At 42.6% G+C, this 72,089-nt stretch overlaps 1 long non-coding RNA gene and 1 other non-coding gene across 2 annotated transcripts; both read right to left on the minus strand.

The window, feature by feature from the left end:
* Positions 1 to 26,838: 26,838 nt before the first annotated feature.
* On the minus strand, positions 26,839 to 27,671 carry LOC112181384. The gene is made up of 4 exons (XR_002928828.2): positions 27,647 to 27,671; positions 27,276 to 27,458; positions 27,082 to 27,201; positions 26,839 to 26,997 (listed from the first exon to the last, which is right to left on the minus strand). It is a non-coding gene; the product is annotated as an uncharacterized LOC112181384 (long non-coding RNA).
* A 4,545-nt stretch (positions 27,672 to 32,216) lies between these two features.
* LOC112181386 lies at positions 32,217 to 32,323 on the minus strand. Its single transcript, XR_002928830.1, has one exon. It is a non-coding gene; the product is annotated as a small nucleolar RNA R71 (small nucleolar RNA).
* Positions 32,324 to 72,089: the final 39,766 nt, after the last annotated feature.

A 72,089-nucleotide genomic window follows, 5' to 3' on the forward strand; every position in this document is an offset into this window, starting at 1 on the left:
TAAGCTTTCAAGTGGATGTAGTTTCGCGCTAAGGCAGGAGACGAACCACTATACTTCTTGTGTCGTTCTCTCTCTCTCTCTCTCTCTCTCTCTCTCTATTTAACATTAATTAGACCCCTCGGTCACTAACATTAACATTGGCGCCGTCTGTGGGAAGCCAACACAATGACTTCGTCACTTACCATGCGTTAAGTTAGCTTAACCAGCTGTTGATATCTGAAAGTCCAGCGGTAGCTGGACCCTAGCTAACGCTGATCCGGTGGGCGGATCGGTACTTGTGTTGTTCTCGAAGCTCCTGTTACCTGTCAAGTGAAATACAACGGGCGTCAGAGGGAGACCGCGCCGGGAGGTCTTCTGCTCTCCGATGCCTAAGTTAGTCAATGTACTTATGTTGACAGAGTAACAGTAGATTAGTATTGAATGCGTCATCAATGAGGAGAGAGGAGAGAACCTTTTATAGGTGAGGAAGAGGTTGATCTTCTCTTTGTTTTCGATGTGGGACTGATATGCTTCAGTTCCCAGTTTCAGAAGCCTCTGATGCCATCTTGGCGTGGCGCGTGGCGGCGCGTCGACGGTGATCTGGAGATGGTCCGACGCTGAGGCTGTAGCCTGCCTGGCAGTGTGTCTGCGTGTCATTCCTTTAGTTGGAATTAGTACCTTCGGCGGTACAATGAGCGTGGCCCATTATAGCTAATTATGTTTGCAAATGTACATGTATGTACACCAGCTTAGGGAATTTTTCTTCTTTTCCTTTGAATTATCAAAGTTGCTCACTAGGCATCACCTTCTTTGATCATCACTCTTCTCTTCTCTTGGATTATCATCCGCTCCCAGTGGCTTTTATTTTTTGGTTACGTCAAACAATATAATCCCATAATTAGCGGTAACATATGTGGCGGCAATACAAAGTTATATTTGCCCAATCCCTGGCGGTAACACAAAAACAAAAACTAACAAAAAAAAAATATTGAGTCATCTCATCTACGTCTAGGCGCTAGCCATCCTCATTAATGTCTAGCGACATCCCATCCTAATGCCAAAACAAAACAAATTTTTTGGGTGCCATCTTTTCTGGACACCCAGAAAGTTGGTCTTTAGGCTAGGCACCATATAAGACAAAATCTTCACACCACCAGAAGCTTCAACGCACCGCTGAGCTCCACAATATCAGAAGGTCTTGCACTACCAACCTTCATCATCGACACTTCGTCAAAGACTCGAGGAGATCATCTTCCTCTTGCTACATCCTTCACTTAATATGGTCGTCATCACCAGCACGTAGCGAGCATCAATGTCAAGCTCCTCAACTGGCAGCAAACCGTTAAATGCCAAACCCCTAGAGTCAAGGTCGCCCCGACAAGAGCTTCCACCAACCGCCAGCACCAACGGCTAGCACAAGCTCTGCCAACCCGCTAGCGAAGGTTCCGCCAACCGCTAGCGAACGCTCGACTACAGCTGACCAAAGCTTCCACTGCTAGCCAAAGCCATCTTCCGCTAGGCCTGCCATCCAGCGCCTCCGCTAGTGAGCTCTAAGTCTCCGCTGATTGCCAGCCATCTTGACGCACCGTGCAAGCTCCTCCGCTGAGCTTCATCAGCGGGAAACAAAGGTCCGCTAATCTCCATCAACGGTAGTTCTTCCGCTAAGATACGTCAGCTGCAATTGACCGCAATTCTCCTCCGCCAGAAGCTCTCTCAAGCAGCAAGGGTTACGATGGTTCATCAAGGATCAATCAATCATGGATTTGCCAGTCAAAGATAGATCCACCAAGCACAGTTACGTCGAGCACCACCGCAAGCCAACTGTACATATCGCCTATATATCACATACTGCCAAGCATAAGCAACGACCTTTTAGGTGGGCCCCGCGACATGGTTAGTCCCGCCTACGATATGCGTCCAGTAGTCCGACATTCGAGCTACCTCTCTATGGTGGAGGTCGGCTGGTGTTAATGCTCAAGTCCGGCGGTAGCCGATTCCTTGTTTAACGGGGGTCCGGTGGGCGGACCGCTACTCCCAGGATTAGGTGATTCCTGTTGCTGCAACACGATAGACAGTGCGTCAGAGGGAGACCGCATTGGGCGGTCTTCACTACTCCGATGCCTAAGTCAGTCACTGTATGTGCAGCATAACAATAAATGAGTAGTAATTGCGTAATTAATGAGGAGAGAGGAGAGGACCTTTTATAGGCGAGGAAGAGGTTGATCTTCTTCTTGTTTCCGATGTGGGACTGCTGTGCTTCGATTCCCAGCGTCATGGGCTTCTGATGCTATCTTGACGCGGCGCGTGGCGGCACCTCAGCGGTGATCTGGGGGCGGTCCGGGGCTCGAGCGGTAACCCGCCTGGCCATGACTTCGCAGGTCATCCCTTGGTGAGATTCGGTACCTCCGGCTGTACAATGAGCGTGGCTCATTATAGCTAATTATGCTCGTTCTAGCGTATGTAGGTACAAGTCCCCCAAGTCCCCAGTCAAGGAGGGCAATCTTGGTTGGGGAGTTGATCGGCGGTGTGAAGCGTTACTTCCAGTAGACTTGCAACAACATAATTAGCGTCAGTGCGTCATCAACCATGGGTTTACTGAGCAAACGCTTTATACCCTTTCGGGTGGGCCCCTACCAGGCCGCCAGGGAGTCCCCCACTCCCTATCCAAGACAGACCTCCAGATGGTCGGCAAATTGTTTGATGAGGGGAAGCTGCGCAGAGCAGATGGTGTTGGGTAGCGAGCCCAATCTTAGTACCCGAGTGGCGGGGGTCAACGTACTTGATCAGGGTCGTCGTAGACTGTTGACAAGTCCCCGTGTCCCGTAGGGACGGTCTGACCGCAACGCCGCATGGCTGTCGCTGGCAGAAAGGAGGCGTAGCCTGGGGATCCGCCGTTGGCGGGTACCCCCCCGCTGGATGAAGCAGGAAACAGCATCGGGTAGACGTGTTCGGCCATGGTTACTGAGCGGAACTGCGCTCAGTAATACACGGGGTTTGCAAGATGGAGAGGGCCCTGCCGGCGGTGCCATGTACAGCCTAGGCTGCCCCTTGCCAATTGTCAAGTGAGAAGTTCGGCTAGCGGGGTTTCGCTCAGCGGACCTCGATACTTGGAGGATGACAGTGAGAAGTTCCGCTAGCGGGGTTTCGCTCAGCGGACTTCGATACTTGGAAGATGACAAGTGAGAAGTTCCGCTAGCGGGGTTTCGCTCATCGGACTTCGACACTTGGAAGATGACAGTGAGAAGTTCCGCTAGCGGGGTTTCGCTCAGCGGACTTTGATACTTGGAAGATGACAAGTGAGAAGTTCCGCTAGCGGGGTTTCGCTCAGCGGACTTCGATACTTGGAAGATGACAAGTGAGAAGTTCCGCTAGCGGGGTTTCGCTCAGCGGACTTCGATACTTGGAGGCTGACAAGTGAGAAGTTCCGCTAGCGGGGTTTCGCTCAGCGGACTTCGACACTTGGAAGATGACAAGTGAGAGCGGACTTCGACACTTGGAAGATGATAAGTGAGAAGTTCCGCTAGCGGGGTTTCGCTCAGCGGACTTCGACACTTGGAAGATGACAAGTGAGAAGTTCCGCTAGCGGGGTTTCGCTCAGCGGACTTCGATACTTGGAGGCTGACAAGTGAGAAGTTCCGCTAGCGGGGTTTCGCTCGCGGACTTCGACACTTGGAAGATGACAAGTGAGAAGTTCCGCTAGCGGGGTTTCGCTCAGCGGACTTCGATACTTGGAGGCTGACAAGTGAGAAGTTCCGCTAGCGGGGTTTCGCTCAGCGGACTTCGATCTGGAAGATGACAAGTGAGAAGTTCTGCTAGCGGGGTTTCGTCCGCTTCTTGGAAGATGACTAGTGAGAAGTTCCGCTAGCGGGGTTTCGCTCAGAGGACTTCGATACTTGAAGGCTTCTAACCAAAAGTTGTGGCTTCGGTCGGACGCTTCGTCTGATGGTGGTGGACACGTGGCAAGCCCCCAAAGGGTTAGCGTGCGGAGGCGTGTCTCCTTCGTCGAGCCGTCTCCTCGCATTAATGTCGAGTAATGATGGATTCGTAACCGAGGCGACGCCTCGGTTAATCCGGAGAGTAACTGCAGCTGTTGGACACTCGTACGGCTGCAGTCGATGTCGTTTTTTTAAACGGACGGCGTGGGATTGTTTGACGTTGACATAAAGGGGGGGAAGGTCGCATATTTGGAACTGCTCTAAACTTCGAACTGTGCCCTCGTCATCTTCAAGTGTTCTGTGTTTGAAATCGGAAGAGAAAGGTGAGGCGATATCGGCGAGTTCTTGCCGCGTGGACGAACCTCGTCATCTCCGGCTGCGAAGAGTAGTGTGCACACTATTGTCAAAGGCTCCACTGTCAAGGTTGGTAATCTGGCCTTTTTCCTGTTTGATTGGGTGTCTGCGTTGTTGGATTTCTGTGTTTTTCCGTTATATGCTCTGTCGACGTACTGTGAGGGTGTGAGTGGGTTTGGGGAAGGGTGGTTGTGATTGACAATTGGGGTTGTTAGGGCTTTTCTAGATGGTCGAATCTGGGTTTTAGTCTGCGTTCGTTCTTGTTTTGGCATTTTCTGGGTTGGGTGTTGTTGATGTTCTTGGGCACTAACTGTTATAGGGATAGGTTAGATCCTGTGTGAGCTAACTGATTTGGGTTTTAGGGTTTTTTGGGATGGCCGACGTCATAGAGATCTCTAGCAGTGAGGATTCAGATCTGAAGTGTCGTTCAGCGCAGCGGATAGAAATTTTATTGACTCGTTGCGTCCGTCTGCCCGTGCAGGAACCTCACTGCCAGAACCGCTAGAAGTCGAGCCGCTACAGACCATTCCGTGGGACGTAGATATGGGTCGTGCGTCGCGTCCGGAGAGTTCTAGGGCGGGGGAGGCTGCCGTTGCGCATACCTTGCATGAGGAGCGGCTAGAAAGTAATAGTGCCGCCAGCGGTTCCGCTGGCGGGGGAGGTAACAAGGGGAGGATACCGAGTCTGCGTGGGTGTTCGAGGACGGCACTCCCGTTGACGAGGCGGGAGGTAGGATGACAGCGGTTGCCGTCAACCGATTGAAGCGGGTGTTCCGGTTGCCTGGGGCAGTGAAGCTACGTCCACCATCGGTAGAGGAGAAAGCTTCGATTTTGCCGGTGGGTCATGCCGCGGTGCACGAGGCCATATTCCGCGAGGGAGTGACCCTCCCGCTGGTGCCCAACCTTCAGATTCTGCTGTGCGAGTTTGGCATCGCTTTTGGGCAAGTGTGCCCCAACATGTGGCGGTTACTGCTGTCACTCAACTCGCTGTGGCGGTTGTCTGGTTGTGAAGGACCGACCGTGGCGGAGTGCTGCACTTCTATGAACTGGTGTACGTGAAGCGCCAGGGTTGTAGAGGGCAAGTGAACCTCAGCCGTTGGCAAGGAGCGCCTAAGCTTATTGAAAACCTGCGGGACTCCATGTCGTACTGGCGGGGGTCGTTTTGCGTTGCCACAGCGGGATGGGAGTACCAGGCGGGGGCTAACGAGGGGGAGCCGTCGTTTAGAATTAAGTCAGAGTTCCAGCCCATCCGAGGTTGTTTGTTGTTTCCGTTGAACACGACTGGCGTGGTTTGTGTTTTTTTTTTTTACTGATCATGATGACCTGTTGTGCAGCGGGGTTGCGGTACAACCTTACTCATGAAGAAGTGTGCCGGGTAGCGCGCATCAGAGGTTGCTGGCGGAACCGCAACCTGCTGGACTTCCGTCTACTTAGCGGGTGGGAGTTGCTGGTAGCCCAACAGTTGACACGCGCCGTTGGTAGTAATCTTAGCTGTATCGTACCTTTGGTGGGGTTGTCCCATGCTAACTGGCCTGCCACTAACTTTTGCAGAGACTCCGCCTGGAAACAAGGCTAGCCGCGACGCCTTTTCTAAAGCCATGGACCGCGCTGAAATTGATAACTTCCTGGAAGCCATGTATGCTTCCGGGATGGAGGCGCAAAAGACGGTGGTGGATCCGGAGACACTGGCGCTGAGCCAGTCAGAGGTTCCCGTGGTTCTGCCAATGCCACACCACTCCTATCTTGGTGGTGATGGGCTGCCCGCCGTCCAGGCGGGGACCGGAGGGGCGAGTGAAGCAGCGCCGAGGAAAGAGAGGGCGCGGCCCTTCGGCGTGGCATGGCGAAGAAAGCGGTGCACCCACCGAGGGTGTTACCATAGCGGGGTTGGCGCCGCTGGCAGGGGTTCGAGGCAACTGTTGCTGGGAGCACGCGGGTGCTCCAGTGAAAACGCCGCCAGCCGGACTCTGGTGATGAGGAGGAAGTGGAGGTAACGGGGGCCCGAGAGCAACCCAAGAAGTCGAGGCAGGCTCCGCCCTGGGCTGTTGCGGATGTGGCGGAAGAGGTGGGTGCGAGCGGCCTGGACTCATTCGCTGCCTACGCCGAGTTCCTTAATGATGGTGAGCGGGACTTCCTGTATCACCTCTGCGAGCGGCTAGGGTTCGGCGGTCTGGAGGGGATTGTTCGGTCGACCGTCGTCAGCGAGTCGCCCTTCAGCACAGTCTTTGGGCACGTCGCCGTTGGGCTTCACGAGATGTTCCAGGCGGCGTCCAAGCAGCCTCTGGTTGAGCGGGAGCTGAGGGAGGAAGTGGCGGGCCTCCAGAGGGACTTGGGGAAGACCTAGGAGAAGTTGGCTGACGTCGAGCAACGTCTGGCAAAGGCCGACTGCGATGCGGCGGATGCCAGGAGCAAGCTGAACGTTGCCATTGAGCGGCATCTGGACCAGAATGAGCGGTACACCAAGCTGGAGCAGGATATGTCTCTGGTACGGGACAGGGTGACCGCGAAGGAGAAGAAAATTGAGATCCTTCAACGGGAGTCCGCCGCTAAACAAGCTGAGATCAAGCGGCTGAAGGGTGAGGTCGCTCGCCTGGAGGCTGAGGGAAGCCGTGCTGCGGCTGCCGCTGTTGAATCGTATAAGCAGTCGGTAGACCACAAGAAGGCGCTGAACAACGCAGCCAAGGCCGATGCCCTGGCCAATGTGAAGATGTTGCGGCAGAAGGGCGCCATTGACTGGGCGAAAGCGGCAATGCTAGTCGGGCAGCCAAGGAAAGAAGCGCCGCTGACAACAAGTACCGCTCCCACTGCCGCATCTGGTCCTGGAGTCCTCTCGGGTAGCGGGGAGAGTGGCGAGCCTCCAGAAGGTGACTCCCAGCGGACGCCTACGCAGTCCGAGGGGTCCCGCGCTGGGTTCTTGGCGTCCCACACCCGGGCGGATGGCACGATAGAGACTCCCAGTCCCACGGCCCGAGGGTCCGACCAGACGAGCCGCTCCCATCCTCCGCAGGCCGCCGGTGGAACCGCTGAAGGTAGCGGGGTCGACCCAACCAACCCTGCTGATCTTGCCAATCCCGTCAACCCCTAAATAGTAGGAAAAAAAAAATTTTGTATGGCCGCTGAGGCATAATGATGTAATTCTGTTTTGAGATTAATGAAATTTGTTGGCACCCAAATTCCAAGTGTTTCTTTCTGTTTGTGATAATGTGTGTGCCGCTAGAAGTCTTGATACTTGGTTTTAGTCATGAATGAAACATTAAAGGAATTAAAATTGGTCCAAGTGCACAATGTAGCCGACGTAGTCCACTAACTGGCGTTGCCAGTTGCCCTCAGTGCTAGACTTGGTAACAATGGTTTGAATAATTCCTCGTTTCATTGATAGCTGTCTGAACAGCGTTTACAAAAGCGGGGTCGTACCCGTTGGGTAGCTTCCCTTAGCTAAATATTGAACAAAAATTTAGCTAAGTCAAGATGCTCTTAGGTAGCGGTATGACTATTTGTAGTAATACCGAAGGTGTTCGGTATTCCAAGGGTGGGTCGTTGTGACGCCATCCTTGTCCATTAAGTAGAAGGTTCCCGGGCCAATGACCTCTACAATTTTGTATGGACCTTCCCAAGTTGGGCGGAGTTTCGTCGGTAGGGGTATAACTTCTTTCATCACCCAGTCCCCCAGTTGGAGGTTGCGGGCCTTAACCCTGGCGTTGTAGAAACGTGATACTCGCCGCTTATTCTGGAGATTGCGCAAATGGGCTGCGTCTCGCTTTTCCTCTAGTAAATCCTTGTCGAGGTTAACTCCGTCGCAGTTGGTCTCGGGGCAGTAACCTTCGACCCTAGCGGTTGGTTGGATTACCTCGACAGGCAGGACAGCCTCGGTCCCAAACATCATACAAAAGGGGTTTCACCTGTGGCGGAGGTTGGGGTTGTTCTGATGGCCCATAGAACCTCCGGGAGCTTCTCCGCCCAAAAACCCTTTGCCTCATCTAGCCACTTCTGCAATAGTTTCTTGATTATCTTGTTTGCCGCCTCGACCTGGCCGTTGGTTTGGGGATGGGCGACCGATGCAAAACGCATCTTGGTGCCCAGATTGGCGGTGAAAGAGATGAGTTCCTTATTGTTGAACTGTGTGCCGTTGTCTGTGATGATTGCGTGCGGGACACCATAGCGGCAGTAGATGTTCTTCCAGAGGAAGTGGATTACCTTGGCGATAGTTATCACCGTCAGTGGCTCCGCCTCTATCCATTTGCTGCTGTAGTCAATGGCGACAATGATATATTTGAATTGACCTTTGGCGGTTTGGAATTTTCCCATCAAATCCAGGCCTCACGTTGAGTGAATCCAGGGGCTGACGATAACCGACAGAGGTTCCGCCGGAGCGTGTGGAAGATTAGCAAATTGTTGGCATTTGTGACAGGATCTTGATATCCGCCGGGCGTCATCACCAAGCGTAGGCCAAAAGTAGCCTTGTCGAATTGTGCGATTAGCCAAGGACCTGGCGCCTGAGTGATTTCCGCATTCCCCGCCATGTATTGTTGCCAGCACGACCTGTCCCTCTTCTGGGGTTAGACAACGAAGGTTGGGGTGAGTGAATCCCTGGAGGTAAAGTTTGCCGCTCTGCATGTTGTACCGGGTTGCTCTCCGCTGGAGCTGTCGCGCCTTGATTTTGTCTTCCGGCAATGTCTCGTTGCGTTTGTATTGGATAATCTCATCCATCCAACTAGGATTGACCTCGATGCTAAAGATCTCCGCCAAGGTTTTGGTGATACTTGGCCTGTCCAGGGACTCCACCCTTGTGTCTGCTGGGCTCTGGTGTGGTTGGGCGGTTGCCAGTCTTGCCAGCGAATCAGCCTTGCCGTTCTTTTCCCTGGGGATTTGTGTGATGGTGTGGAACTTGAATTTCTTGAGCAACGTCTTGGTGTACCCTAAGTATGCCACTAACTGCTGATCCTTGGCCCGAAAGCTGTCGTTGACCTGGTTAACGACCAGCTGAGAGTCGCTGAAGATGTTGACACTGTCGGCCCCTGAATCAATGGCTAGGAGTAGGCCGGCAATGAGTGCCTCATATTCCGCCATGTTGTTAGAAGCTTTGAAGTTGAATTTCAACGCGTACTCGACGTTAAGCCCCTGCGGTCCTGTCAAGATGATTCAGGCACCGTTGGCCTTGGCTGAGGCGGACCCATCCACGTGTAGGTTCCACTTCGACTGTTGGGGTGTCAGCTCTACAGCCGTAGCAATTTCTGTTCCGAGCGGTATATCGATCTTGGTTTCGGGCTGACGCTCGGTGAGCTCAGTGATGAAGTCTGCCACCGCCTGGCCTTTCATCGCGGTTCGTGGTTTGTAATCAATGTCGAACTCGCTGAGCTCAATGGCCCACTTGCTGAGGCGGCCCGAATGTTCAGGATTTTGCATTACTTGTCTCAGCGGTTGATTGGTTAACACATGGATTGTATGGGCTTGGAAGTACTAGCGGAGGCGTCTGGCGGCAACAATGAGTGCGAGAGCAAGCTGCTCCAATGGAGGATACCGCGTCTTTGCTCCGTTCATGCCCCTACCGGCATAGAAAACTGGGAGCTCGTCCTGGCCTTCCCGCCAGACGATGGCGCAGCTCACCGCTGATTGAGATACCTCTAGGTAAATGTACAATGTTTCTCCTTGGACAGGAATGGAGAGGAGCGGAACTGCCGCCAGGTATTCCTTCAGGCCTTGGAACGCCGCCTGGCATTCTGGGTTCCAGTCGATGACCTTCTTGTGGGTTTTTTTGAGGACTTTGAAAAATGGGGCACACCTGTCGGTCAATCTGGAGATGAATCGAGACAGGGCGGTTAGCTGGCCCTGGAGGCATTGGACGTGCACCTTCCACTCTGGGTCCTTCAGGTTGAGGATAGCCTTTACCTTGTCAGGGTTGGCCTCGATGCCCCGTTCACTGACAATATATCCCAGAAATTTGCTGGCGGTGACGCCAAAGAAACATTTCTCCGGGTTGAGGCCGTAGGCCAAGAGAATGGTTATTATGATTTTCAGATTTGCCACATGTCCGCTGGCCTTTCTACTTTTGACCAACATGTCGTCTACGTAGACTTCGATTATCTTGCCCAGATGTTCCGCGAACATGGCGTTCATCAGCCGCTGATAAGTTACCCCAGCGTTCTTCAAACCGAAAGGCATCACATTGTAACAATACAGGCCTTTGTCGGTGGTGAAGGTGGTGCATTCCTGGTCGGCGGGATGCATCCTGATCTGGTTATAACCGGAAAAAGCATCCATCATGCTGAGAAGCTCGTGTCCAGCGGTTGCGTCGACGAGTTGATCGATGTGAGGTAATGGGAAGCTATCTTTCGGGCATGCCTTGTTAAGGTTTTTGAAGTCGACGCACATCCTCCACTTACCGCTAACCTTTTTTACCATAACCAGGTTGGAAATCCACTGTGGATAGATGACTTGGCGGATGAACCCAATGCCCTGGAGCTTGGCAACCTCTTCTCTGATAGCGCGGTACTTTTCTTCGTCGAAGGCTCTGCGTTTCTGTTTGATAGGGTAGAAGGATGGCTTGATGCTCAACTTGTGTGAGATGATTTCAGGGGAGATACCTGGCATGTCTGCATATGACCAGGCAAAGACCGTAGCGTTGTCACGTAGGAACTGGGTGAGCTCCGCCTCCAACTCTGGGTCCAATTGAGCCCCTATGCGGACCGTCCGCTCAGGGTGCTCGTCCGAGATACTGACAACCCTCAGTGATGTTTCTGGGTTGACCGGCTCCTTCCTTACGTACTTCTTTTCATCCTCCCTGGGGTCCTCAAAGATGTTTGGTGGCGGTGCCCGACTGCCTACCGCTAGGATCTCGTGGCAGCAGGCCGATTGTGCCATTGTAGTAGAGTAACACTCGCGTGCCAATTGTTGACTTCCCTTGACACATCCTGTGCCGTTGGGTGTGGGGAATTTCATGAGCAACATGTACCCGGCGATGATGCACTTGAGTTTGTTGAGCGCTGGCCGACCAATGATGGCGTTGTATGAACTCGAACAATCGACAACTATGAACTCCGTATGTATCTCAGCCATACATGGACTACTGCCCATAATGAACCGCATATAATCAGAACCCAGCGGTTGCGTAACGTCGCCGGAGAAGCTGAGCAGTGGTTCATGGTCTTGGAGCAATTTTCTGTTCCTCTTAAGGTTGTTGTAACAACCGCCGAATATAACATTGACAGCGGAGCCGCTGTCAACCAGGACTCTTCCTACTGACATTTTGCCCAGAATAGCGTCAATCAAGAAAGGATCGTCGTGGGGCAGATGTACTCCACGTTCCTCCTCCTCCGAGAAGGTAATGGGTTCCCAACCAGATCTTGGGATTTTGGCGGATCTTTCGTAGAGGATGTTGCAGACTTCCTTTGAGTGATTAGCTCGCGCATAACACTTTCTAGCTCTGTGAGACATGCTGGTGATTGGAGCACCTCCGTCGATTGTGTTGATGCGGCCCATGGGCTCAATATCGGCGATCATGGGTGGCGGTTGGCGTACCTTGAACTGCTCAAGCTTGCCGTCCGATACAAAGTCTCAATGGCCGTTTTGAGGGCGTTGCAGCTGTTGGTATTGTGACAGTTGTCCTCGTGGTATTTGCACCACCTGCCGGTGTTCCTTGGTTTTCCTATTTTTGGGTATTTTCCCGGGGGCGGCGGTGGGATCTGATCCTTGCATTGATTGTATATTTCTTCATGTGAAGCCGTGAGGACTGTAAATACTGCATACCGTTGGGAAGACTCCGCATGTTTGTTGCGGTTGTCCCCATGGGATGGGCGGTTTCCCTTGTAGTGCTGATCCTTTTGTCGCTTGTTTTGGTACTGACCCTGCTGCCATTCCCTCTTCTTGTCAGCTGGTGGTGTGGAGGTTTTATTAGCGGTCCCCTGCTGACTGGAGGAGGGTTGTGTCGACTTTGTCAATGCCGCTGGTGGCGGTGGGGCCTCCCCATATGTGATGAATTCTGCTTGGGCATGAATGACCGCCTCACTTATGAGGTGGTCGTATACCGCATTTGGATGATTGTAGTTGAGGTGATAGAGAAATGGCCCTTTGAGGAGTCCCTGCTTAAAAGCCGCTGAAGCCATTGTTTTATCGAGGTCATGGCACTGAGATGCTGCCGCTCGCCATCTTGTGACGAATGCCTTCAGTGTCTCCTCCGTACCCTGCTTGACGTTGAACAATTGGCTTGTGTTGTGGTTCCCGGCGGACAGTAGGATGAACCGAGAAAGGAAAGCATGCGATAATGCTTGAAATGAGTCAATGGATCCCGGCGGGCACTCGAAGAACTAATTCATTGCCTCATTGTCCAGCGTTTCACTGAACAAGTGGCACAGGGTGGCGTCATCGAATCCCTTGTTGTTGGTGACCTTCTTGAAGGTGTCCATATGGACGAAGGGATCAGTCTTACCGCTGTAATGTGACATTTTAGGGGTCTTTGCATACGCCGGTCTGACGGCTAGCAAAATTGCAGCGGTAAATGGTCCTGGCCTGGCCGCGAAAAGCGGGTTTGAAGCTGGTGCCGGGATGCCCGATTCCGCCCGGATTAACCTTTGTTCCAACTGCTGCATCCTCTCCAATATTTGAGCGGTTGCATCGCCGGCGGGGTCCAGGCGACCACTCCGCTGAGCTGATCCTCGCCCTAGAGCGGGCGAGTCTCCCTCTGTTCTCGCCCTAGGTCTCGAGCGATGGGTGCGTAGTGATGACTCCGCCTCTTGTTCCAACATTGGCTGGGGTGTGGGGGGTGGTCCCATTGCCGCTAGCTCTGGTGGGTGCAGCGGGACTTGCATATGTACGACAGGTGCTGGCATCAGTGCTCCCGTGCCGGGTCGGCTATGCCTGGTGCTTCGTGACTGTTCACTTCGTGCTGGGTTGGGAGTTGCTTCCAGCGCTTTCTTTAGCTCGTCGAAGCGGGACACAAGCGTGGCCACCGGTCTCTGGGCTTCGGCCTTTTCCTTGCCTTCTTGTTCACGTTCTCTGTTCGCCTTGTGAAGATCCGCCAGTGCCAGCTCGTACAGGGAGGCGAGGTCTTGGCCTGGCGGGTGGCTGCTACTTGGGTTTGTTTCACCGCTGGGGTTGACCGGGGTGGTGAATAACGCGCGGTTTACGCTTACCGCTGGGTTGGTGGGTTGGGGAATGGCGGATTGATCTGCCTGCCCTTCAGCGTTTCCCCCGCTGTCGTTAGTCATGGTGATTGTGGCGGGATGACCTTTTGTTCAAGGGTTCCCATAGACGGCGCCAATGTTAATGCTCAAGTCCGGCGGTAGCCGATTCCTTGTTTAACGCGGGTCCGGTGGGCGAACCGCTACTCCTAGGATTAGGTGATTCCTGTTGCTGCAACACGATAGACAAGGCGTCAGAGGGAGACCGAGTTGGGTGGTCTTTACTTCTCCGATGCCTAAGTCAGTCACTGTATGCGCAGCATAACAATAAATGAGTAGTAATTGCGTAATTAATGAGGAGAGAGGAGAGGACCTTTTATAGGCGAGGAAGGGGTTGATCTTCTTCTTGTTTCCGATGTGGGACTGCTGTGCTTCGATTCCCAGCGTCAGGGGCTTCTGATGCTATCTTGACGAGGCGCGTGGCGGCACGTCAACGGTGATCTGGGGGCGGTCCGGGGCTCGAGCGGTAGCCCGCCTGGCCGTGACTTCGCAGGTCATCCCCTTGGTGAGATTCGGTACCTCCGGCGGTACAATGAGCGTGGCTCATTATAGCTAATTATGCTCGTTCTAGCGTATGTAGGTACAACTGGTACCTCGTAGGGAGGCCACCCTCCCATGCTCTCCAAGAGGCTTCAAGAGAAGGAAATATGTGCATTGTATCCCACATCGGAAATATAGAATAGAGTGGGACTTCCATTAGGTATAAGAGGAAGTCCTCCCCTTCTTGGAAAGGGATGGGATCCATGATCCCTACACTTGTATCACTACAAAGGTCACTTGACCTCACTCATAGTAAAATATCTAAGTGGACGTAGCCTTGCCTCAAGGGCAAGGTGAACCACTATACATGTTTCTCTCTCTCTCTCTCTCTCTCTCTCTCTCTCTCTCTCTCTCTCTCTCTCTCTCTCTCTCGGTCATACTTCATACTTAGGTCCTGTATTCTCACACAGAAACATTGGCGCTAGAAGGAGGGCCCCTTTGTTTGGGTACGAACCTCCGACCTTGAGCAAGGGTCATGTACGGGACCAATCATGTACGCGCAAGACACCCCGCACCTCGAGCAAGGGTCATGTACGAGTACCACGAGCCACCGGGTACATGAACCTCCAACCTTAAGCAAGATTCATGTACGGGTACCGCGAGTTACCGGGTACATGGGTACATATTATGCAACCCTCACCCTCAACCTCTCCCAAGCCTCCAAGGAGCCAGCGGGTACTCTAAGCCACCGGGTACTATGAGTCAGCGGGTATGTGCACACCCCACTCCCAAGTACTCTCACCTCCCAAGCTCAGACAAATAGCCGTGTAGCCCTGCTTGCACATGTAGCTCTCACTCATATGTGTAACCACGCAATGGGGTGCCCTTGCTCATGAGTTTATAATACTCGCTCGGTCATTCCTCGACACCAAGACACCAACAACAACTATTACTCATCCATGCATCCATCTCATTGCCATGCAACATACCACAAACCACTGATGTGCCGTAAGTCCACCAAGGTACCATTCCCGGGGCAGCTAGTCTATCTGGGACTTTGATGTCTACTTGGACTATTTTGGGTTCATAATCTTCTCGGCATCACCCGTTTAAGCTTCACCGGTACTGCACTTCAGAAGTGATCTGGGCAGCCATGCTTCCTAGGCTTAGTCATCAACTCCCGTACCGCTCTCTTCCTCCGGGAACTCATCACAATCTGGACCCCGAAGTTCCTTCTTTCGGTGAGTCACCGATACCATCCTGACTATCCAGTACCCGATGGTCCCGTCTGAGATCCAGTTGCCATGTCAACCTCCTGAATCCGGGAACAATCGTTTCCCATCTCTGTCCTCGCCACCCGGCAGCACCTGCACTTCCCAGTAGCAGCTTCACTCCCCATGCCAGCACTTCATCTCTCGGTTGCCAATACATCTTCCTTCGGCACCCGGAACATCCCTCCCGACATCAATTTTGCCACTCGACATCAGTACTTTGCGAGAGCTTCAGCGTGGTGGTTTCACCTGTACTTTGCTTAATGCATACTCACCGGTATCTCAAAAAAAAAAGCTCGAGAGAACTTCTCTGGGCACCAAGATTCCCGGATCATTAATTACTTCACCTCCAGGTATCACACCCATACCCCACCGGCATCTTCTTCACCTCCAGGTGACCTTCACTGGCACCCGCTGGCCTCACCGGCATCATCTTCTCTTCTCGGCAAAACTCCTTGGATCCACCTGCAAACCTACTCCAACACTTCTCGCTTGTAACATCCCGTATCTTCACTTACCCGTTTACTAGTCATTTGGACGGTAAACGACAACTACTTTCACTTTTACCGTCGTTTCGATACTTTTAGTGGCCCTAAAATATGACTTTTTGTTCGGGTCAAAATTTGAGAAAATGTTCTTCATGAAAGTTGTAGAGAACGTTAAACCGAGCGCGTGTATATGTGGTTCGTAAAAATCGGAGTTCGCATGCGAAAGTTATACGCGAAAATGTGAAAGTTACTGTTCATGGTAAAAATTATATATATATGGAAAAATTACCGAGGTAGGTTTCTATTTCCGGAAACTCACCCCAACTCTCTCTCTTCCCCGCGCTCTCCCCCTTCCTCTTCGGGCAGCAGCTTCCTCGCTGCAATTCGACGCCGTCCGGCCGTCCCCCGGCGTGTTCCAAGCCACCACAAACTCGCCTCCTTCCCACCTTCACGCTGGTGCCCTTGATTTGCAACGATTTGGCCGAAAAAGCTCAAATCGACGTGAAGTTCCTTCCGGGTCCAATTTCGATCCTTCAGGCGATTCCATCGTTTCCGACCACCTCCGACCGCCAAAGGTGGACAGCAGGGACTCCTCGAGCTGGTGAACGTTTTCCCCAACCCCTCTTCTTGCAATTTCCGGTGTAGAGGTCGAATCGAAGAGGGCATCTGAAAACCATTTCTGGGTTTTCTTCACGGGATTAATCCGGACGTTTAAAGGTAAAATTGAGAGAAGTTGTATTTGAGAATGTTGTTGGGTCTGTGGTTTTGCAGCTACTGTTGAATTCTGGTGGCCATCGGAGGTGGTGGCAGCTGGCGCGTGAGCCCCATGCGCCGCCACTGTGGGTGGCGCGTGGAGGCATGTAGGACAGTGTTTTAATTCCGGTTTTTAGCCCATTAAATCCTATAAATTGTGTAGAGCTTGTATGTGAAGTTTGGTGATTTTTGGAGAAACTTGGAATTAATTATGAATTTCTGAAGTTTAGGGTTTCGATTATCGAATTACGAGAATCCGACCATTGGATATCTCACGGTTCTGCCTTGGAACCTTTAAATTAACGAATTGGTATTAGTAGTATAATTTGGGCTAAATCCGAGGAGAATTGGGAGGTGAAATTATGAGGAATTGGTTTTAGGAATTGTATTAAATTATTGAAGAATTATTCACGGAATATAATTGTGTACAGGACGACGTACCGAGCTATTGCTCGATGACGGAACACGAATGCGTGATCGTCGGAATAGTACTGTGAGTGGACTTTTGTTTTAAATAGCGATGCATGCATTTATTTTCTTAAATAATGCTTTAGTGATTATTCCTATTACTTTTTGAGGAAATGAATTAATTTTCGGAAATTGATTTCGAATTATATCATGGATTTATTTTCAATAATGAGCTTCAAAGGTTGGTTTTGTTTTATTATATTATTTGATGAATTCCTTATTTCCGAGGTAAATTTCTGGAATTAAGCATATCCCTAATCACCGAGTTAAGCTCCTGGAAGATTTTAAGATGAGTTTCAATGGAGTTGGATATTCTCAATTGTTTATTGACTTTCAATTTTGGCATCGGGAATGCCTAATTAAGGATTTTGGATTTGGTTGGCTTTTTGGAGATTTTGAGAGATTTTTGGAAATGGGATTTACCTATACTAATTTCCGGTTTTGGTTACGGATTTGAGAATATCTGGGCGTGTAGGACACGCCGTCGATTTATTTCCATTTCTCACTTATCCATTTTGAGATTGAGAGTAATCTTGGCGTGCGGGGGCACGTCGTTGAATACATGGTTTCTATCTCGTGAGAAATGTGGGGAAGCTACATGGATTTACTGGTTTTCGATTATGTTTCCTCACCATACGCGGGTTATGTTGTTAGGTCTCCTCCTCACTGACTTTGTGTTTGTGAGTGGCAGTTGAGGTAGCTTGTTCTCCTCCTCACCTACTTTGTGTTGGTGAGTGGCAGTAGAGGTGATTTATTCTCCTCCTCACGTGGGTGGCAGTCGAGGTTATTTGGTCTCCTCCTCGCACAATCTATGTGTGAGTGGAAGTTGAGGTTATTAGTTCTCCTCCTCGCACAATCTATGTGTGAGTGGCAGTTGAGGGTAGGTAGAGCCTGGAGGCTCCATTGCCCGCATGGTGATATCTCTTCCCCATATCCTATTATTTCTCGACTAGCGGGGCCTAGTCTGATTTCCGTGTAACCTGCGGGGCTGGTCTTATCCTGTTGAGTATCTGAGTTTCGATCTTTCCTCTCGGTCTAGTCGGTTTTTCTTGAGCGGAGCTTCTCGTGATTTGTTTTCTAAATCATTACATGCATCGAGGGATTTTAAGGAAATAAATGTGGGAAAGTATAAAATCCACTTGGTTTAAAAATTGTTTATTTTTGTCCACTCACGCTAACGTATTTTATGTACTTTCCCCTGGGCCCTTCGGTTTCAAATGCCCAGTTTGCAGGCGAATTGGTTGAGGTCGGGCGTACACGGAGTTGAGGCATAGTCAACAGCATGGCTTCCGCATCTGTCGTTGAATTAGGTTTTCCTCTTATACCTTTCTGTTAGAATTGCTCTGATTTCCTATGAGATTTATGCTTTTCGAGTTGAGATGTGTGTTTTGTGAATTGGAGACTGATGTTGATTTAGGGAGCAGGGTGGCTCCAGGAGCATAAGGATGAATTGTTTGAGGAGTGTAAATGTTTTCTACAGGTTTGGGTTGCCCATTTTAGGGGAAGTTCCGCCAAATTTTTGGTAGAATTTCTTCTAAGGTGGGCCCCGCAGGGTCACTTTGGATTTCAGGGTGAAATCCGAGGCGGGTCCTGTCATCGCTGGCCTAACCCGGCATCTTGAGCAATCTCCGGCACCTTCTGAACATGTCCAGGTCAGGCCAGAACCACATACCCAAGTGGCTTCGCTGACCCATCATAGTCTCTCAGTCGACTCAATGATCTCTATCCGGGTATCGTCTCGGTCTCGGAGCACGGAGATCAGAGAAATCCATCCGGGTTCAAAAAAAAAAAAAAAAAATCTCTCGGCACCTGAAGAACAGGTTTGGACACCCACCCTCCCAACACCCATCTTGACAGATTATTACCGGTACCTTCCCCAGCTCTCGGTGAGGTCGTAACAGCTCCTACTAGTGCCTCATCACAGCAGCACCACCCGGTGGCATCACTTTCCTCCCAACAACAATCCCGGCAGGCTCACCGATAACCTCCAGTAGCTTTCGAAACTGATGGAGCCTGATGTCTCCTCTCTGTAGTCGAACTCGTGTTGGAAAAATATGGACTTAACATTATCTGATATGCATTGAGGTTAAGCAATTGATTTGACGAGATATAAATAACAAGAAGTACATGAATATAACTCTATTTCTGGTTATCTATTGAGGTGTATATCTTTCAATAGAAGTAGGGAACTCATTGGCTAATTAACCTGATTAGCATTAAGTGTTGTGATAAAATTAAGCCTCTCTAAGTAATAGACATTCAATCGATATTAGACTCCTTATGGGATGAGTCTAACTCGTGTGTTTTGGCCAATATAAATAGGGAGCAAAGTCCCTGTATTCATCACCATTTTTTGCATATCGTTCAGCCCCATTCTGAAGCTTTTTGTGTTGACATACAGAAGGCTTCTAGCTCCAGTTCTGCTGCTATTCATCCTCATTCCAGTTGCTCAAAGATGTCTAACCTTGGTCAAGATGTTTCTGCAGGGATCCAAAGTGCCATTGATCCAGGTGAAGTCCTAGTTCCACTAGGAAAGCTATTCTGCAGTTTCTGTGTGGATGTTGTGCAGCTGGTTTAATTGTTCTTGATGTGTGTTGTATGATTTGATCTTGTGGATGATGTGTTCTGTGATTGCATCATGTAGTTTAACAAATGGTATCAGAGCTTAGGAATTTCATAAAACACATATCACGTGTTGCTTGTTTTGCTTTAGTTTAGGGATCGGATTGAGTTAGGGCTCACTGAGATAAACTCTCAGTTATGGGGATTCAAGACCCCTCTTTAGAATTGATTGGATCATGAGGAAGGGTTGAAATTTGCTGCTTGTTTTCTTTTGCTTCCACTATAAAATAATTGTTGCAGCGCTGTAGCAGAGGCCAAGGTATGTTCGTTGGGAATCCCAGAACTTGTATTTCAATTTTTGCATATGGAAAGGGTTGTCATATGGATTACTGTTTAGCATATGGAAAGGGTTGTCATAATCATATTTGGAATGCTTGATCATGTATATTGAAGGAATTCTGCATATATGGTTGAATGCTTTACTGTGATCGTGTGATGTAAAGTGTGAAATTGAGAATTATATGATTACTGTGATGGTATGATATGATGATTTTGATTGAGTATTGTTTGTTTTAAGTATGCTATGGTTTTTAGTTAACAATTAGAAATATGTGTCCCAACATAAAAGCTGCAGTATTGTTATTTTCATGGCATAAATTAATAAGTTCATACAAAAATTGAGCATATGGTATTCTTGAAAGATTGTATTGGTCATTTTGCACAAAGCAAGTTTTCACCATCACTCTTCAAGGATTTTAAGTTTTAACAAAACTGGAACTTGTGTTTCTGCATTTAAAATTGCACTTATATTTTGTCTTCCAAAGAAGTAGTTCACTGTGTAATTTTGAATACAGAACAGTATCATATGTAAATACAATCATCTATTTAGATACCTTGAAGCTTTTCTTGTCCAAAGATTTTGACTGGTTCAAGGAATGACTGATTTTTGTAAAATGCAGTATGGTGATTTAGAACTTTAGAATGTTAACTTTTATACCACAAAGGTGTTACTTGATATTATTTCAGTTATGGGGTTTTATGGAAAACTAATCATGTATCTGCCTAATTTTAAAGCTCATGACTGCTTTTGAATTTTATGTCTTTTTCTTTATTTTGGTTGTGTTAGTCAAATACATGATTTTGTTTTACAGATTAACACACAGAAAACAAAATCTCACATGTTGGTTTACAGACAAGTTAAGAAGCTTGAACTAGTTGGTTATACTGATTCAGACTTTGTAGGCCATTATCTGGATTCTAAAAAGTCCACATCTGGTTATGTCTTCACGCTTGCAGGAGGGGATGTTGCATGGAAAACCATGAAACAGTCATTGATTTCCACCTCCACTATACAGGCTGAGTTCATAGCCATTTATGAAGGAGTCTGTGAAGGCTTGTGGATCAAATTTTTTTAATACATACTAAAGTATTAAGTTCAGTTGTTTCAGATGCATTGAAATTTTTTTGTGATAATGAGGCTGTAGTATTTTTTTGGTAAAAACAGTAAGAGGTCCAACAACTCTAAACACATAGACTTAAAATTCTATAGTGTTAGAGAAAGAGTGAAGCATGGTGAGATAATTAAATGTCTTGAACATAAATACAGAGTCACAGCTTGCAGATCCTTTCACTAAAGCATTTTCAGTTACAAGTTTTCAGAAGCATACCAAGAACATGGGAATTCTATCTGTTTTGGAGGCTTGAGTTCAGTGGGAGTCAATTTTAATTTTTAGAACTTTATTTTGTAATAGGATTCTTGGTTCAGTCATTGTCGTTTTTATTTTTGCTTGTAATTTTTTATACTGCAGTTTATGAATAAAATGAGGTATTTCATGTGTGTTCTTTTGGTTTTAGCATTATTTTAATTTCTGCAGTCTTGCAAATTACAGTTTTTGAACTTTAAAATATTAGTGTGTGTTATCAAGTGAACTTTTCTGCATTGAGGAATTTTGCAGATTCAGTTTCAGTTTTGAATTAAGCAAATACTAGTTCACTAGTGTTTTCAGTTTTGCTGTAAGATTTTGAGTTGTCAAAATCATTATGTTGGACTATAAGCATTGATTTTGCAGGTAGATATACTTATCCAAATTTTGCTTTTGTTATCACCTTGAGCTTATGTGATTGCAGAAATTCGTGTTAGTGATTTTTAATCAACCTGGTTATTTAATCATAGTTGGTTCGAGGTTCTGCATTATTTTATGCAAATTGACCAAGCTGAATGAGTAATGAGTAGTTATGTATTTCAGTGCACACTTTAGTTTGTTATCTTTATCAAGTTATTGGTTCAATTGTGTAGCAAGCAGACAATGTTAGTCCAAGTGGGAGATTGTTGGAAAAATATGGACTTAACATTATCTGATATGCATTGAGGTTAAGCAATTGATTTGACTAGATATAAATAACAAGAAGTACATGAATATAACTCTATTTCTGGTTATCTATTGAGGTGTATATCTTTCAATAGAAGTAGGGAACTCATTGGCTAATTAACCTGATTAGCATTAAGTGTTGTGATAAAATTAAGCCTCTCTAAGTAATAGACATTCAGTCGATATTAGACTCCTTATGGGATGAGTCTAATTCTTGTGTTTTGGGCTTTTGGTCAATATAAATAGGGAGCAAAGTCCCTGTATTCATCACCAGTTTTTGCATATCGTTCAGCCCCATTCTGAAGCTTTTGGTGTTGACATACATAAGGCTTCTAGCTCCAGTTCTGCTGCTATTCATCCTCGTTCCAGTTGCTCAAAGATGTCTAACCTTGGTCAAGATGTTTCTGCAGGGATCCAAAGTGCCATTGATACAGGTGGAGTCCTAGTTCCACTAGGAAAGCTATTTTGCAGTTTCTGTGTGGATGTTGTGCAGCTGGTTTAATTGTTCTTGATGTGTGTTGTATGATTTGATCTTGTGGATGATGTGTTCTGTGATTGCATCATGTAGTTTAACAACTCGTACAAGCAAACTCGAACTTGATCTTGATCTAATAGTCACTCGGTGATGTTGCACCAAGGCTCTCCCACAGATATCGCCTCAGATGCTGCTCGCACTCTCTTCCCCGGGCACCTTCATGAAGATAAGAAGTTGTCTTCCTTACTTTACTATATATCATATGCTCATTACTATTCGCAGCATGATATATATTTGACATATGCACAAATATACTCATAGACACCTCAGCTGTTTCATATCAACACCTATTGCATGCATACACCCATGCACATTACAACCAGCAATATAATCCCTGAGCAGTTTCGAACACGACCCCGGTCAAGGAGCCCTCTTTCCAGCACTCCGGGTACTTACACACTCTTCCGGGAACTCTTTGACTTCTTCCCCACCGGGATCATCATCGTCTCGGTCAAAGTTACGGGCTGTGAGTAGTCGAATTCTCCACTGAGAATTTAGCTTTGTTTTCTTCTTCCGCACCAGCTATCTCCTCCGAGGTCGTCATGTCTCTTTGATTTACCCATCAATCTTCTCTAGACACCGGGCAACGCAGCGGTGACCAACCCCTCCATGCAAAGCTGAGTTGTTGTATATACATTAATTAGATTGAAATTTCAAGCAATCCCATGTCTTCACTATACACATGATCTGTTCAATTACTACCACGTATCAATCAAGTAGGTATACATGCAATTAGGGTTACACGTACCCTGCAACTTTACAGCACATGCCTGTCACTTCCATTACAATACTGCATATATGACCATCCATGTCTCAAATAGACTCATATATAGACCTGCTGCGTATGTTTTATCCATATCTCACAATCATATAAAGAAATGTTATTTTATTGCAGCAAGTCCATTTAGGTTCCAGGAACCTAAGAGCATTTTCAATTGTTGAGTCAAAATGCCTATGTCAAATTTAAATTTGAAGATTGAGGTGGCAATTGTCAATTTTGACATACTTTTACTCCAATAGATAGGTCTAATTTAAATATTATTTTTTTTTTTAGAATATTTTATAATAAAGAGAAAAACGTTTTCTCTTTCTTCTCTATCTTCTTCTCCTTCTGTCTTCTGCAACTTTCTTTCTTCTGTTTGAATCTCCCCAATTCTTTCTCTCATTTTCTTTCAAGAAACAATAACACATGAATTCCCATAACTTCCAAAGATCTAAAAGCCTCAATTTCTCCAAAATATAATTACAAACTTATCCCATGAAACCTCCATATCTCCCAAACAGAGATGGTCAGATGGCTACAATACTCTCAAATCTCTATTTGTTTCCCTCTTTATTCCTCAAAATCAATCTCCCAACTCACCCTAATTTATACATACATATACACAACCTCCGTTGCACCCTGCCGTCGGCGAAAAATGGCCGACCTTTGCTACTCCCAAATTGCTCGTCTTGGATGATGGGGTTTGATGCCCAGCTCAGCGAAGACCCACTGAAGAATGGTAGTGATGCCAGATCTACTCGGCTAAGCAAAAGTCTGCGTAGGAACTAGGAAGAAGAGAAAGAGGCAGAGAAAAGTGGGAGAACGAGAGAGAAACAATAAAAAAAGAAAAGACAGTTTCATATAGGGCTGTCAAATTTGACAGATTGAAACTAAATTGTTATCCACCGTGGCAATGACACATGAATTGGAGGGTATTCTCATATGTCATTTATAGCTGTTAGGGGGCCACATGGATTTTGACCTCTCCATTGGAGATGGTCTAATAAGCCATTCTCTGATTTTGTCATACAAAATATTGAGCATGATCTTATCAAATATAGCACGTCTATGCTACTCTATGAATCACATCTCTGGCAATACTACACATCCATCAATTACTTCATGTAATCATGAACCCTTTCTAGCTCCTTCTCCTTCTGGTACCACACAAGATCTTCCTGATTCTTGATTTTGCAAGGACGCTTCTGATCAATTTCAGCCCATACATTCTTCAGCTTGGTGAAAAACAGTGACACTGGTTGCCCATTCTGTTGCATTCCTGCAGCTTTACACATCAGTTCCTGAACCTGTATAAAATCAGACTCATTTGTATAGAGATCTCCCAACGTCTTCCATATTGCCTCAACAGTTTCACATTCCTCTACCATCTGTAGCACATCATCAGTCATGGCTCTAAATAAAATAGACATTACAAGCCCATCATCATCTTCCCACTTAGCATAGGCTTCTATGTCATCTTCACGAGGAACCTTGATTGTTCCTGTCACATGTCCCATCTTGTGTATCCCATGAAGATAAACGGACATAATCTTCTTCCATGTTCGGAAATTGGTACCAGTGAGTTTAGTACCTCCAAAAGAACCACCTTCTGAGCTCTTAACAGATACCTCAACTTTCTGAACCTCATTGGCCTTAGAACCCTGACCTTCACTGTCATCACCACCCATTGCAGTAATAAAATAGAAAAATACACAAATCCCAAAGTGCGCAGCGGAAATAAGAATAACAATAGTAACAACAATTTTTTTTTTTTTGAAACCTGGTTGACCGAGCTGGATGTGTGGACCGAGTCGGTTGACCGAGTTGGGATGAGCGAACTCACTGATGTAGGTGGGTTGACTCACTGAAGGAGGCGAGTTGGAGGCGAGTTGACTCACTGAAGGTCGAGATAGATGCGGGGAGAGATCGAGAGCAATTGATCTGAAGGTGAGGAATCGATCTGGAGGTGAGGATCGATCCGCAGATTGGGCTGGAATCGATCGACCTGGAAGTGGCGGAGAACGAACCGAAGAGGATCGGAGACGTCTGAATCGAGGAGGGCCGAACCGGCTGGATCGGTCTGAGTGCTGCCGTGAACTGGGCAGCGACGCCGGAATCGATCGACCTGGAAGTGATGCAGCGACGCCGGAGAGATGTGATGCAGCGACGCCGGATCTGGAAAAATCGACAGGTCTGGTTTGAACACGATCTGGAAACCAGCGGCTCTTCTCCTAGTGCAGACGATGGGCCCGAACTGGAGATGAGAGGGTGTCGCCGAAGTCAAAGAAGAAGACACTGGTCGTTCTTTGACGGACGCCTAGGGTGCAAACAAACGATGATGATAGTCTGAAATTTAAGATAAAGAGACAAAGTCCTCTCGGATCTTTGCTCTGATACCAAGTCAAATAAAACAAGGTAGAGAGAATAAATTTCTGATCGATTATTACACATATTCTGTGGTGTATATAAACAGATTACAATCGTACTACAACTATTGTGTACTACTGTACTACACAACCTATACAAGGTAAGTAATTACAACAATATATTCCCTTGTAGTCTATTCCTAATAGGGAACGATGACTCACACTAACACACATTGTATGTGTATGAATGGGTGGAAAAAGCAGGAACAGTTGTTGTTTGATTGCTGGTGAAATGAAGAAGGGGCAGAAGAGGACAAGGCTCTGAGTAGGTGCACTGATCACAGTTTTTCATGTAAGATGAAGCGAAACTACCAAGAAAGAAGAAAAGGTAAAGGTAGATACCGATCAGTCCAGCCACCCCCGAGAGAGCATCTTATAATGCATGAGTGAAGATATTTTGCCAATGTAATTATTGGTTCGGTTTTTTTTTCGAAGAGAATATTGGTTTGGTTGATAGGTAGATGCAATTGCCAGTTTCTCACCGACTGCTCTTGATTTAGAAGCACATCCTGTAATGAACATGCATGAGTACATGACAACTAAGTGAGACTGGTTATTGAGAGTTTGGTAAAATGAGAGACGACATATACGTATATCAACTGGTGGAAGCAACTGCAATTAACTTCATGCATTGTTTCTTGGACTGAATTGGAAAACTACACTAATTTCATCGATCATCAGAACCATTTGTTTTTTCCTTTAAAAAGGATTATGGGTTGCAGAATAGGACTCATTCCATTCTTCTTTTTCAAGAACTAGTTAATAATGTCTCCAAAAACATGACACAAGTAGTCTTATCTTTTATTATTTCTATACCTAATTTTAGTTCCATGTGGATTTAAAATTACTTGCTCAGTTACTGATTCTAAAATTAAAAAACTAACTTTATTGTTGATTACTTATGCCACACTTTCAGAAAATTAAGTTCACTGCTGTCTATTGGTTATGTAGATCTAACTTCACGATTGTCAGTCTTTTGTTAATTTTGACATTAAATTTTGGAAGTTGTCCTCAACGAAAAGAAGAGAGAGAGAGAGAGAACCAGTTTCACATGTGGTTTTAATCGCTTCAGGAGTGAGTAGCACACTAATTTCATCATCCGAACTGATCAATTGAAAGTTGCACCTTCCCGTTAAATGCAAGCACGAAATTTGAAACCAACACGAATTTTGGAATAAACATGAAATATTTTATCTTGGATGAAAGAATAAATATGAAAATTTTATATGATCTTTACTTATTTATACACAAACTTAGAACAAAGGTCAATACGAGTAAATCCCAGCTAGATATTCATTTAGTCATATGTAGTTTTTCAACAACGAGAGAGCAGGCAACCGAAAGTTTGGGAAAGTGATGTAGCTAGATTTATCCAATAGTTGCTTGCAGCTCTGTTCTTATACATTTCCACCATTTGCCTCACTATAAAGTTTTTCAACTCGGTCCTGCAGATGATATAATTCAACATACATATTTAGGATTAACTTATCAAAGTTCCAACCTTTTTTTATCTAAGTAGAAAATCATACCTTGTAATATTTGAGTAATTGCGGTCTTTTCAGTTTGAAAGTTGGAGTCATGAGATCCCTCTCTATGTCAAAGGGGTTTGGTTCCAAATGAACTGCTTTTAACAACTCAAACCCTCGAAGCTGCAACATAAATGTCTTTTAAGTCAGATGAATAAACTTAAGCAACATAGCATGAATCAGGAAGGAGCACATACTTGTTGTTTCCAACCCGTACTATTCAGCTCATCCAAAATGTATTTTCTTGCCTTCAGGTTTTGACACAATGATTTGTAGTCATCAGTCAAATGATGCTCAGCTGCCCAGTCCTCCAAGGCCTTTCTGTCAGGAACAACCACAGCAACAAGAAATTACTCGAAGCTGTTCCCATAAACCCAAATCTGCCGACAAGATGAAAGTTTAGATGTTAAGATGTCCGTCTGTAACTTCAGAAAACATGAAAGAAGGTGGAGGACACTAGCACAAAATCAAATGCAGCACAAAGACGAACACAAACTCATTTATTGATGAAATAAAGGTAAGTCCTGTCATTCATCATACAAGTAGAATACAAAAGTTAGTGACATACCGATGTGATAAGGGGGCATTGCAATTTGCAAGTATTTGCTTTCAATGCTTTCCACAGCAACGTATTCACCGTGAGACAGTTTAAATATGTTCTTTTTCCTGTCTATAACTTTCATTGCTCCATTAGGCTGCCATTCCCCAATATCACCTCTGGATAGATAGCCCATACAATGTGCTGTAGTTTGACAGAAAAATTAGTTCATGTCTACGGATTGGTGATGGACTAAAAATTATAGCCATGTGTAGATCAACAAGCACCCCAGTGTCCTATATTGATCAGCTCAGTCACACCAAAATATTGTCCTTCAATTCTCAACAAATTTTGTCCTAGCCCAAACTCTGATATAACTTTGGTTCCCATTGACTCATAGACAAAGGTCTTAACTCAATAAGTAGCTACAGATCTAAGATGTCATAATACTTCAGAACTCTTCACTCACCATCATCACTCAGTTTCCTCTTCTTGTGAATCTTGATTGAAATAAGTAGTCTGAGATTTTATCATAGTTCAGGACTAGTAATACATTATTACAGTACCAGTAAAAAGGCCTGTTGATCCTGGAAGGAGCCTAGAAGAGGGGGGGGGGGGGGGGGGAGATTTGAATAGGCTCACAGCCAATTTTTCGTTCAAAAAACTTTCTCAAGGATTGCAACAGGGTGATCAATCCTGAGAACTGATATTGAACAGAAGGTATTGTAAATTCAACAAACCAACTAAAGCAAAAAGAACACATGTTTTGTTGACGCAGTAAAACCCTATCAAGGGAAAACATCTGCGTGGCCTTTACTCTTAAAAGACCAAACCAAATCACTAATGAAACAGATTACAAGTTTACCACACTGGGATTGCACTGACGCGGCAATCCTTCTAGACTAACTCACTAGACTGTTGTAATCACTCCTTGCTAATTGTTTACACAAGTGAACAACTCAGAAATCTCAACTATGACACAAGCTATGAACGCAGCAAGTTCAACTTGGAGATTTCACCTTTGAAGCTTATAATTCCCAATTGAACTCATGGGATGCAAGAGATGAATATGCATGAATGGTTTTGTGTTTTTCAAATTGTTTTCAACATGGAACAAGATATTTTGAAAAACAAAAACCAAAGAGATGAACTCTTGATAAACAAAGGGACTGAAACACAAAAGTATTTTCAATACCCGAAAAGGAACAGAGAACCAATATATATAGAGGAGGAAGAGGAAGGACAGTTCACTCAAAGAACCCTTAAACTCAATTGGAGTAGGTAAACCCATACCCACAATTTCATATTGCACATGTAAACCCATGCTCCTAATTTCAATTGGGAATACCAATTCAATAAGCCAAACACTCCAACTCCTTAATCAAAACTGACACAAGAAGGGAACCCATGAAAAACCCATGGTTTTGTGAAAGAGATGCCATGCATGAGCTTACCGGAGTGATAGGAGCATAAATGCGACGAATATAGTGTGAAATCCCTTACACTTTTCTTAGCTATTTCCTTTAAAAAGTCAGTTTTAACTTTGTTTTCTTTTTAGGTAGTTCGTGAAGTGATTCAAGAGAAATAAGAGCTGAAAGGGAGCAACGAAGCCATGAAACATGAAGTACTGATGCAGAGGACCAAGTTTGATCAACCATTTGGCCAGAAATTACAAGGAAAGTCCACGGAATTCATTGTGCAAAACAGTTGCTGGAAAGCAGAAAACTGCAGTTTCAGAATCAGCTTTCTGGGAACGGTTTTGAGGAGAAATTATTGCATCATTCCAGCTTCACATTTGACGAAAGGACCAGCGATCCTTGAAGACATGATGTTATACTTCAACTACAGCCAAAGAACAGGTCAAAATCATCAACGAGGCAGTAGGAAATCAAAGTCGAAGTATGCTTCCCGATAAGGCAGAAACTGTCAGCTTTTCACGAAGCTTTTTGAGAGATCTTTTCCGGCGATTTTCTTGGAGTTTTTCCAGAAGGTTATCGATCATTCTAGATGATATGATGTCATAGAACACGTGGGAGTCAAGAACCATCCAGAAACTTGTCAAGACGAAGTCGTTCCTTGTCCAAGAAGGAAGCTTCAGAGTAAGAAATCGAAACCTAGTCGAAACAGGACTGTTTGGCAGAAATCTTTTGTGGACGAATTTTGGGGGCATTTTTGGAAGGTTATTGCTGCTGCAAACATGAAGGAGAGTCCTAGAATGATTCCTCAAGATTTTGGGAAGATTACTAAGGCTTGAAAATCATTTAATTATGCACCAAGTAGAGTGATCCTCAAGCAATTAGGAGAGGCTTTCAAAGCAGAATTGGGAAAGGAAACTAGGGCTGTGTATTCTATATATATAGAGCAGTATAACACGTTGAGATACAACATCCTACAGCGCCTCTTAAGCTCCTAACCCTAGCACACAAAGTCTCAAAAATTCCCAAGTCTTCAAGAAGGAAAAACCGTGCACATCACCATCCATCTCCATCAAGCTCCTGCCGTGCCCCATCTTGAAGGATTGCCTGCATCTAAGGCTGCCTAAAAGTGAATTCGTGGCTCTCATACTCTGCTCTTTACGGTTTTTATCCTCTTGTAATCGAATACTCATGCTTTTAATTGTTGAATTTAAGACCATGTGTGGCTAGTTATTTTTGTTAGGGGCGAGGTTTGAAGCCCCAATTATGTAGAACATATGTTTGATTAAACTTAGTTTCTTGATCTATGGTGTGGGTTGGTTGTTTATCTCTGATTGATTGAAAACTTTTGCATGTGTATGTTTTATGGTCGCGAACATAGGATTTATGCATGTAATTGGAGCTAGGTTTAGAAAATAATTCACCTAATCGTTTTGTTTTCTAATCCACAAGTATGCAAGGCTTTGAACAAAAGTTGATGTTTTAAACAACTAGAAGAGCATGCTAGGTAGGCGTTCCACACTAGACTGCAACTCTATAATCAATCGTTTCCATGAGATCTTAATGCTTCAAATATGTTGACACTATATGTGTTGTTGATAGGATAGCGTTCTATACCTTGATTGCATGTTTGATAGGCTTAGCTATTGTGCGTTCACGTAGACTAAGTAATTAGGGAAACATTAATAAGGGACATGATCTGCTCCGACTTGTTTCTTGGTTGATTTCTGTTCACACCTTAGTAATTGAAACTAGGTTAACTTAACATTGTTCGAAAGTAATTGGTGGTGGATTTCCGAGTCTCTAACGTCTTCTCCATATTGTTTTTCAACTTAAAATTCGAAATTGCTTTCTTTGTTTTCCTTTAATTTTCGTAAAACTTAAAAACCCCCAAAACATTTATTTTTTTCCTTTCTTCTTTTATTTCGTTGCTTCCTCTCTCCTTTTCCCTATTCTACGTTTGTTTTCCTTTCTTTTAGTTAGTTTCTTTGTTTTGTGTTCTTTGTTAGTTTAGCTTAGTTTATTTTTCTTTGTGATTAATTGGTTACCCTCAATCCTTGGCATCGAACGATCCTTGCTTACTCTATATTGCTAACGACTACATCTTGCAGGGTTAAGTTGAGCGCTTGTTTTTAGCGTATCAATTTTTGGCGCCGCGTCGCCGGGGATTGAAAAATACTTATTTTTCACAATTTTAATTTTTAGTTTAATTCAAGTTTCGGTTAGAAGTTGTAAATCATACTTGAATAGTTTTGGAATTCTTGTTTTTAACGTTGACTCTATCTCTACGTCCTCTAGGCGCATCTTATTACAACACGATGTCTAGGATTGGTCTGGATACGAGAAGTGTTTTCAAGTGAGCTTTGTCTCCACCAAAATCGTTCCTTACCTACCTGGTCGTGTTGGAAAGGAGTTACCGAACGACGTAGAGAGAAAGTTTTTGTTAACGATTAGAATTCTATTTCTTTTCTAACTTGATTTACGAGTTCTAGTTGAAATAAAATTTGTTTTGTGTTAGTTTTTCATAATTTCGTCCCTTACATTTATTTCCCCTTGTTTTTTCGTTTTTTTTTTTCTTAGGGTTCTAACGCCATTCTTGTTTGTTCCTCAGGCACTTCAACTCGTTTATGCATACAAGGAAAAATCCAAAAGGCGAGCTTGTTCCTTTTGATCCTGAACTTCTGAAAACAATTCGAAGCAAAAACAAGTTGAAGGAAGCAAGCTCGTCTTCACCAAAAGAAGAAGAAGAAGTGTACGACATCTCATCACTCTTTCAAGAGCAAGTTTCAACGCCAACACCTCCACCAATGGCTCTCACCATTAGGCAACTTTCAACTTCTGTGATTCCACCAGGTGGTGTCCCCACTTGTATAACCTACCCTGATGCAGTTGAAGGAGCAACAGCTGACTTTGAGTTGAAGTCTGGGCTACTTCATCGTCTTCCTACATTCCATGGACACTCTATGGAAGATCCCAATCAGCATTTAATGGAGTTTCAGTTCATTTGCACAAGCATGAAGCCACAAGGAGCTGATGAGCAAATCTTGAAGTTGAAAGCCTTCCCATTTTCGTTGGCTGACAAGGCAAAGCAATGGCTTTATGAGTTGCCAAGTGGACGCATCACATCTTGGGCAGACATGATGAAAGCATTTTTGGAAAAATATTTCCCTACATCTCGGATCATCATGCTTAGGAAGAAGATAAGTGGAATTCAACAAGGGCAAGATGAGTCCTATGCAGAGTATTATGAAAGGTTCAAAACTCTCATCACTCAATGCCCTCAACATGGCATGAAGAATGAGACCTTGCTCACTTGCTTCTATGATGGTCTCACCAACTTGGAAAGAGATATGCTCGATGCAGCTTCAGGAGGATCATTTGTTGACAAGGAACCTGCAGCTGGAATGATCTTAATTGAGAATAGGGCCCTGAATCAACAACAATATGGCGGTTCCAAGTCCACCCATACACGTGAAAAAGTTAATGAGGTAAGTACATTGGTTCAATTGGAAGATAAAATTAACAGGCTTACTTCTATTGTTTCTCAGGGAATGAAGGGACAAGTTATGGTATGTGGAGTGTGCTCAATGCAAGGGCATATGTCTGATCAATGCCCTCAACTCATGGAAGGAGGAAACTTTGAAGGTGTCAACGCCCTAGGGTTCCAACAAGGGTACCAACGTCCAAGGAATGACCCATATTCTAACACCTACAACCCTGGATGGAGGGATCACCCCAATTTTCGTTGGAAGGACAATGAAAACGCCCAACCAGCTTCTCAAGCCTTCAATCAACGTCCTCCAGGCTTCTTCCCAAAGCCACAGGCTCCTCTAAACTCTAATCCTTCGAATTCTTCATCTTCTTCTTCTAATAACTATGATGAGATTATAAAAACTTTAACTGTTTCTACTCAGACTTTGTTGCAGAACCAAAATCAAATGCAAAATCAAACCAACAATTTGATGCAAGGTCAGAATCTCATGCAAAAGAGGATGGACGCAATGGAGAAACAGCTTGGTCACGTGGTTGATTTTATGACAAAAGGCCCTGAAGGTGGTAAGCTGCCAAGTAATACTATTCCAAATCCAAAGGGGGGCTTTGAATCTGCCAATGCCATCACCACTAGAAGTGGAAGGATCATCAATGACGTCCCCAAGGCACAAATGCACACCACCGTGCACATTGATGAAGAACAGGAAACACCAATTTCGAAGAGGAAGGAAAACAATGGCCCAGCGACTTCCAGGATTGAAACTGACTTAGCAATCCCAGACCCTGCTACGTCCAGGATTGAAGGCTCATTGCAATCCCAACAAAACCAGAAACCAAAGGTAAAGTGTCTAACTCTTCAATTCCGGTTAATACTAATGCTTTCCTTTCTCCTATGCCTTTTCCTCGCAGATTTGCTAAGTCCAAACAAGAAGAAAGCGACATGGCTGTTTTGGATACCTTTAAAAGGTGCAAGTCAACATTCCCCTTCTTGAAGCTATAAAGCAAGTGCCAAATATGCAAAATTTTTGAAGGAACTTTGTACAACAAGAAGGAGAATTCGAGAAAAGGAGGTTGTGAAGGTGAATGAGAATGTCTCAGCGGTTATCCAAAGGAAACTTCCCCCAAAATGCAAAGATCCTGGAAGCTTCACCATTCCTTGCGTTATTGGTAACACTAGATTTGAGAATGCCATGTTAGATCTAGGTGCATCTATAAATGTTATGCCTTATTCTGTTTATGCATCTTTAGGTCTAGGTACACTTAAAACTGATAACGTAATTATTCAATTGGCGGATAGATCTAAGGCCTTTCCGAAAGGATTGTTGGAAGATGTGCTTGTGCAGGTTAATCACTTGATCTTTCCCGCGGATTTTTATATCTTGGACATGGAGGAATCCACCATAAACCCAACGCCACTTTTGTTGGGTAGACCTTTCATGCGGACTGCTAGGACAAAAATTGACGTCTATGCTGGCTCTCTAACCATGGAATTTGATGGAGATGTGATAGGATTCAACATCTTTGAGGCTATGAGGTATCCAATTGAATTTGATTCATGTTTTTCTATTGACATACTTGATACTCTTGCACAGAAGGTTTTGGAAGCAATAAGAGAAGATACGTTGATCACAACCATTGAGCAAGGCGTTGGTTACACCCATGATGGCGTCATAATTCCCATGAAGAAACTTCAGGAAACGTTGGACCCTCAAATATTTGAGGACGTTTCTTCCGTTGAAACTCATCTACGTTATGAAGGTAAACCTCCTTCCCCTTTGTCAATTCAGTTATCTACTAATAAACCTCTTCCTTCAGTGATTCAGGCCCCTACACTTGAACTCAAACCATTACCGGATCATTTGAAGTATGTTTATTTGGGAGATGACAAAACATTGCCTGTCATAGTCTCATCCAAGTTGACGCCATCTCAAGAAGAAGAACTTGTTAAAGTGCTAAAGAAACACAAGACTGCAATTGGATGGACATTAGCTGACATCAAGGGAATAAGCCCCACCACTTGTGTGCATCGAATTCTTCTTGAGGAGGGTGCCAAACCAACTAGAGAGGCTCAACGTCGTCTTAACCCTCCAATGATGGAAGTTGTGAAAAAGGAAGTCATCAAATTGCTCGATTGTGGCGTCATATACCCTATTTCAGACAGTAAATGGGTCTCACCAGTCCAAGTTGTGCCAAAGAAATCCGGAATTACGGTCGTGAAGAATGAAGAGAATGAACTTGTGCCCCAAAGAACCGTGACTGGCCATAGAGTCTGCATCGATTATAGGAAGCTTAACGCCACCACCAGGAAAGACCACTTCCCTTTACCCTTCATCGATCAAATGCTTGAAAGGTTAGCTGGTCATTCTTTTTATTGTTTCCTTGATGGTTATTCTGGTTATAATCAAATATGCATAGCTCAAGAGGATCAAGAGAAAACAACTTTCACTTGTCCTTTTGGCACTTTTGCTTACCGTCGAATGCCATTTGGACTTTGCAATGCCCCAGGTACGTTTCAAAGATGCATGCTCAGTATTTTTTCTGATTATATTGAGAAAATAATTGAAGTTTTCATGGATGATTTTAGTGTTTTGGTGATAGCTTCGAAAATTGCTTAGGAAACCTAGAATTAATCTTGAAACGTTGCATTGAAACTAACCTTGTTTTAAATTGGGAAAAATGTCACTTCATGGTTGCTCAAGGTATTGTTCTAGGGCATATTGTTTCTTCTAGGGGAATAGAAGTAGATAAAGCTAAAGTTGATCTTGTTCGCTACTTACCCTCCCCCACTTCTGTGAGAGAGGTTCGTTCTTTTCTTGGACATGCAGGATTTTACAGACGCTTTATCAAGGACTTCTCCAAAATTGCAAGACCCCTATGTCGACTTTTGCAAAAGGAGGTGACGTTTGAATGGAATGCGGACTGCCAAGTTGCGTTTGAACAATTAAAGGAGCTTTTGACCTCTGCTCCTATCATGCTTCCTCCGGATTGGTCCTTACCATTTGAGCTCATGTGTGATGCTTCTGATTATGCAGTAGGCGCAGTGCTTGGCCAAAGAAAAGAGAAAAAGCCTTATGCCATCTACTACGCCTCTCGGACTTTGAATGATGCTCAATTGAATTATTCGACTACAGAAAAAGAATTATTAGCTGTTGTTTTTGCTTTGGATAAATTTAGATCTTATTTACTTCAAACTAAAGTTGTTATTTATATTGATCATGCAGCTTTGAAGTATTTACTCTCAAAGAAGGAAGCGAAACCGAGGCTAATTCGATGGATTCTTCTTCTACAAGAATTTGATGTCGAAATTAAGGACAAAAAGGGGAGTGAAAATGTTGTTGCAGATCATTTGAGCCGCCTTGTACATGGTGAGGACGCCATACCTCTTATGGAAACTTTTCCGGATGAACAACTCTTCGGAATTGAGGTAAGTGAACCTTGGTATGCAGACATAGTCAATTTCTTAGTCACTAAAAAAATTCCAAACACGCTGTCAAGCTCTATGCATGCAAAACTTAAAAAGAATGCTAGGCAATATGTTTGGGATGATCCTTATCTTTGGAAATTTTGTGCGGATGGTATAATTCGACGTTGCGTGCCTGAAAGGGAGTTTACTCATATCTTGACATTTTGCCATTCTGAAAATTGTGGGGGTCATTTTGGTTCTAAGAAAACTGCTCTTAAGGTGTTGGAATCTGGTTTTTATTGGCCTAGTTTATTTAAGGATGCTTATGCTTTTTGTATGACATGTGATAGATGCCAAAGAACCGGAAACATAGGACCTAAAAATCAAATGCCTTTAACTAATGTTTTGGTTGTTGAAATTTTTGATGTTTGGGGTATCGATTTTATGGGACCTTTTCCTTCATCTCAAGGTTTTCTTTATATTCTTCTCGCTGTGGATTATGTCTCAAAATGGGTGGAAGCACAAGCCACCCGGACTAATGATTCCAAAGTTGTTGCAGATTTTCTTCGATCTAATATTTTCTCTAGGTTTGGAATGCCTCGAGCAATCATAAGTGATGGAGGATCGCACTTCTGCAATAGATCAATTGAAGCCTTGCTTAGAAAGTATAATGTGACGCACAAGGTGTCAACGCCATATCATCCACAAACTAGTGGACAAGCAGAAGTGTCAAATCGTGAAATCAAGAAGATTTTGGAGAAAACAGTTAGCCCCAGTCGCAAGGATTGGAGTCAAAGGCTAGATGATGCCTTGTGGGCGTACCGGACAGCGTATAAGACGCCAATAGGAATGAGTCCCTTTAGGTTGGTGTATGGAAAAGCTTGCCATCTACCCGTGGAATTGGAACATCGAGCTTGGTGGGCTGTGAAGAGCTTTAATATGGATTTAGATGACGCTGGGATTCATAGAAAGCTTCAAGTGAATGAGTTGGAAGAACTACGTAATGATGCGTACGAGAGTTCCCGGATTTATAAAGAGAAAACTAAGGCCTTTCATGACAAGATGATTCGTGGGAAAACATTCATAGCAGGCCAAAAAGTTTTATTGTTTCACTCTCGTCTCAAACTCTTTCCCGGTAAGCTTCGCTCACGATGGGTTGGTCCTTTTGTTGTTACTTACGTTTTTCCCCACGGAGCTGTGCAAATTCGAAGTGAGCAAACAGGCCATGAGTTCAAGGTGAATGGCCATCGATTGAAGCCATACTACGCAGCCTTTAAGGAGAGCAACGTAGAGGAAGAAGACCTTCATGACACACCTCCTCTCATAGATTAAAAGCATTCACTACGTCTGGCTGAAGACTTTAAACCAAGCGCTTCTTGGGAGGCAACCCAAGGGATGTTTTCTTTGCTTTCTTTGTTTTCTATTTAGTTCCTTTTTATGTTTTTCGTTTGTGTGCAGGTCATAGAGTTGTAGAGAGGTGTGAAAAGTGTTCCTTCTGTAAAACAGAGTACTGACCGTACAGTCCGTCTACTTTAGACAACTACCGTTTTTAGCTCAGAAGGGACCAGACGACGTGCCATATATGAATCGAAAGATATTTGAGTCTAGTTTCTGTAAGTTTTTACAGAACTGGATTCGGAGTTTATATGTGTTCCCAGTTCCAGTTTGAATGCAGCAAGGTCAGCCCAGGAAAACAGAAAACTGCGCAGTTGTGTCACAGAAAAAGAAAAACTGGGCATATTTCCGTGGATGAAATGAGGAGTTCTTTACATGGACTCAAAGATCTATATGTATACTACCTTCAGACCAAAAATCTCGTCCATTGACCCAGTGATGCTCCCGGAATAAAGGTTTGAGTGGGTAAAGGTCACTTTGCCCGGATTTCTGTTCCAATTTCTGTTTTTTCTCTAACTTTATAGGGCTATAACTTTCAAACCGCTTGGAGTTAGGAAGTGTTCCACATATGCACAGAAAGCTCGCAATGTCCACTTTCACCCCCAAGTGGTATAATCGTCATCTGAAGCTGCATAAAAACATTATGGAACCTGGACCATGGGCTGCCGGCACAAACTTCTGGTTTCCAAAGATGCAACAAGACTTCGCACGGAGCTTACGTTAGGAAGTCAAGACCTTATGGTCTTGAGGTTGGGGTCTTTTGTTGTCCTCTCCAAAGGTCGTGAGCATTGGGAGGTCTACAAGGGGGAGCTTTTCTATCAACCTTCTCACCTTTCTTCTTTTTGATTTCCCTTCTTTACACTTCTATTATGCATTGTTTGATTTAGTTTTCCATACATTGAGGGCAATGTATGATTCAAGTGTGGGGGAAGGGAATTTGAGTCTTACTTGAAAAAAAAAAAAAAAAAAAAAATTTCGTTAGTTATGTTCCTTCTTTTAGCATTTTTAGTTCTTGTTTTTGTTTTGTTTTTCGAGTCTTAGGTTGCTTTCAACTGTCTAGGATGAACTTAATCTCTGAAATTATGGATAAAAGAGGATCACAATATTGAGATGATGTTAAAATAATTCTTTGGTTAATTATGATATATACAAAGCATATGAATGTGTAGTAGATGTGGTTTTTGTTGACCTTGGTACAGAATTATGAGCATGTTGATGATGAGTGTGATTCATAATAACCCTTGTGAGAACTTGAGCCTATTTTCCATTCTTTGTGAGTGTTTATTGAAAAATTATACTCTTATTTTTTTGACGATGCTTAGTGATCTCATTATCTTTCTCCTTGATTGACTGCTTGCCACAGATTAAGTTTGACGGACTCTAGAGATTACTAGAACTTGCTCTTGTACTGGTCGAAACTTTTATCAATACATGTCTCTGATTCTGGAAAGGATAAAGGCACCTAGGAAATTCCACCAAAGCCAAAAATAGCCTGTGTCCATATTTGTGCCCGTCGTGGGACTCCCATAGTTTAACCCCTTTGAGCCTACATTTAAACCATTTTCTTTCGTCACCCTCAAAATCATAACCTTTAAACCTTAGTATAGTTATATCCCCACCCTTGTTCTAAAGATTTAGTGGAGCTAATTCATGAGACAGACATGATTTTGAAGGCACTACAAAAGAGATGATGAGAAAGAATAAGTGTGGGGGAAAGACTTGTCCATGAGAAAGAAGAAGAAAAATATATGTATGCCGAAAAAAAAAAAAAAAAAAAAAAGTATGTATGGCAACGAAAGAAAAAAGAAAAGAAAAAAGAGTGCAAGTATGTGTGGATTTTAGTCCCCCCATTGTGGATAAGGAGTTTGTTTTGAAGTGAAGGCCTAAGTTCGATGAATTTGGTCTTTGTCCTATTTCACAAGTGTTTGAAGGAATGTTAGAATGAAGCAAGGGTCCAACACAATGACATCCGGCTCTCAATAATGACACACAAGAAGCTTCAACGTTGCAAGATGCCTTGGTGACTAGAAGAAGACGTCTCAATGCTTCAATGAAAGCTCCGCTAGGTTTTTAGAACACTTTGTGGTTTTTCCTTACCCTTTCGTTTCTTTAAACCCCTAAACCTTGGCCCCATTACAACCTTGAAGTAAGACCTCTTTGATCCTTAAGATGGGCAGCCTTTGATCTGTGGAGATTGGTTACAAGAGTTGAGCATATGGTTCGGTCCGTCCGGCAAGTAGTTGGTATCCTTCATGAGATCGTAAAAGAAAAAAAAAAAATGCATATATTTCGACATAGCCTTTCTTCCTTTATATGTGAGCTTTTTGTTTGTCGAAAATATTATTATCTCTCACATATATTTGAGTGAAAAAGCTTTTAAGCATTAGCCTTGATCTGAGAGAAGAAAGAGTGGTGAATCCTGTGAGGTTTGAATCATACTTGTTGGATACATGCTAAGCTCCACCCATCACCATTGTCACATCCGTGTCTTACATGCTTATATGTGGAATATATGTTTTAATTAACTCTTGAATTACTTATGATTGATTCTTGGTTGCATGCTAATCTTGATGCTATGAAAGTAAGAGATTACTGAGACAACAATGTTGAAGGCATAGTTTGTTTTGTGTTTTGAGTCCTTGTTTTATTTTCTTTGTTTTGATTTTGCTAAGGGACTAGCAAAAGCTAAGTGTGGGGGAATTTGATAGGAGCATAAATGCGACGAATATAGTGTGAAATCCCTTACACTTTTCTTAGCTATTTCCTTTAAAAAGTCAGTTTTAACTTTGTTTTCTTTTTAGGTAGTTCGTGAAGTGATTCAAGAGAAATAAGAGCTGAAAGGGAGCAACGAAGCCATGAAACATGAAGTACTGATGCAGAGGACCAAGTTTGATCAACCATTTGGCCAGAAATTACAAGGAAAGTCCACGGAATTCATTGTGCAAAACAGTTGCTGGAAAGCAGAAAACTGCAGTTTCAGAATCAGCTTTCTGGGAACGGTTTTGAGGAGAAATTATTGCATCATTCCAGCTTCACATTTGAAGAAAGGACCAGCGATCCTTGAAGACATGATGTTATACTTCAACTAAAACCAAAGAACAGGTCAAAATCATCAACGAGGCAGTAGGAAATCAAAGTCGAAGTATGCTTCCCGATAAGGCAGAAACTGTCAGCTTTTCACGAAGCTTTTTGAGAGATCTTTTCCGGCGATTTTCTTGGAGTTTTTCCAGAAGGTTATCGATCATTCTAGATGATATGATGTCATAGAACACGTGGGAGTCAAGAACCATCCAGAAACTTGTCAAGACGAAGTCGTTCCTTGTCCAAGAAGGAAGCTTCAGAGTAAGAAATCGAAACCTAGTCGAAACAGGACTGTTTGGCAGAAATCTTTTGTGGACGAATTTTGGGGGCATTTTTGGAAGGTTATTGCTGCTGCAAACATGAAGGAGAGTCCTAGAATGATTCCTCAAGATTTTGGGAAGATTACTAAGGCTTGAAAATCATTTAATTATGCACCAAGTAGAGTGATCCTCAAGCAATTAGGAGAGGCTTTCAAAGCAGAATTGGGAAAGGAAACTAGGGCTGTGTATTCTATATATATAGAGCAGTATAACACGTTGAGATACAACATCCTACAGCGCCTCTTAAGCTCCTAACCCTAGCACACAAAGTCTCAAAAATTCCCAAGTCTTCAAGAAGGAAAAACCGTGCACATCACCATCCATCTCCATCAAGCTCCTGCCGTGCCCCATCTTGAAGGATTGCCTGCATCTAAGGCTGCCTAAAAGTGAATTCGTGGCTCTCATACTCTGCTCTTTACGGTTTTTATCCTCTTGTAATCGAATACTCATGCTTTTAATTGTTGAATTTAAGACCATGTGTGGCTAGTTATTTTTGTTAGGGGCGAGGTTTGAAGCCCCAATTATGTAGAACATATGTTTGATTAAACTTAGTTTCTTGATCTATGGTGTGGGTTGGTTGTTTATCTCTGATTGATTGAAAACTTTTGCATGTGTATGTTTTATGGTCGCGAACATAGGATTTATGCATGTAATTGGAGCTAGGTTTAGAAAATAATTCACCTAATCGTTTTGTTTTCTAATCCACAAGTATGCAAGGCTTTGAACAAAAGTTGATGTTTTAAACAACTAGAAGAGCATGCTAGGTAGGCGTTCCACACTAGACTGCAACTCTATAATCAATCGTTTCCATGAGATCTTAATGCTTCAAATATGTTGACACTATATGTGTTGTTGATAGGATAGCGTTCTATACCTTGATTGCATGTTTGATAGGCTTAGCTATTGTGCGTTCACGTAGACTAAGTAATTAGGGAAACATTAATAAGGGACATGATCTGCTCCGACTTGTTTCTTGGTTGATTTCTGTTCACACCTTAGTAATTGAAACTAGGTTAACTTAACATTGTTCGAAAGTAATTGGTGGTGGATTTCCGAGTCTCTAACGTCTTCTCCATATTGTTTTTCAACTTAAAATTCGAAATTGCTTTCTTTGTTTTCCTTTAATTTTCGTAAAACTTAAAAACCCCCAAAACATTTATTTTTTTCCTTTCTTCTTTTATTTCGTTGCTTCCTCTCTCCTTTTCCCTATTCTACGTTTGTTTTCCTTTCTTTTAGTTAGTTTCTTTGTTTTGTGTTCTTTGTTAGTTTAGCTTAGTTTATTTTTCTTTGTGATTAATTGGTTACCCTCAATCCTTGGCATCGAACGATCCTTGCTTACTCTATATTGCTAACGACTACATCTTGCAGGGTTAAGTTGAGCGCTTGTTTTTAGCGTATCACGGAGCCATGATGAAGATCTTCTTTTGATCTTCAAGATTTAAGCTTGATCTTGGACAAGACAGTAATATGAGATGGGATGGGGAAGCACGACAGCACAATAGCAAAGCAGCAAACTGATGAGGTAGCAAGTTCCAATTGAACTAGTCTTCAAACTTTGCCTTTGGCTTTCGACAGCAAGGTAGCCACACACAAGAGAAGAGGAAGTAATAAAGTTGCAATTTCTCTATGAAGCTAAAGTGGGGAAGCTGCCAGCAAACTGATCTTCAAGTCTTCACGTGCGTATTTGACAGCAAGATAAGAAGAAGCAAGTTGCAATCATGCTAAGATGGGGAAGCTGACAGCAAGGCAACCACAACAACCGTAATTAAACAATTATGGGCTTGGGCTGCAACCATGGGCTTCTTAATGAGTAGAGTTTTGTGAAGAAGGAATGCCAACACTATACTAACAAGGTCCAATAAGGACCTAGCTATGAGACCAATACCATCTACATCTCTGCTATGGCCAAAGATATAAGCATATGTTCTATTTTAACCCATAGCAATAAAGCAAAACCTCTACTCATAGTTTCCAACACCTGCTTATCTGAAGGGAAAGTTTTTGGTTTTCTGAGGTAAAGTTGGATGAGGCTGGTTGCCTCAGAAACACACTTGACCAAAAGGACATATCAATATATCCAAAGCCACCAATCCATTTTGAGTAGATTGTGATGGATAATCTGAGATGCAGGCAAGTAATTTGGTAAACAAATTTGACAATTGGGGCACAAACAGTCTCAGTTTTATATGTTTATTGTAGTACCAGTTCTTCTTAAAAAGAGAAAGCAATACATTGTTTGAATGTAAAACCAGTTATTTTGAAAAATGGAATGATGGAGGACAGAATTACTGACCTTTTTAAAGTCAAGCTTGTGCTTCGTCTTTTGGAAGACACTACTTCAGATATCCCAACTTCTTGTTATTTAAACCTTTCAGTAGTCATAAGACTACTGCCAATGAAAATGCAAATGCAAAATTTCAACTGATGAGCTGGCTAAGTTATATGCATATTGGAACAGGGTATGGTTCCACTGGTGGAAACTCTACTCAATACCTGCAGGAACAAATTTAGGCATGAATAACAATAAACAAGGGCAAATATTTCTCAGAATTATATAATGTAGTGGTAACTCAACAAGAAACTGATCAAATGAAAGAAGAAAATAATTGCAATTACATAAAACTAATTGGAAACTGCATGTGAAAAAACTTGATTTCACTTTTCTTAAATCATGCCCTCGATCAAGTAAATATCATTCCATATCAGACACCAAGAATATATGTTTGGTGATCGATCGACACAATCATAATCTGAACTTTTTACTTTTGAATGAGAAAATAATTTTAGATAACAATGCTATAAACTCAGAAAATAGAAATACCTTGAAATAATTTAGTGAGATATGACTAGTACACTAGATCAAACTTCGAAAACAAATTTAGTATCACTTTCCATCCAGGCCTTAGTTGAGGCCTTATTTTATAACAATTTCATCTTTTGTTTTTGTTGTAACTTTCTTTCTTTCATCGTCCTTGACAATGTGTGTTAAGAATAGACATGATGGCCTATACATGAGGCCTTATTTTATAACAATTTTTTGCATTGTGCTCGAAGAAACATTCATTCATAAAGTGGCTTTGCGGCCAAAGGCAGTACAAATCGAAACGGTTACATTCACAATTATAAGGCCAAAAGTGGCTTAAAAAATCATAAGGATTGCAGATCTTCTAAGAGTTTCTGGATCTTGTGGCGACAAGGGGCTGTGCTATGATCAATCATGCTCTTCCTCTCTTCACCCACGTCCCTTCTCCGATCTGAGTCGCAGCTGCTATCATCTGTACCGGAGGAAGAGGGAAGGAAATAATCCATCGCAACCCTCCCAATTGGTTATCCTCCGGGATGGAGATGGTCTTCAGAGAGAGCGCGACTCACAATCACATCTACCTCCAGGGGAAAAACGGAAGCCTGATAGTCAGACCCTGGAGGTAGGCTACGGAAGAAGAACGATAGGCCTCAAAGTGGCCTTCCGCCCTTCTCCCTCCTGCTCCACGCGAGAAATCTGAGGAGAGGGATCCCTCAGAACCTGGTTCTGCCGTGTTAGGAGCGCCGCGTGTTCTTCAGTCTAACTGAAACCTGTGAATCCCATCCGGATTTCCAGAGACCAAAGACATGCGGCTGGACCTGAGATTAGGCCATAAGACCTACCCAGGTTTTGAGATTAAGCCATAAGGCCTAGGAATTTGAGGCTAAGGGTGAGATCGTGAGGAGAAGATTTCAGAAATAGAAGGAAGAGAAGTAAGGCTTGCGAAACTATCTCTGGGAAAGCCATATGTGCTTGTGTTTATCACTTCTCCAAAGTACATATATTTATAGGGCCAATCTCAGTAGCCTCAACCATGTGATGGGCAGTTGAAGTATTTTCAACGCCATCAATAAGAGTGTCAATGGAATTGAATGCTAAGATCTTGGAAATGAAGGAAATTGAAAACGCGTGGGAAACGAGGCAGTCTTCAAGGAGGTAACCGCTCCATTTATAGGTTATCTTTTCAAACAGTTTCAATAGCAATAAAGGCAAATTAAACGCTGAACTACTTGATAATTTGAAGCATATATTTGGGCCAAGCAAAGTGGGCTCAATATTTAAATTATGAATAATAATATTGTTCATACAAAATGGGCCTGACACTAGAGGCCTAAAGTTTTCGGCCTGCATGAGTTAAGCGAAGTAAATGTTCGTCCAAGCGAAAACTGGCATCGGCAGCGGCTCGCTCCGCTTGTCGGACTGTCTCGCGAGCTTGAACTAGGTTCTGAGATAGTATTTCAGAGGCTGCTAGGGGTTACTACAGCAAGGGCTCCTCATGCTCAAGCTGGGCCGTCACAGCAGTTAATTGGGCCTGAAGATCTTGGATTTGGGACCGGAGATGATTTTTCATGATCCGCAAGTCTCTAACAAGGGTAGCCCTATCTCCTAGAAAGTCACGAGAGGAGTCCATTTGTTGGGCGAGGCCCTGATAGTGGGCCTGGGCTTGTCTGGCTTGCACAGTCGTGGCCGCTATTGTATTAAGCTACTGGGGGAGATTCTGTAGCAGTTCGTCTATCTCAATGAACTCGTTCTCCTTGATGGCTTGCTCGCGATCGAGAACCCTCAGATACTCTAGAGCCCTGACGAATGCGCCAGGCAGAAGGATATCAGGACTCAAAAGACGGTGAAGCCCGTCCCTAGCTTCATCCAGGAGGAGTCACCTCAAGTACGCGAGCTAGCCTTTCCAGTCTGGAAGGAGGCACATGCAGTGGATTTGGGACTGCAGCAGCAGGAGCTTCAAGAGGCTACAACAGGAACCGCTTCCAGCACTGGCCCCACGTTCACCCCTTCTCCTGCTTCAGGGGCATGGGGGGCAGGCTTTTGGTTAACTACAGCTTCACCAGCTGGGTCAGCGGGATTGGCGCCAAGTACTTCCACAGTGACAGCTACTTCCCCGATAGGACCAAGATTCTGGTTTTAAGGAGAAATCATTAGAATGCCCAAAGAATAAGACAAGAATCAGGACATCATGCTTGTTAAAGAGAAACGTACCTCTGCAGCCGGAGGCTCGTGAAGGATCGCCACTGGCACGGGTTCTTGAAGCACCTCGCCAGGAATTGGGTCAGGCGCTATCTGTGCTAGGACAGGTGTGGCGTTTGGTTCCTCACGAGGTGCATCTGAAGGAGGCATTCTCACTTCCACTTCAGGCGAGCTATCATCTATGACCTGCACTGGGATCGGGGCCGATTGCATATTGCTCGCAACGCTGGTAGGAGATGGAGGATTATTAGAACCAGTAAGCGCTTGGGCCTGTGAAGCTGATGTGCCTTCGCTAGCAGCTGAGGGGCCTTCCCCAGTTTGTCTTGAAGACCTATAACGAACCTGCAAGCGAGGATTGTTATTTGGTCGCATGCAATGAAAGGAAGATTCCAATATACACTTTTAGTTTCTTACCAGTCGATCAACGATTGGTTCATCTTCCGCCCACGGATCAGTTCGAGGGTCAGAACGACTGCGCTTGCATGCCAAGATAGCGGCGATCTGTCGGGGTCAAAGGATTAGACTTGACTTGGAAAGAAAGCATTGGTTTCTTTTTTGGAAACAAGAGAGTTCTTACCGTTTGCGGGTTATCATCGTCGGAAGAGGAATCTTCGATTTCAGGCTCCGTTATTACTGTTTTTTACTTCCCGGACTGGCCAGTGGCTGGGGAAGCATTAACCGCACTACTGCCAGAAGGTGGCACATTTCCCTGGTGGCAGCAAAGTTTGAGTTAAAAGGGAAAGAGTGAAAGAAGGAATAAAATATAAACCAAGATACTTACCTCTTGAGGGGGCTCGTGAATTACGATACCAGCCTGGGCCTGGCGCGGGGCTCGCACCGGTTACAGGGCCGGCTCAGGAGGAGGTGGAGATTGTGTAGCATCTTCAGGAAAGCGATCAAGTAGCTCAATGTCAGCAGCATAGGGATATCTCAGTTCCCCAAAGATGGTCACGAAGAGTTCGTCATACCGTTGTCTCCAGCAATTGACAGAAACTTCTGCCCACCAGTCCTCATATCCTTCTTCAGTCCCATCCACGGCATCAATATCCTTAGCCCAATCAGGAAGATCAACCAGTGCAAGCATGCTTTGAACTGGCAAAGGCCCAGAAGGGGGCCCAAATCTATGCCAAGAGGTGTTGTAGTTCCAGGCATCATACAGCGGGAATGGCACTAATTGGACGAGGCCGAATTGGGGAGCGAAATGGTTAGGAGGGTAAAGCTCATAACTAAGTTCTTTGGCAGCAATCCTAATGTCTGAACAGGAGATCGCGCGGCGAAAAGCCAAGCGCGTGCGATCGCTGTAGCGTGGAGCGCCAGGGATGAATCCGTTTTCAAGCGGAGCTGGGAATCTTCTACCCAGTACTAAGTCGCAGTAGGGCATCTCATGCAGAAGGTACAGATATGTGAAGCACTCGGAGTACGGAGGGGATGGGTACTTTTCCTCCCGGCTGAGCCATTGACCTAAGAGTTGGTCAACCGGTGGATGCAGCGGGATGTCATTGCGACGAAAATATGGAAAATAAGTTTGGATCCAGAAGTCAAGAATCCAAAAAGGGCCAGAGATGCTAGTCTCGAAAGGATGCATAGTGGCCTGGTACAGAGTACGATAAAGGGCGCCCAACACAGGTTGTCCGAGCCCGACAAGGCGGCCGTTGTAGAGGGCCGTTGCCAGAAGAGTCCAAGCGCCAGTGGGCTTACAGGAGGAAGTGCAAAAGATGAACTTACAGAGCCAGTATTCTAAGAAAGCAATTTCGTCGGTCGCATTGTGCTCCTGGCTGTAATAAGACAGCCACCGTGGATAGGAGCCGATGTGAGCGCTACGACAGTTTTAGGCCATGGTTGAAGTGAAAGTAACAGAGTCGAATTGGCCATGCAGATAAGGCTCGCCATCAATGGGTAGGCCAGTGATGGTGAGAATATCCAGTAAAGTGATACTCATTTGGCCAAATTGAAAATCAAAGGTGTTTGTGGCGGTGTTCCAAAAACAGAGAAAGGCAGCGAGCAGTGAGCAATTGCCACCGCGCGGAAGACGAAAACAGAGATCAATAGTGTGAGTGATACCTGCCGCGTTCCAGCGAGCCAGATCTCGTGTTCGTGCTTCGCGATACCAGGAAAGCTCCGCCGCGCTGATAGAGGATGGCCAGTGCCCTATTTTTGCTCGATGATTCTGGGCACCTCAACTGTTGAAATCCCCAGGAGTCCTTCGGAGGACTGGGATGGGACAAGGAACGGGCATGCCATAGAAGGCGATGGCGTCGGCCGGAATAGAGTCTCGCTGTGCTAGGCCCAATCTGACATGTCGGTTTGGGAACCGGAGGAGTAGGGGTCTCTGGATAGTGGTATGGAGACGAATGCGGGCACCGATGCTGGTTCCCCAAGAATGGGCAACCTGTTCATTCAGTTCTTCTTCTTGATCGATGACTATCTTCTTTGGGGGAGCCATTTCTGGGTTTTTGTGAGGAAAATGTTGGCAGTAAGAGGGTTTCTAGGTTTTAGGAGACTAAAAGAGTTTCTGATGTGACAGGTCTGAACTGGCTGCGGGTTTAAATAAGAAATTTTATGAGGGAAACGATACGACAGAAAGGCATTTTCGCAAGGGAAAGGACGCGACCCTCATTAATGATATTGTATCAAGCAATCGGCGTGTCGTTTTAGCCCCCTTCAATTAGTTACATCTTCGCGGGCCTGATTTCGGGGTCTGGGGGGCAATGTTTGAGCCCAAAACTAATTTTGGCAAGATCCTTTAGTGGATTTAGCACAGCGGGCCGATACCTAAGGACTAAAAATAAGCCTGCTTGGAATTAGGTTACAGCTTCGCCCATTCCGTGGTCCATAAGGGAAACGAAACCTTATTGGAGTCGAGTAGCAGAGATTGAATAGGAAACTTCAATCAATAATCCTTCTATAGCAAGGAATAGTCGAAACCCTAGTTATAAATACCTGGTTTCAAGGACAAAGAAGGACCTCTCTCAAATCAATCAATCCCAGCGATTACAAAGCCTCCCCGGAGCAAACCTTCAACCTCGTTGAAACCAGGTGACCGCGCGCCAGTCCTAGTCTCTCCAAGAGCCGACTGTCAGCATCACCAGATCAACCCAGCGACCGTACTTCCAGTCCTAGTCTCTCCAAGAGCCAACTGCCACCGAGACTCTCTCAACCAGCGAAGCAAGGGTAACGCCCTCGCAACCCAGCGAAGCTAAAGTCACGCTTTAGCAAAACCCGTGCTTTCTCCAAACTTCCCAGTGATTACTCTGCTCAGCCTACAACGTTGAGTATCGATTCGGTGACGCGAAGAGATCACATCCAAAGTCCTTATCCGTAAGGCAAGAAGTCCTTTCTCGGAAGGCTAGAGAAGAACCTTGTGGCGAGGTTGGTGCTCTCCTCATCCACAACACTTGAAGAAGAAGTCAGGTCAAGGGACTCCCCCGACTACTGCACTCCACGGTGCTGGCATGCCCGTGCAATCACACGCTCAAAAGAGACAGTTTGCACGCCAACTGGTTTTGGAGCCAAACAGTTGTCAAGGGGGCACCCATAGTTCCAATCATAGGATAAACATTGCCAATGGATGTAAAACAGCCACCACAGCTTTCAGTAAGGCCTACAAGATTTAAAAAACTGATGAACTCTAGTTCTCTTCGTTTCATATATATCTGCTTTTGATGTGTTGTGGTAGCTGATTTAGTAGAAAAGAATACTTCAATTCAGGGTTAATTCGATGATTCTATTCATCTCACAATTAGGGTATATATACAAGTACAAATGAGTAGTCTAACTCTAATAGGAAACAATATTTCCATAATTACAGGATATCTTAATTAAATAAAATCCTAATTACATACAGATTTACAGCGATTCTACACTCCCCCTCAAGTTGGTGCATAGATGTCTATCATGCCCAACTTGCCAACTGAGCTGTCAAATACCTTTCTGCACACTCCTTTAGTAAGAACATCCGCTAATTGCTCCTCTAAGTTTACAAATGGAAAGCGAATAACCTTTCTGTCAAGATTTTCTTTAATAAAATGACGGTCAACCTCCACATGCTTTGTTCTATCATGTTGAACTGGATTATGTGCAATCTCAATGGCAGCTGTATTATCAAAATGCAAATCCATAAGCTTTTTAAGCTTGTAACCCAGGTCTTTCAAGACATTACGAATCTACAACATTTCATAGACTTCGTGTGCCATACCTCGGAACTCAGCTTCTGCACTTGATCTGGCAACAACTTTCTGCTTTTTGCTATGCCAAGTGATAAGGTTCCCTCCAACAAAAGTGAAGTACCTAGATGTAGAACGTCTATCAGTTTTATCACCAACCCAATCTGCATCTGTGTACCCAATAACTTCCAATTCATCTTTTTTCTGAAACAGTAATCTTTTACCTGGCGCTATCTTCAAGTACTTCAAAATACGAATGACTGCATCCATATGCTCTTCACTAGGACAATGCATAAATTGACTAACAACACTCACAACATAAGCAATATCAGGTCTAGTATGTGAAAGATAAATCAACCTTCCTACAAGACGTTGATACCTCCCTTTATCAGTTAGAACTTGATCAGGATAAATAGAAACTCTGTGATTCATCTCAATGGGTGTCTCCATTGGTCTGCAGTCCAGCATCCCCGTTTCAGCAAGTAAATCAAGGACATACTTCCTTTGTGAAAGTAAAATCCCCTTCTTAGACCTTGCAACTTCAATACCCAGAAAATACTTCAGTTGTCCCAGATCCTTCATTTCAAACTCCTTGGACAGATAATTTTGCAATTCATTCATCTCTTTCGAATCATCCCCTGTAACAATCATGTCATCAACATACATAGTAAGAGCTGTACTCTTACCATTCTTGCGTTTGATAAACAAGGTATGGTCAGAATTGCTCTATCTGTACCCAAAGGCTTTCATGGACTTTGAAAATCTTCCAAACCAAGCTCTTGGAGACTGCTTCAGGCCATACAAAGACTTCTTCAATTTACATACCTTGCCACCGTCACTTGGGTAATTCTTAACACCTGGGGGCACATCCATGTACACTTCTTCCTCCAAATTCCCATTAAAAAACGCATTCTTCACATTAAACTGGTGCAAGGGCCAATCTTTGTTTGCTACAAGTGAGATTAGAATCCGGACAGTATTAATCTTTGCCACAGGTGCAAAAGTCTCCTCATAATCAATCCCATAGCATTGTGTATATCCTTTGGCAACCAACCTCGCCTTGTATCTATTAATAGTTCCATCTGCATTAAGCTTCACAGTAAATACCCAACGACATCCTACAGTCTTCTTTCCAACCGGCATAGGTACTAGCTCCCATGTTGCATTCTTTTGAAGAGCTTCCAATTCTTCATTCATCGCCTTTGTCCATTTTGGATCCGTCAATGCTTCCTGCACGTTACTAGGAATAGATACAGTAGATAATTGATCAACAACAAGTGCATGTGACCCAGAAATCATATGGTTAGACATAAAATTGGCTATAGGGTATTTAGCTTTGGCTTTGATATCTGGTTCATATTGTTTCTTAGGAATTCCCTTGGTAACCCTTTGTGATTTCCTAGGTTCGACACTTTCCAACCTAGAAGATTTATTAAAGTTTAGGGGTACCTGAGGAGGATCATTCTAACCAGGATCTTCAATCGGTGATGCAGAAGGGAGAATATCTTGTGTGAACTTCAGATACGTCTTGATTTTGATTCAAGCTATCCAAAAAAGTCATCTCTTCTGTCTCGGAATTCACAACACTTTGTTCACAGTTACATTTTCTGTTTCGGAATTCACAACACTCTGTTCGGCAGTCGCATTTTTTGTTTCGAAATTCGTAACACTTCGTTCGGCAGTAGCATTCTGTTCGGCAGTCGCATTTTCTGTTTCGGAATTCACAACACTTTGTTCGGCAGTCGTATTGTCTGTTTCAGAATTCACAATGCTCTGTTCGGCAACTGCATCTATCCTCCAAATTTTCCAAGTCTTCGAAGACATCAAAATCGACATCAAAATCAATAATAGAACGAGGATTCCCTTCACAACCTCTCTCCCCCTGAGTAATAATGACAGGGTCCACCCCGGATTCCACCCTGGAATCCGAAGTGGCCCCGCGGGACCCACCTTTAAAGAAGGTTTACCAAAAATTTCGGCATAACCTCCCTTAAAAATGGGCAACCCAAAACCTGTAGAATTTCAAATTCACTTCTAAACAACCCTCCCAAAACTCCTGGAGCCACCCTGCTCCCAAAACCGAACAACTTCACAATTTAGAGTATCAAATTATCCAATTAACTCAAATTACAACCAAGTCATAGGTTACAATAATAATACAAAATACTCAAGGTTATCAGAGCAATCTAGAACCAAAAGAACAACGATACACATAGTAGGTTAGCAAGTAACCTACGAGGGATAGATGACAGCGGTGGTGCTAAGCCTCAACTCCTAAAGCCGAACAGCTACACTGCGAACTGGGCATTTGAAACCGAAGGGCTCAGGGGAAAGTACATAAAAACGTTAGCGTGAGTGGACAAAAATAAACAATTCCAAACAAAAGAGATTTTATACTTTCCCACATTTATTTCTTTAAAAAAAATTCCGATGCATGCAATGATTAATGAAAATAAAACAAGAGGAGTTCCGCTCAAGAAAACCGACTAGCCCCGCTAGTCACAAATAGTAAAATGAGTAGGGGAAGACGATAGCCATACAAGTGAGCCTCCCAGGCTTGGGTGATAGCCTCCCAGGCTAAAATACTCCCATAACTCCCGTAATATACCCTTACGCCACTAAGTGTAGCGATAGGATACCGGGCTACAGAATTACTGTCACAAAGACAGTAACCTGCGCCACAAAGGCGGAAGGGCTACAGTGATCCCATCACCGCGCCACAAAGGCGGAAAATCAATGCTAGCAATGATAAGTCACCCAAAGTATGGCAAAAGAAAATCCGAAAACCTCAAAAATCCATAAGTACATAAAGCTTCCCCATCTCTTGCAAATGAATTCCCATGACGTGTCCCACACGCCAAGATCATCTCAAATTCAAAGTAAATAGGCAGAAATAATATTATTCGTAAACCGGAACAAAATCCATTTCCAAAATCATCAACAAGGCATTCTCAATGCCAAAACCGAAGTCGATATAAAAAGAGGAAATACAACTCCATCGAAATCCCATTTTGAAACTCCTTTGAAAGTCTCAAATCGAAATAAAATATAATTAGAGAATAATTCCAGAAATCACCTCGGAAATAAGATAATTTCACCATTAAGATTATAAATTAAAAGCAATTTTGGAAACGAATCAATAATCAAAGTATTTATATGAGATAATACGAAATCAATTTATAATCTCATACTCGAAATGTAAATTGATGAATAAATAGAGCATACTTTTTTTTAAAATAATGCATGCATCAATTACTTAAAAACAAAAGTCCACTCACGATATACGGCTAATGTGGTATCCAAGCGTAAGGATCCTCGTCGAGCGATAGGTTGGTATCACGTCCTGTACACAATTATAATCCGTAAACAACAATTTGATAAATATTTACGATAATCAATAATTAATCTCAAAACCCATAACCTCAACTTCTCCAATCCTCTTCCACACCCAATCAAACTTCACCATTAATATCCATCCGTCGATTAATGTATTCCATATCGGAACAAGGGAAATCCGAAGGTCGGATTCCCACAATTCAACAACCAAAACTCCCAAACTTCGGAAATTCATAATCCATGTCAAACTTCTCCCAAAATTAACCAAAATCACATATTTAACCTCTACAACAATTATAGAATTTAATAAGCTAAAAATTGAAATTAAAAAGCACCCCTACGCGCCACCACGCGCAACCTACAGCGACGGCCACCAAATTTCGGCAGCAACAACTACTCAACACGCCCAATCTTTTTCTCAACTACAACACAATCTAATTTTACCTTGAAACAGTCGAAATCAACCGGTGAAGAAAACCCAGAAATTCCAAACCCTAGGTTGTCGATTCTGTCTCTACACGGAAAATTGGAAAGCAAGGCCTTAGGGGAAATGATCTCCGTCGAAAACCGAGCCTTCGACGCCGGTTTGGTGGCCGGAGACGGCCGGAAACGAAAGAATTGCCGGAAAACCCCAATCTGCTACAGTTTGCTTCTCGCCGTCGATTCTCATTTCTCTGGCCAAATTGGCGTGACTCACGGGTACTAGCGTGAAGAGGGGGAGTAGGTGCGCCGGTGATGATCGGTGACCCGTCCCCAGGTGGCCGGACGGCCGGGAATTGAGAGGAGGAAGATAGAGGCCGAAAGGGAAAGAGGGAGAGATCGGGGGAAAGAGAGAGAAAGGGTGGGTTTCCGGTTTTGGAAACCTACCACAGTAAAATTTCTATATATATAAATTTACCATGAACAGTAACTTCCTTAATTCACTCATAACTTTCGCATACGAACTCCGATTTTTACGCACAACATATGCACGCGCTCGGTTTAATGTCCTCTACAACTTTCATGAAGGAAATTTTCTCAAATTTTGACCCGAACAAAAAGTCGATTTTTAGGGCCACTAAACGTACTGAAACGATAGTAAAAGTGAAAATAAAGGTCGTTTACCGTCCAAATGACTAGTAAACGGGTAATTGAGATACGGGACGTTACAAATAAGGCTCGGATTCATGAAAAGCAACATCAAGAGAGACATGTATAGTGCCAGTAAGGGGATCATAACATCGATAACCCTTCTGGAAGTCAGCATAACCAACAAAGATACACTTACGGGCACGGGGATCAAGCTTGCTTCCTTGAGGCTTGGGAATATGAACATAGGTTGTGCACCCAAACACCCGGGGCTCCAAATTAGGCATAGAAGGGATGGTCAAAAGTGTATGAAGCTTCTGATGAGGATTCTGAAACGCAATCACCAGTGAAGGAGTATGGTTGATAAGATATGCTGCTGATTTTACTACTTCTCCCCAATAGGACCTAGGTACATTCATGCCAAACAAGGAAGCACGAACAACTTCCATCAACTGCCTGTTCTTCCGTTCTGCTAAACCATTTTGTTGAGGAGTATAAGAATTGGAGGTTTGATGACGAATTCCATGTGACCGCCAAAACTCAATCATAGGGCCATTCACAAACTCTTCACCATTGTCAGACTGAAACACTCTGATGGATTGTTGATATTGAGTTGCCACCATTTTGTGAAATTCGGTAAACATTCCATATACATCACTCTTATTCTTCAGTAATGACACCCATGTCATGCGAGTGCAATCATCAATAAACGTTACAAAATACCGAGCTCCAGAAAGAGAAGGAATTTTCGCAAGACCCTAGACATCGGAGTGAATCTTCATAAAAGGAACAGGACTTTTATTAAGATTTGGTGAATATGAAATACAGTGACTCTTGGCCAGTTCATAGATGTCACAGTGGAAATCCAAATCACTAACAATCGAAAATAATTGAGGTTGTAGCTTCTTAAGATAACGAAAGGATAGATGACCTAAACGGCGATGCCAAAACCATACAGCTTCCTTCGCATTCTCTACCCCATTGATCTGATTAGCCTGTCCCAAACGATGCTTCTGTTTCTTTCCAGTCTCTGTCAGATCTAGATAGTATAATTTCCCCCTTTTAACACCATAACCAAGAATCCGTCGAGTCAGAATGTCCTAAAACACACAGAAAGATGGATAAAAGGTCACAATACATGCAAGAGCTAAAATAACTTGACCAACAGACAGGAGATTATAAGCTAGTGATGGAACAACTAAGACAGATTCAAGGGCTAAGGTATCAGATAAAGCAATAGAACCTTCTCCGGTGACCGGAGTTGGAGTACCATCAGCAGTAGAGACAACGTCTTAAGGGGAACGTCTAAGGTTTTTCACAAGACTTGGGTCATTAGTCATATGGTTAGATGCACCTGTATCAATTATCCATGTACTATTAAAAGTAACCTTACACTTCATACCTGACTGCGCTACATTAGCGGAGGCATTGTCTAGGTAGACTTCCTCTTTAGTAGCAACAACGGCCTTGCCCAGATTCTTTCGCGGTTTCTTGGTGAAGTCCCACCAATAAGGGTAACCAATCACTTCATAGAACCGCTCCTTGCTATAACCTAATTCCCACAGATAACGCACCTTTTGTTTGCATATGGATTTGGTTTACCTAGAGGACGGTGTGGAGAAGGTCTGGAGAAGTCTGGAGGAGGACCCTGTTTACGTTGAGCCATAACAGAAAATTCGGTAGTTACCGAATGCCCCATAGCCTGTTTCTCTGATTGCATCATTGAGGAATTCATGATTTTCGCAGGATTGGATTTTCAAGGGTTTCAAGATGGATATGAATGTTTTGGAAAAAGAAAAGTTTTTTTTTTTTTGTCCGAAAAAAAAGGTAGGGTGATGGTGGTTTGAAATTTAGGATGGTTTGATTTCAACGGTGGTGGTACGCAGCGGTTTGTGGTGTTTTTCGGGATTCAGGATTTAGGATTCAAAGGATGCAGCGCAAGTTCAAAGGATTGAACCTGCTCTGATACCAAGTAGAAAAGAATACTTCAATTCAGGGTTAATTCGATGATTCTATTCATCCCACAATCAGGGTATATATACAAGTACAAATGAGTAGTCTAACTCTAATAGGAAACAATCTTTCCATAATTACAGGATATCCTAATTAAATAAAATCCTAATTACATACAGATTTACAGCGATTCTACAGATTTAGAAAATAAAGGTTACTTGAATGAGTACAAAAGCATCCATACTCGACATCTCAAAGGTCAAACATATATACCACGAATTAAGGTGAGAAAGCACAGTGAGTTGAACACTTGTGCTCATATAATTTCCTGAATCTTTACTATGATTTAACCGATTATATGTTATATTCATTATGATATGTAGTCAACCATACCATATCCTTGTGATAAAGTGCTGCAGCTGGTAACCCTAAAAAATTCCTCCACATGTATGCGCAAAGACGCAGCACCAGACAACATTATACGAACTCGTCCTCCTAATGCTTGTTATATCTACCGCAAGTAACACAGTTTGTTAGAATGTAACGCATAAAATAGAGGTAATGCATTGTTCAAATGTAAAACCAGATATTTCAAGAATGAAAAGGTGAAGGATAGAATGACTGACCTTGTTAAACACAAGCTTGTCTAAGAGAAATGGCGCTTTTTCTTGTGGTAGACCCTTCTCCAGATTCGCCAACTTGCTGCCATACAAATATTAATTAGTTTATGGTAGGAATACTAATGCAAACAAAAAAAGAGGTCTTAGTGAGACATACTAGTTATATGCATACTGGAAAAGGGTCACCACCAGATGAAACTTTACTAGCAATACCTTCGGAAACAATATTTAAGCCAAATATTAACAACAAAGAAATTCAAGGACATACATGTATACAGTTCAAACTTCAAATTGATGAATCTGTTTTACCAGTGTATATACAGTCATAAACTCGAGGAACCCCACAAAACATAGTAGGCTTTAGCTCCTGAAGGTCATCCAGTAAAAGCCTGACATCCTGCATGCAAGTCCAACGGCAATCACATTGGCAGATGTTGAAGTTGGTAAGTAAGGAAGAGAATACCAATCAAGTTTAATAAGGAAACTAAAGAAAAAGAACATAGCAAGAATGGCACATATACTTACGCCTCGCCAGAAGCCTATTGAAGATCCCTTGTGATGCAATAACTCTCGATTATTTGGTCCTATATATGGGCCACGGGAGAAACAAAAAATATGAATCTTCTTCTGTACACTGTAATACAATTTATTTTATGTCAGTAGTCAATATTATTGCCATCAGGGAAATGTCAAATTGTTAATTGAGTAGTCGACACTTTAGCAAAAACCATGTGGGAAAAAATAACCTTAGTCGAAGGAGAAAAAGAGCACAACGCGCGTGAATGTGGAGTAGTCGACATCCTTCAACACTCCCCCTTGTGCCGCTCAACCTCGGTGGTGATGCTTTGATCATTGCCTCACTAAAAACCTTGCAAGGTAACAAAAACCTGTGAGACAAAAATAACCCTGGTCGAAGGGCAAAAAGAGCACAACACATCCTTCACTCTTCGAGATCGAACATGTAGACATCATACCTCCCCTTGATGTCAAGGTCTCCCCCTGATTTCTACAATTATAGGAGTTCAGATAACTTTCTTAATCAGATGCTCTTCACATGTTTCTCAAATGTGGATTTAGGTAACGACTTGGTAAACAAGTCTGCTACATTATCTTCTGAACGGATTTGATTCACTTCAATATTTAGAAGTGTTTGTTGTTGTTGATTGTAAAAGAACTTAGGCGATATATGCTTGGTGTTGTCACCCTTGATGAAACCTAACTTCATTTGCTCAATACAAGCTGCATTATCTTCATAAATGCATGTAGGTTCATCTGTGGTAGACTTCAAACCACAAGTTCCTCTAATGTGTCTAACTACAGACCTTAGCCATATGCATTTTCGCACGGCTTCGTGTAGAGTGATAATCTCTACATGATTTAAAGAAGTAGCAACAAGGGTCTGCTTTATAGACCTCTAAGATATCGCAGTGCTTCCCATGGTAAAGACATAACCCATTTGGGAGCGACCTTTGTGAGGGTCAAAGAGATACCCTGCATCAGCAAAACCCATCAAGACGTCATTGTCATTTTGATGGAAGGGAGGAGGAGCACGGAAGGTGGCGTTTTGCCTTGTGGAGTCTGATCCCACACTTCCGTTATTTCTTTTCTCTCTGTAAGGATAGAACAAGCCCATATCAATTGTACCTCTCAAGTATCGAAAGATTGTCTTTATGCCAATCCAGTGGCGGCATGTTGGCGCAGAACTGTGTCGAGCTAACAAGTTCACTGCGAATGAGATGTCCGGTTTTGTGCATTGAGCTAAGTACAATAATGCGCCTATTGCACTTAGATAGGGCACTTTAGCCTCTAATAAGTCTTCGTCCTCATCCCTTGGACGAAACGGATCTTTTTCAGGCTCAAGACTACGACCGATCATGGGAGTAGTCACAGGCTTTGCTTTATCTTCATTAAAGCGCCTTAATAATTTTTGAGTCATAATCCCATCATTACGGTGCTCAAGTTCTAGTCTGAGGCAAAACCGTGTTTTCCATCTCAAATTCGCATTTCAAGTATTTAGCAGTTTCCTTTAACTCATCTAGAGTTCCAATTAGGTTCATGTCATCGACATAAACTGCTACAATTGCAAATCCCAAACTTATCCTCTTTATAAACACGCATGGGCATATTTCATTGTTGACATATCCCTTCCCAATCAAGTAGTCACTTAGACGGTTATACCATATCCGTCCGGATTGTTTCAATCCATATAGTGAGCGTCTCAATCTTATTGAAAACGCGCTCCGTGGTTTAGAGCCACTTGACTTGGGTAATTGAAGTCCATCTGGAACCTTCATATATATATATATATATCTCTAAATCTAGATCCCCATAGAGATATGCTGTAATCACATCCATAAGCTGCATGTCAAGTTTTTTGGAAACTACCAAACTGACAAGGTAGGGGAACGTTATAACGTCCATTACAGGAGAATATGTCTCCTCGTGGTCGATTCGAGGCCGTTGTGAGAAACCTTGCGCCACAAGGTGGGCATTGTATCTAACAACCTCATTTTTCTCATTACGCTTTCTAACAAAGACCCATTTATGGCCAACAGGCTTTATACTTGGGGGTGTCAGCGTTATAGGCCCAAATACCTGTCTCTTTGTTAGTGAATCCAATTCAACCTGGATCGCATTTTTCCATTTAGGCTAGTCTGTTCTTTGTTGACATTCTTCAACGGAGCGAGGTTTAATATCATCGTATTCTATAATTCCTTGAGCAATAGAATATGCAAACACATCATCAAGGATAATAGAATCTCGATTCAACGTCTCATGTACACTAGTGTAATTCATGGAGATCTCCCTATTCCCTGGAATTGGTTCTAACATTGGAGCTTCCCCCAATGATGTCTCTTGGACATAACCATAATCCGGAATATCTTCATGAGACGGGTTATTTATGTCGATGATTAATAGATCATTCTGTGCCAAACTCGCTTTCTTTCTTGGGCGAGAATCCATCGAACCTTTGGGACTCCCACGTTTCCTTGCTGGGAGCCCGGCCTGAGCCACATTGCCATCACTATTAGTGGTGGCGGCGCCATGCCCAATACCCCTAGGGGTGGCACCATGTCCATGATTTTTAGGGACATCAATCTTTGCAGGCAAATTTGCAGCAGGTATATGTGATCTTGTTATTTTAGCGATATCAGAAAACGCATCAGGCATAGAGTCTGCTACGTTTTGAAGATTGAGAATTCTCCGCACTTTAATTTCGGACTGTGCGGTTCGGGGATCAAGATGAGACAAAGTGGGGACAGACCACGACAATTCCTGTCGTTCCTGTTCAACATTATTGTTCCTATCTCCCTCTAACGACGGGAAGACTGTCTCATCAAAGTGACAATCCACAAATCTAGCGGTAAATAGATCGCCTGTCAAATGTTCTAAGTAGTGGATAATGGTTGGAGAGTCATATCCAACATAAATGTCTAATCATCTTTGAGGACCCATTTTGGTGCTCTATGGCGGCGCAATTGACACATAAACTGTACACCCAAATATGCGTAAGTGTGAGACATCAGGCTCATATCCAGTAACCATCTAGGATGCAGAAATGGGTTGAGTGGCAGTAGGCCTCAAACGAATGAGCACAGCTGCATGCAATATTGCATAGACCCAAGCAAAAACAGGGAGATTGGTGCGCATACCCAATGCTCTAGCGACCATTTGAAGTCTTTTAATGGTAGCTTCTACGAGACCATTTTGGGTGTGAACATGAGGAACAGGGTGTTAAACCTCAATCCCAATGGACATGCAATAGTCATCAAACGTTTTTGATGTAAACTCTCCAGCATTGTCAAGACGAATTGACTTAATGGGATGATCAGGATGGTGAGCCCTTAATTTAATGATTTGTGCTAGAAGTTTAGCAAAGGCAACATTTCTTGTGGACAATAGCATGACATGTGACCATCTTGTCGATGCATCAACCAACACCATAAAATATCTAAATGGTCCGCAAGTTGGTTGAATAGGTCCACAAATATCACCTGCGATTCTTTGTAAGAATGGATATTTTCCTTTGTGTCCTTTGCATATGATGATCTCGATCCTAATTTTGCTAAAGTGTAGGCTTTGCAAAATGAAAGATGGGCTTTAGAAGCAATCATGGAAGTATCCGGTTAAGCCACGAAATCACAATTGACTTTAGAAGTAGAAAAAGGAACCAAGGAGGTATTGGTGGCGTCAATACCACTTTTGGGCCGCAGGGTGTAGGCGGCGCTATCCCTTCCTTGGACCGAATTTCGGTTCTGACTTCTTTTCGTTTTGAAAAATAGATGCCCGTGTGAAGTCTTTAATATACAGATCATCATATCACGACCTGGGTGTCCCAAAAGGTCATGCCAAAGCCTATATGCAATGTTCGTAGTCATTAGAGGTGATGCAAAGAAACTCTTGTCCATTCTCACAATGTGTTTCCACATGAAAACCATTGGCTCTTATATCTTTAAAACTCAATAGGGTTCTTCCAACCCTAGGAGCATATAGAGCTTCGGTGACATTAATACTTGTGCCATTTGGCAACATAAATTGAGCTGGTCCTCGACCATGAATCAATTGTGATGGTCCAGCCATCGTAGTCACAGAAGATTGACTAGGCATCATCCATAGAAATAGTTGCCTATGTCGCAATATAGTATGTGTGGTGCCACTATCAACAAGGCATTCTAACTCTCCAGGAAACATACTGAAAAATAATAAAGTTCGGATTTAAAACATGTACATGACATTGAATAATAATACGATACTTTATTAATAAAGATAGCCAATGATTACGTCAAAGGTCCCAAAAAGTCTAATCCAAAATAAAATCAAACTAAGACACATTATAGTCACTCTATCCGTTTGGTAACTCCAATCAAATATGACCAGGAAAGTAGAGAGATGTTGGTGGAGCGAGGCTCTCTTAAGTACTATTAATCTCAATGACTTTCCTAGACATCATATTTCATTGGGTGCACCACATAAGAAAGAGTTTAATACAATTGTCATTTATTGACTAAGGCATGTTGCCATTACAAAAATTCTTGGAAAATAAAAAGACTATTCTAATGAAAGTCTGCAGCATCCTTGTGCACTTGATCTTCAGCTTTGAAGTCCTCTATGGTGAGATTGACATCTCAACCATCTTCTTCTTCTGCAAGGTACACTTCTTGCTCCCTCAGGTCCCTGTATGCCCTGTATCTTGAAGCTAGTTGCTCACTTGCCTTGCATTGCTTGAACCAATGCTTACTTGATCCACATCGATGACACATGTCATTGTGGTTGCCTCACTTTAATTGAGGTGCATGTTGTGGGCGTTCCCTACGAGGGTTGGAGCCACCACCACGAGCCATGGCTCCTCCACCACGAGCCATGGCACCACCACCACGACCAAGGATACCATGACCACCTCTCCCACGTGTGGCATTGCCACCACTTGTATCCACACCAAACTTACGGTTTCCTTCCTTGTTAGGGCTGTTATATGGACCCATACGTCCCTCATATCCCTTATTTTTAGGGTTCCGCTCCTTGCGCCCTCTTTTGGGTGCATTATAATTCGCCTCATGAATGCTCTTAGTTCCAATGGGCCTTGAATTATAATTCCTCACGAGTATGTTATCATGTTTCTCAGCTACAGATATGAGATTTATAAACTAATGAAACCTCGTGATCCGTCTAACATTGACTTCAGTACGGTATTGCTTTGATACCACAATGGCTGAAATGGGGAAAGTGGAGAGAGTTTTCTCAATTAGCTCTTGCTCTGTGACAAGTTGTCCACAAAACCTCAACATGGACTGTAGGCGAAGAGCTTCTGAATTATTTTCAGCAACAGACTTGAAATCAGCAAAGCGCAGATTGTTCCATTGAACCTTCAAGTCAGGGAGGAGGGAATCTTGGACATTGCCAAAGCGCTCTTCTAGCGCTACCCATAGCTCTCTTTCATCCTTGATCGACATATACTCCAATCTGAGTGCCTTGTCCATATGGCGTCGCATCAAGATAACTGCTTGAGCATGCTTTGTAGGTGTTTGCACGAACACCCGATCCGGGTTAGGTGCCTGGATTATGGGTGATATTCCCTTTGAAGTGAGGTGGTTCTCAACATCGGTTACCCAACTGTGGTAATCCGAGCATGTTGAGTCAAGCATGGGAAAGTCGAGTCTAGGTTCATTAGACATCTTGAAAATAAGAAGAGAAGATATATTAGTTTCGGAGCTAAACTTCCACGAAAACTAAAATAATAAGATTTTCGAGCTATGCTACCAAGAAAACAATTTCCAAGAATCTCTTTTGGATTAGACCAAACAATAATGTTTTAATATGGTCAAATTTGATGCTTACGGACGCTCTTAGTCCGAGTATTATGAACACTCTTAGTTCATACGAACATTCTTAGTTCGTTAAGCGTGAATCCCCACAATTCTGCTTTATTAAATAATCGAACCGATGTTCGTACTTTTAAAATCTTGCAGAAAATAAAGGAATTTAAAAGACAAGAAAGCAGGAACATTAATCTTTAAAGCTTACTTGTTGAAATTTAGAGCAGATTCACTTCTGAACAGCTCCCACTTCAAATGGTGTACAGATCTCAAAATGACTCCAATAGGGATGAAATTTGGAGGTCAGATAGAAGAGGCAGAGACGAACAACTTTAATGAAGGAAGGATTTTGATCTGAGGTCCCGATCAAGACATTTCGGGGCGTGTAAATAGACTGATATGCACAGGAACGAGCTTGCTGCTGTGCTGCAGGGGCAGCAGGTGTGCGACGATGCTGCAGGGGCAGTAGGAGGCACACGGGTGCTCAAGGGATGCAGGAGCAGTGCACGGTATGGCTAGCAAGGGCTAGGAGCTTGCGGCAGTTTTTGGTGAAATAAATTTCGGGTGTTAGGGTTTTTTTTTCTGGCTAGGACTTGGGTTAGAGTATCGTGCTGATAATGTGTTGTAGAGAATTGGAAATTGATTGTATTGTATTCATCACACCATGAGGTTTATATAGGGTTACATCATGTATACAAAAGGCAATACATAATAGCTATACTAATCAATCGCACATTATGAGTCTGTCAATCGCATAACAAGTATGTCAATCACACATTACAAGTATGTCAATCGCATACATCAAGTATGTCAATCGCATACATCAAGCAATGCCTATTGCATGAATATTCATTATCATTTACAACAATTTTAAACAGGCACCGCATATATGTATGGAAACAGAATAAGGATTGCAATTTTCATTTAAGCATGAGGAAATAATTTCATATTGATAATGCTACAAAATTCAAAAGAAAAATGAACTTGTATTGCCCTTTTCAGTGACAAAACTATTGAATCCCTATGACCAAAACATGTTCTCTGCAAGTTTATTTGCCTCTAACATATAAATGAGGTCCATTTATGCTTGAAAACTGTGCAATAGACCAAACATAGGTACAGGACCAGGTGAAAATTAATCACCAGATTGCACCCAAAACAACTCATGACAAGTTACAGGAGCTATTCTGCCTCATTGAAGTTCACTAGCTGCCACTGGAAAATGATACATGCACTTAAAATTCTAGGAAAGGAAACAAGCATACCAAGGGTGTCGTAAAGTGGAACATATGTAATGGCATGGCTATTACAGGCCTGTAAAAAGAAAAACAAAAAACACACAAGCATAAGGCTAAAAAGTCGCAATCTTTCTAATAAGATTCAGTTGTTCAAAACTTCAACTAGTCACAAAAATGGGCTCTCAACAGTCAACATGGCATTTCTTCATTCTAGTGTCTTTCAATATATGCAAATATATGAATAACAGTATTATTACCTCCATTGCAATAATCCATTGGTAGCAATTTAATCCATATATACCACAACAATCTCCCTGCAAACATTGAAACATATAAAAAAGCAATCTTTTCATAAGTTATCAAGGGGAAACCAACCGCAGCTTTCAGTAAGGTATGCACGATAATGTAGATATCTTCTTTTGATATATTTCTGCTTCTGATGTGTTGTGGTAGCTGATTTAGAAAGTTAAGGTCATTTGAATGACCACAAAAGCATCTCATACTCGACATCTCGTAGGCCAAACACATCTATCATGAATTAAGGTGAGAAAGCACGTTGAGTTAAATACTTAACCTTGTTTAATTTCCTGAATCTTCACTTTGATTTAACTGATTCAAGTATATATTAGGGGAAGTCTAAGGTATGTTGATGTTTGTCATACATCAACTTTTTAATAAATATATATTAAAATAAATTAATTGGCGAAACCTGTTATTTAGGTCAACAGGTTAACCACTTATAATTTGACATGTGTACTTAAAAAAAAATACCATAGTAAGTACTCATTTATTATTTTATACGTAAATCATTCAAAAACTTGTAATGAAGATCGTAAATGTAGTAATTACTTTGATTACAGCTATAATTATCACTAAATATGTTCAATGTGGTTGTTTGTTGTAAATTGTCTCATCGATGATATAATTTACAAAAGAAATGACTCTAGTTACAAAAAGAACAATTAGATTACAAGAATAAGAACTTGAAAAGTTTTAGGTCTAATATGATTATTTACCATATAAACAAAGCATTTGTTGTAGCAGTGGTAAAATGATCCTTTTTTTTTTGTAAATAGAATCATATTTCAAGTAATTACCTTAGGTTCACAACAACACAAATCAATAAGCATAAAACAAATAAGCCTACAAGAAGTGGGCAAAAGAAAGAGATACCGTTTAAGCAACCATAAATGCTTAACTGACACTATAACATACTAGGCAGTGAGTCCTAAACTATAGCAGAAATACAAGATTAACGGGTTCTAATCTTTATCGCAAACAATAGATATTGCCTAGACTATTATCTCCCCCTAAATATGATATAAACATTAGAACATGAGGTCATTAAGTTCTATGTTTGCCAAGGATGGAACCATGATGTCCACTAGCAGAAGCCATTGCCTCCAGCACGGAAAGGGCAAAAAAAAAAAAAAAAAAAATTAAAAAATAAAGCTAAGGCCCCTGGTATGCATGAACTAAAATCCACCAAGATGTCTTATTCTTCAATCAAGTCAACAAGAACTGATCACCATTATCATCTAAATGATAATGGCGCAACCTACCAGCTAAACTTTAAAGTCTTATAATCGAAGGATTCCATCAAGCCTTTATCACTAATCAGCAATTGCTAATTTCATGGACTGTGCTCCAGACTATTTGATAATTTTGACTTGGGATAGATCATCTATTATGAATTTTTATGTACTTACAGGCTTGTTGCATAGAATATATAATCTTGGAGGGTGACAGCTTGTCTTTGCTATTCCCAAATATACTGAACACAAAATCGAAGCAAACAAGGTTAATGAATCAAGATTAATTGAACATTGAAAATAGGAATCGAAGCATTGGGATGGACTCAGGTTTGATAAACTTGAGAATAGGAATCGCGATTGCATGGTGACGGTGGGAAATTGAACACCAAATTGAAGCAAACAAGGATTACTTGAGGATGGTAGGAAGCAAAGAAGGTTAATTGAAGAAAACTTACGAGTGGGATATGTTCCTCCTTCCTCTCGTATTCTCCTCTTCACTTTAGGGTTTTTTCTTAGAACAAAACTAGACAAAAACTGAACGAATTTTGTTACAAAACTGGACGAGTTTCTTCCTCTTTTCTTTGTCTTCTCCTTTTTAATTTAGGGTTTCTAAATTTAGCGTGGATATGTGATTGAGAACTTTGAAAAAAAAATAAAAAAAATTATACAGGCTACCAGGTAAGCAGGTCACCACTATTGAATATTCTAGACTGTTAGATATATTCATATTTTAATTATATCCAACGACCTTAAATATTTGAAAGAGTTGATGTATGACATACATCGACGTATACTAGAATTTTCCATATATATTAATTATGATATCCAGTCAACTTAAGCAGAATCCTAACAATTTGCACCTCAAACATCAAGTATTCAAACAAATAGCTTATTACCTACTTTTGAAATGTGTAGAACAGTTTGGTAGGCAAGATAAAATCTCCAAAAAGAATACCACGTGATAATAGAAAACAAGAAAAGGAGAAGGAAATAACTTTTATAAAAACGGAAGTGACAACAGTAAGAACAGTAAAAATATTGCATGTATATCATGTTTAGTACAATTAATGAAATTAAATTATGAAGATTCTAGTACCACAGTATAAGACAACAGTGTCTTTAAGCATCTAACTAATTAAGATAATGTCAAAAAAGTTTATAAGATATTGTTCTCGTAAAAAAGCTAATGAAATTTCAGCACGGTTGAGGATAAACTCAATTGCATTTGAATGAGTGAATAGCAAGTTGTACATAATGGATAGAGTCCAAGATTTTATGATAGTTCGGGACTAGTAATACATTATTACTCTACAAGTGAAAAGATATAAAAAAAAAAGGGAGAATCTAAAATGTAATATGTATTCGCACTACTACAAAAAGGTCATCAGATGACGGTGAATTTTTGTTGTCTGATGACCAAGCTCACCGTGGTCTAAGTGAGTGTTGTGTGATTGAAAAATCAGACAATAGTGATTTCACCGTTGTGTGATAAGAGTTTGCTCAACAGAATATATATTTCTGTTGTGTGAATTCTGCGCAGCATGCGCCTGACATGGCATGCGCGGGGATGCCTTGGCACATTCAAACAACAGAAAATGAAATTTTGCTGTTGTCTGAGATTCATAACACACAACGGATATAACTCATTCTTTGTTGTCTGAGATTCATAACACACAACAGATATAACTCATTCTTTGTTATCTGAAATCAATAACACACAACAGCTATAATTCTTTCTTTGTTGTCTGAGATAAGTAACACACAACCAAAGTGAAATTATCTCTGTTGTCTGTTGATCAGTCAGACAACAGAGATGATTTGATTTCTGTTGTGTGATATTAATCTCAAACAATAGAATTTGTTTTCTTTTGTTGTTGGTTATTGGTTCTCACAACAAATTCTTTATATCAACCATTGTGCGAGCATTATAAGGTTTGTTGTTTGAGCTTGGTTCTCACAACATTATTTTGAGCTGTTGTTTGTTCATTATGCAATTCATACTTGGAATCTCTTTCCAAAAATAATGCTCTATATTACCATATAAAACCACACTCTAATCCATATCATTCAAGTAGCATTTTTCAAACATTCAAGTTACTAGATAATATACCAAACAAGAAAGCATTCCTAGCTGCTACCTACACATTAATCAAAAGCATCCCTAGCTATTCCCAGCTGCTACCTAGATCTATGAATCAAACTTGGCAGCTCACATGCTGAAAGGAGGTAATCCATAGTACTTGCTTCTCGAGCTCTAAGATCCCACTCCAACTCATTTATGTGCTTCTTGAGCTTTGGATTATTACAGCAGAAGAGGCATCCTTGGTTATGGTTCTGATGTCTTCCTTCCCAGTCCTCACTCTCATATACCGGTATAGTCTTTGTGTCATATGAAAAAGGACTAGGAATAACCTTGCAAGTTGGACAACTCAAATGGGTTAGCAAATCAGTATGTGCTATAAAATAAAATAAAAAGAACAAATCAGAGAGAACACAAAGACAGAGGGTGAAAAGAAGAATCAAAGAGAACACAAAGAACCAATAAATAAATAGGGGTATACAAACTCTCTGTTTTGCCCCCTAGAAAGATGTGATCTTTGAAATCCTAACCTGAAGCAAGTAAGCAACTCCTTAATTAGGTGCGAATGAGAGATTTAGGGGTGGGTGGAGTCGTTAAATTCAGAGAGCAGCCCATATCGTTCGTTCCTCCACAATTCTTGCAAATGCACATATGGAATTAAAAAAACAAAAGCAGCCGTGATGTGAACTAATCAAGGAATCTAGTAGTTTCAATATAATCTCAGGAAAACTGCAGCAAGAAAATTTGATTCGGATAGGCAAGCAAGAAAACTCATCCCTGCTCAAATCATTCCCTAAGCAGCTACTCACATAGTCAACAATACTGTGATACAAAAAATTTAAGATTTTACTTCTACATGAGTTTGATTAACTTGAATGATAGATAAGCCAAATGCAACAAGAAGCCACAATTTTCAAATAAACAACAATTGGGGCACCTGATATTTAATTCAAAAGCAGTATATAAACAATCAATGAAAAAACAAAAACAAAAACAAAAAACAGAAAGATAAATAAATCACAAGATAAGTGATTTATACAAAAACCTGTTTCATAATCTTTAACTCACATTTATCAGATTAAGGTGGACTTTAGGATTTTAAGCCCTAAATTGATATGTTTCATTACAAAGATACACAACCTGCAGCAAGCTAGAATGCCTTCTACGTTTATCAGAAACTCTAAACTGTATCAGAATTCTACAGTTTTGTGTTTTTGAATCCTAAAGTCCACCTTAATCTGATAAATATCAACGTGAAAGATACATTTATCAGATTAATGTGGACTGAAAAATTAAGGTACATCGACCACAGTTTCCCGGAGGCTATAGCTGCAGCTTGTGTTTTTGGATCATATATTACACATTAATTCATATATAAAACAACTAACTTGAATCCTAGCTAACTTAGGAACAAATTAATGATCAACTACTTAATAAACTATGACATTGAGTAATTTGAACATTAAAGAGTTGCATATAAACAATATAACAAGCTAATACACTCACTTAGCTAGGGTCTGAGGCACTGCTTTAGCAGAATTAGAACCAAAATGATTTTTGATTCATAATTAAACAAAACCAAATACCAACAGCCATTATAAATAAGAAAAAGATTTGAAACAGCAGCTATAATATAAAGTACAGTGACTAGTCTGTACATAAAGTACAATTAATAAGCACAGCATGCACATGAATGGTGAAAGTTATATCTTCAGTAATGTTAAAAGTGGGCAGTTATCATGCATATAAACTATTTTCTAATGTACTCTTCAAAAAATTGACAACTAATGGAATAAAATATCTCAAAATCCACAATCAACTAGATACAAACAAACTGAAATTAACCATACCGCCTCTTTGGAAATTACTGCTAGTTCGCCTGGCTTAACCCCCTATTTGGCAAACTCTCGAGCTGCATATCCATATAGTATTTGGAAAACAAATAATTAAGCATTCCACAGTGATCAAGGCTTTCACAACACTAACTATCCAAAGTGAAAACAACTTTCCGATACGTGATCGTATCATCAACTCTCATAATTAACCTAATTTTTGAACTAGAACAACTATAACAGTACACATTGACCTTAAGAATGATAAGTGCTAAAAATTTCATAGCTGAAATACATAGATCTATGTATAGGAAGATAACCATACTTATCTAATGCAGGACAACTTCCAAATGTGCAGCCAAGTGACAGTTCACAGAGCACATTATCTGATCATAGACTCTGATTCTCATAACTACACCTCCCTGCTTGACATCATAATGAGCCTGGTCAGTGTCATAAACTCATGGAACCATTTTTTTCTAGTATTTCATTTTGAAGAATTAATCACAACGGGTACTTGCAAAAGAGGCAATATCAAACTTAATGCATTAACCTCGCTTCTGGTATGGCAAATATAAACAGGTACAAATTGCTGACTACTATATATTCAACAGTGAGCAGTATGAATGTAGATATATGAACCTTCTTACCAATGGCAAGACAAAGCTTCATGGAACTGATAGTTAAGTAAAAAAGTAGTGTAAAATATGAGGACATGATCAATAAGGTTATGAAAACATGCCAACGAATTATATTAGGTGAAAGTCTAATTCCTAGAGTTTAATTCACGATAATCACTTACCAAATAGTTATGAACAAGCTTGCTAGCTGCCTAGAACCCATACATTCATAAGTTTTTCCTTCTTCAAAAGCCTTTCCTATATTATCCAGCCACCAATGTCTAACAGAACTTCTTTCAAGCCCTACCTACAAATGGAATAGTAAATGGTAAATAAATTGATGTACACACAGAGAATTAGAGACAATATCCATGTACATAATATAAATATCAAACGACGACCTTTTATTTGCCTACTATCTACAATATATCAATTTCCAGCACCCAAGTAATAAGAAAGCTAAAAGATACTTCTTTTCCCACCCAATTAAAGTGAAGGGTTATGTGAGGCATTCCATCGAACAGGTGGTGTGCGCTAGAAAAAAGAAGACCCAGTTCTAAAACAAGCAAAACATTATATGTATTTCAATTCTAGAAACTACGAATTTACAAATGATTCAAATCCCAATAATCAAGCCATATGAAAAGGATGTAATACCAGACTCATACCAGATATCACCCAAATTCAATGAAACTAGGCTGCAATACTGTAAAAGAAAATAAAAATTATAAGCATTTCTCAATTCACATTACCAGAAGCATTTCACAATTCAGCCTATTACCATATCTCAATAAACCAAATGAATGGGATCTCAATAAACCATATGCAGAATGATAAAGCATTTACCCAAGTAACAACATGCATGTTCTCCCTTATCCACTTGAAATCTATCGCTTTCCACTGCGGTTTCATACCTACAATCCCCAAACAAAGAAAACAATAAAATAAAAATTTTAACTTAGCATAATCTATAGAACTCTACTTTATTCAAAAACCCAACGAGTTTACGAAAAGAGAGAACCTGTCTTATTTGGGCTTGTTGCTTTTGGTGCTGTAGCGACAGTGGCTTATACAGCCAAGGCTGATAAGCCTTTGATGAAGAAGAGAGGAACTTGAGGTCTTGGTGTGTGGCTATGGTAGTAGAGGAAGGTTTTGGATAATGGTTTGAAAAAAGAGCGGAAAGAAGAAGACAAGTTGCGGTAAATGAATTGCGTCGAGCATGAAGGTGTGTAAGGTTTGAACCCATCAGGGTCATCCTCATCGTCGTTAGATTCATCCTCGTGCGGCTCTTTGGTGGTTCCGAAATGACGATTTTCAGCAGCGGCGACACCGCATCCTCAACGCTAGAAGAATCGGGAATTGAGATAACAGCCTCAGCGCCGCCGTCATGCTCAAAAGGCTCGAAATTTGAACTTTCCATGTTGTCTCTCATCTCACTGCTACTCGATTACACGGAACCCTAAAGCATCAGTTCGAATCCGATTTTTTCAATTGAGGAAAAGTTTGGTATGGATTTTGAAAACCTGAGAGGAAAATGGAGGATATTGAGGGATTGAATTAGTGGTTTGGATTTAGGGATTTGGATTAGAAGTGAGGAGGGGACGCA

The sequence above is a fragment of the Rosa chinensis genome, unplaced genomic scaffold, assembly GCF_002994745.2.
Source record: "Rosa chinensis cultivar Old Blush unplaced genomic scaffold, RchiOBHm-V2 RchiOBHmChr0c37, whole genome shotgun sequence".
Taxonomy (NCBI): Eukaryota; Viridiplantae; Streptophyta; class Magnoliopsida; order Rosales; family Rosaceae; genus Rosa; species Rosa chinensis.